The 69,704-nt window shown below is 46.6% G+C and overlaps 6 protein-coding genes across 7 annotated transcripts in view; 3 read left to right on the top strand and 3 right to left on the bottom strand.

The window, feature by feature from the left end:
- The window catches only part of FIGNL2 (fidgetin like 2), a 69,973-nt gene extending 39,075 nt beyond the window's left edge, over positions 1-30,898 (top strand). The window contains exon 2 of the mRNA XM_081181340.1: positions 28,626-30,898. Coding sequence (XP_081037466.1) covers positions 28,640-30,793 — 2,154 coding nt within the window. The 5' untranslated portion in view covers positions 28,626-28,639 and the 3' untranslated portion in view covers positions 30,794-30,898. The remainder of the gene's footprint in view (positions 1-28,625) is intronic.
- Positions 30,899-54,432: 23,534 nt separating this feature from the next.
- On the top strand, positions 54,433-57,907 carry LOC308580184 (transmembrane and death domain protein 1-like). 2 transcript variants are annotated; one of them, XM_081181533.1, is made up of 2 exons: positions 54,433-54,508; positions 56,918-57,907. In XM_081181533.1, exon 2 carries the CDS (start codon positions 56,928-56,930, stop codon positions 57,837-57,839), a length of 912 nt encoding a protein of 303 aa, XP_081037659.1. In that variant the 5' UTR covers positions 54,433-54,508; positions 56,918-56,927; the 3' UTR covers positions 57,840-57,907. The 2 variants fall into 2 exon arrangements, with proteins under 2 accessions (XP_081037659.1, XP_081037660.1); XM_081181534.1 differs by having other exon boundaries at positions 54,442-54,508; positions 56,911-57,907.
- A 1,873-nt stretch (positions 57,908-59,780) lies between these two features.
- Positions 59,781-60,350, top strand: LOC308580302 (histone H4). Its single transcript, XM_081181618.1, has one exon. It carries the CDS (start codon positions 59,799-59,801, stop codon positions 60,108-60,110), a length of 312 nt encoding a protein of 103 aa, XP_081037744.1. The 5' UTR covers positions 59,781-59,798; the 3' UTR covers positions 60,111-60,350.
- Positions 60,351-60,826: 476 nt separating this feature from the next.
- LOC308580295 (histone H3.2) lies at positions 60,827-61,514 on the bottom strand. Its single transcript, XM_081181614.1, has one exon. It carries the CDS (start codon positions 61,408-61,410, stop codon positions 61,000-61,002), a length of 411 nt encoding a protein of 136 aa, XP_081037740.1. The 5' UTR covers positions 61,411-61,514; the 3' UTR covers positions 60,827-60,999.
- Positions 61,515-62,739: 1,225 nt separating this feature from the next.
- Positions 62,740-63,583, bottom strand: LOC308580058 (histone H2A type 2-C). The gene has a single exon (XM_081181185.1). The coding sequence runs from the start codon at positions 63,273-63,275 to the stop codon at positions 62,886-62,888; it is 390 nt and encodes a 129-aa protein (XP_081037311.1). The 5' UTR covers positions 63,276-63,583; the 3' UTR covers positions 62,740-62,885.
- A 2,010-nt stretch (positions 63,584-65,593) lies between these two features.
- Positions 65,594-66,007, bottom strand: LOC308579933 (histone H4). Its single transcript, XM_081180989.1, has one exon. The coding sequence runs from the start codon at positions 65,994-65,996 to the stop codon at positions 65,685-65,687; it is 312 nt and encodes a 103-aa protein (XP_081037115.1). The 5' UTR covers positions 65,997-66,007; the 3' UTR covers positions 65,594-65,684.
- Positions 66,008-69,704: the final 3,697 nt, after the last annotated feature.

Raw genomic sequence — 69,704 nt, 5'->3', positions numbered from 1 at the left:
TTGCATTTCTTAGTTCTATCCATTGGTTGCCAGTATCCTAGACCAACCGTCAGGCTATCGTTATCATAACCCTGCGATGTCTCAAGATATGGTGCATATGATGGGGCACTGGCAAACCACCAGGAACGATGCAAGCAGAAAGTTTTGTGGATGCGTGGTTCCCGTGTCCAGGAATTACCGTATTTTTCGCTCTACAAGACGCACCAGATCATAAGACGCACCTAGTTTTTGGTGGAGGAAAACAAGAAAAAAAAATATCCTGAATCCCCAAAGCCAGAACAGCTAGAGGAATCGCTGCTTTCGCTCCTCCCGCTGCCCTGAGGAGGCTTTGCGTGGCAATCCCAGAGCCAGAAGAGCAAGAGGGATTGCTGCGCAGCAGAAGCAACGATCCCTCTTGCTGTTCTGGCTTCTGGGGTAGCTGCGCAGCCTGCATTCGCTCCATAAGACGCACACACATTTCCCCTTACTTTTTAGGAGGGGAAAAGTGCGTCTTATAGAGCGAAAAATACGGTAGATAGATGGCCTGGTCTGGGAGGGGCTGCAGGTTTGTAATCTGGGAGTTCTCCTGGATCCCAACTTGTTAGCCTAGCCTCAAGTGGCTTCAGATGTGTTTGTGCCCATCTTAGGCTGATTCTCCAGTGACTGCCATTCCTGGGCTGGGATAGCCTAGGTGGGGCTGCCCTTGAAGACAGTTAGGGCAGAACGCATCTGCTAGGCTGGTAAGGGGCACAGTCCTATGGTACCATGTGTCACCGGTCCTGAAAGCACAGCACTAGCTGCCAGTGAGCTTCTGGGCCAAATTCAAGGTGTTTGTACTAGTATATAAAGCCCTAAATGACTTGGGACCCAAGAGCAACTTCCCCAATATCAGCTGTCTCAGACCCTTCAATCGGCAGGTGAGGCCTTGTTGGTGGTGGTGCCACAGGGCGCTGCCTGCTTGTTGACCAGTGAACAGGGCCTTTTCAGTGGTGGTTCCCCATTTGTGGAAGGCTCTCTCTGAGGGAAAGTGTGCACATCTGTCTCCCTCATTACTGACTTGCAGGAGGAAGTTGAAAATATTTGTGTTCACCCAGGCGTTTGATGGCTGAAAGATGCTGTTTCTGGCAGCCCTAAAATCACTGGCTGAATGAGTCTTAGCTCTCTTTGCAGCACGGTTTTAGAATGCTTATTTAAAAATAATAATAACTTGGTTTAGATCAGGGGTCAGCAACCTTTTTCAGCCGTGGGCCGGTCCACCATCCCTCAGACCATGTGGTGGGCCGGACTATATTTTGAAAAAAAAATATGAACGAATTCCTATGCCCCACAAATAACCTGGAGATGCATTTTAAATAAAAGGACACATTCTACTCATGTAAAAACACCAGGCAGGCCCCACAAATAACCCAGAGATTCATTTTAAATAAAAGGACACATTCTACTCATGTAAAAACACGCTGATTCCCAGACTGTCCGCAGGCCGGATTGAGAAGGCGATTGGGCCGCATCTGGCCCCCGGGCCTTAGGTTGCCTATCCCTGGTTTAGATCATTGATCTGTCTGCTGTCCTGGGTGGCTTCAGGAGCTGGAGGAGGGATATAAATTGAATGGGGGGAAAATAAACGCTGAACACACGATAGTTGCCAGGTGTCAGGACAGAGGTGAGCTGGGTCATCTTGCAAAATAGGCAGCACCTCTTTGGCTGCCTGGGAAGCCTCCGAATACTAAACATGCACACAAAAGGTTTTTGGGAACTACAACATTGGTCAGGTAAGCAAGGTAGCAACATACAGCAGATTTTCAAACTCTGCTTTTTGAGCTCGGCGTGAAGGGAACCCTGGAAGGATACCATGCTGTCCACTATCAATCTTTCCCCCCCTGTAACGTGTGGTCACAGAGCTGTATTGTGGTGGGATGCTAAGTTCTGATGAAGCGACATTGGCACTCTCCAAGAATGCACCCTAAATCATTTTAGAGGTTCCTTGGCAAACAGGGTCAAACAGAAAATGCTCTTTAAAGGTGTTGTTGTTTAGTCGTTTAGTCGTGTCCGACTCTTCGTGACCCCATGGACCAGAGCACGCCAGGCACTCCTGTCTTCCACTGCCTCCCGCAGTTTAGTCAAACTCATGCTGGCGGCTTCAAGAACACTGTCCAACCATCTCGTCCTCTGTCGTCCCCTTCTCCTTGTGCCCTCCATCTTTCCCAACATCAGGGTCTTTTCCAGGGAGTCTTCTCTTCTCATGAAGTGGCCAAAGTATTGGAGCCTCAGCTTCAGGATCTGTCCTTCCAGTGAGCACTCAGGGCTGGTTTCCTTCAGAATGGATAGGTTTGATCTTCTTGCAGTCCATGGGACTCTCAAGAGTCTCCTCCAGCACCATAATTCAAAAGCATCAATTCTTCGGCATCAGCCTTCTTTATGGTCCAGCTCTAACTTCCATACATCACTACTGGGAAAACCATAACTTTAACTATACGGACCTTTGTTGGCAAGGTGATGTCTCTGCTTTTTAAGATGCTGTCTAGGTTTGTCATTGCTTTTCTCCCAAGAAGCAGGCGTCTTTTAATTTCGTGGCTGCTGTCACCATCTGCAGTGATCATGGAGCCAAAGCGTAAAAAACATTGCTTTCAGGAATTCAGCATGCCCACAAACGAAGAAAACCAAACTGTGCTATCCTTTCCCCACATTGTATTTCCTTCCTCTTAGTGTGTGCCCAGCCCTTACTTCATTTTTTTTCGTGTTTTTTTTCCTCAGGGTGTTGGGGCTTCTGTCAAATTAGCTGCTTCTCCTTATCCTAGAGAGTGTCCCAAGATCTGCCAACAGACCAAGTGTACCTTTTGCCCTCTCCCTTCTCTTTGCATTTGGCCGAGATTATCCGCTGTCAGCCTTGACAGATGGGTGATGCTCAGCTGCTGGCCACGTACAAATGGATACATATTAATTTTTCAGTTGCTGGACGGAGAGCGAAACAGCACAGATGGGAAATGGCCTATTGGTCAGTGTGATGCCCAGCTGCTCTGCCCTTGATATATGAGTGGACAGAGACTGGACATTAGAGAGCCACAGGGCTTGTGGAAACAAAACCGGGCCGAGGGGGGGGGAGAGAAAGTGTGTGTGTGTATCTGTGTCTGTGTGGGGAGAGAGAGAGAGAGAGTAAGCGTTGAAACCTGATTCCAGGCAGGGGCTGTTCCAGAGGGTGGGGGCAGAATAGGGGCACCATTGAAGTTCGCCTCAATCCTTTTAACATATGTACATTGACCCTGCTTTGATTGCAAAACCATCCTTTCCTTTTGTCAACAAAAGTCACGAGTGTGTGCATTGTCTATTGGGGGGGGGGTGCGGACAGCAGCAGGTCCAGATCGTTTCATTTTTAACCTCTGTCCCCAGCAGCCAGGAGTCTTGGGGTTTTTTTTTGTTTTTTTTAAGTACCGCCTTTCCAGCACAGCAATAACTCTGCATTCTTTGATGGTTTGTTTGTTTGGGTGTGGGTCTATGGCTTGGATCAAGCCAGTGGGAATGATGTTGTCATTTTAGGGAATGCCTGGGCTCCTGGGTGGACATTGCAGGGCATACAGTGGTGCCTCGCAAGACGAAAAAGCAAGACGAAAAGAATCCGTTCTGTGATTCTCTTCGTCTAGCGGTTTTTTCGTCTTGCGAAGCAAGCCCATTGAAGGATTAGCGGATTAGCGCTATTAGCGGCTTTTAGCGGCTTATCTGCTGATCGGATCAGCTGATAAGCGGTTTAGCGGCTTAGAAAAAGGGGGGGAGGAAAGGAAAAAAAACCAGCAGGAACTCGCAAGACATTGTCGTCTTGCGAAGCAAGCCCATAGGAAATTCGTTTTGCGAAGCACCTCCAAAACGGAAAACTCTTTCGTCTAGCGAGTTTTCCGTCTTGCAAGGCGTTCGTCTTGCGGGGCACCACTGTAATTGGAAGCACAGGAAGTCCCCCTGGGGAAAGGAAAAAAGGCAAGTACCATTTTCTTCCAGGGACACTCCCCACGCTGGAAGCAGAGAGGTGGCTTTGCAGACTCTGCAGCCTGCGATGGCCCTACCTATCTCACACCTGCTCCTTAGAAGAGGACCAGCATGAGCTTAAATCCCCACCTTTTTCAGTCTATTGTCTCAGCCTCTAAAACCAGCGCTGTGTTGGGTGTGCCCTTATGAAATCTTGGAACGGGCATTAAGACCATCTAGTGCAGGGCTCAGCAAGGTTTACCTCACCTGGGTTGGTTCACTCCATGGAGAACGCTCTATGGGCCAGATTGTGTCTGCGCAGACGCCACCAGACAGAGGGCCTTCTTGGTAGTGGCACCCACCCTGTGGAACACCCTCCCTTCAGATGTGAAGGAAATAAGTAGCTATCCTATTTTTCAAAGACATCTGAAGGCAGCCCTGTTCAGGGAAGTTTTTAATATTTAACGCTGTATTGTTTTTAATACTTGATTGGGAGCCGCCCAGAGTGGCTGGGGAAACTCAGCCAGATGGGTGGGGTATAAGTAATAAATTATTATTATATTATATTATATTATTTCCGGCGCCGTGGAAGCGAGTCCCTGCTCCGCGCTGCGCCGGTTTAGTGCAGCTTGCAGGGACTCGTTGAGCGGGTGGCTCGGTTTGGGGGTGGCTTGTGGGCTGTTTAAACGACCCCCATGGGCCGCTTGTGGCTCATGGGCCACAGGTTTCCGACCCCTGATCTAGTGAAACCATTTGTTGTTCGGTGGCATGCCTTATGTCCATTGGCATAGCGTGGGTTGCTGGTGCCCAGGGCTGCACATAGAGGGGTGGATGGGAGGCATGGAAATGGATGCAGTCCACATGCACATTCAACTGCCCCTAACAGCATCTCACCCAGGAGATTGCAGCCACAGAGATAAGAAAAGAAGAGTCGTTCCATTGTCTGGAGAAGCCACTTCCTGGTTCTCATGGAGAAGATATTTTCAACGGAGCCCAGCGATAGAAGCACGCAGCTGAATTGAGGTGTTTGAATTTCACGCCCCTAACAATTTTGCACCTGGGGCAACTGTCTCTGCCCCCACCGCCCCGCCACTGCTTATGTCCATATGCTGTCACAGCATCTTTTCTTGCAGTCAGTATATAGGAGAGGGGGGGTCAGCAGCTGATTTCTCTTGGGCCAAATCTTGCCCCCTTTTCCAGAGGAAAGCAGGACATGGATAGCCCAGCAATTGTGGCTGTTATATTGATTGACATTGTGGTTCTGGTATGGGTGTTGCAGCTTCTAAGCAGGCAGGTCTTCCCCAGTCGAATTAGTTGCTTTCCAAAGAACTGCATTCTGGGACCAAATCACTTTGTGGTTCAAAGGGGCATGACTGGAATGAGGAAGGCTATCCAAAGTAAAGCAGCTACACTGCATATATACTCTGTGATTCTGTGATGTGATCCTGGATATAAAAGAACCAGTTACATGTCCATTGGATAGGATGGAAAATTCCACGTCAGTGGGAAAGATCCCACAGAGATAATACTTTGCCTGACATCCTATCTCCAGTTATGACACTGATGTCTCAAGAGGGATTTCCCCAGTCTGCTTCCTCGTGTAGTTCCTGGACTCTGATGTAAGATGTGACGATATGAACATCCCTGGGTGTTGTGTTTTTAGGGTGCTTCAATACAGAAGTTTATTATGGAACGGGTGTAGCTCTTTCACGCAAGGCCTTTGCATCATCCGCACAATGTTGCCATCAAAATGTCAGCCTCTGCTACTTCTGCATTTAATCTGGATTTTCCTTTATTGCAGAAAAGTCCACGGAGCATAGGCTACGCAATCTGTAGTCACTGCTGGTATAGGAACTTGTTGGCACATTTTGGAGGCTCAGCCATTTGTCGCATGTGTGACGTTTTAGCGTGTGATACCAGTACTTTAATGGGACACGGGTGGCGCTGTGGGTTAAACCACAGAACCTAGGGCTTGCCGATCAGAAGGTCGGCGGTTCGAATCCCCGCGACGGGGTGAGCGCTCGTTGTTCGGTCCCTGCTTCTGCCACCCTAGCAGTTCGAAAGCATGAAGTGCAAGTAGATAAATAGGTACCACTCCAGCGGGAAGGTAAACGGCGTTTCCGTGCGCTGCTCTGGTTCGCCAGAAGCGGCTTAGTCATTCTGGCCACATGACCCGGAAGCTCGCCAGTAAAGCGAGATGATTCTGGTGGCCCCCATTGAGTCTTTAGAATGTTATGCTTCTGGGTTTGTTTATGTCCAAATTCTAGAAGGCAGCTTGAGGCTATGGAACTTGGATAGGGAGTTCAAGCTGCAGTCAAAATGCTATGGTTACAATTTAGAGAGCCAGCTTGGTGTAGTGCCTAGAGCAGGCTTCCTCAGCCTCGGCCCTCCAGATGTTTTTGGCCTACAACTCCCATGATCCCTAGCTAGCAGGACCAGTGTTCAGGGATGATGTGAATTGTAGTCTCAAAACACCTGAAGGTTGAGGAAACTTGGCTTAGCGTGTTAGACTGGGGCCTTGGAGACTAAGATATAAGCTTTCAGGGTGACCTTGGGGCAGTTTACTATGCCCCCGTTACCCTACCTCGTAGGATTGTTGTAAGGATAAATTGGAAAGAAGAGCCATGTGTGCTGCCTCAGAGGAAAGCTAGGGTAGAAAAGTTAGCTAAAATTGTGACTCTGTGCTTAGAGGCATTGTGGGATCTGTGGTTAAAGACGGGAGAGGGCACATCAATTCCAGGAAATATTCATATTGATTTCTAATTACCTTTTTATTGTTTCTTTTATTTCTTGTTCGTTGCATTTAATTGTATTAGGATTTGCACTCCGTCATCTGGCATTCAGCACAATTGCTACAGCAGGCAGACACACAGTTTAGTGCCCAGGTGCTCAGCAATTTTCAAGTGATCTGTGGGGAGAAAAAAGTTTGGGAGCCACTGATATAGAGGGCCAAGGGTCCCCCAGCCCTGAGCTAGATGGTCTCGGAATTTAGACATAAAGTTTGTGGCATGCGGAGGGCAGATTGCATGTGCTCTGAGGTACAATGTATGAAAAGTAATTTTTACCAAACCCTCCAAATGTCCCTATTTCCCAGGGACAGTCCTGGATTTACAAAACCCATCCTGGATTCTGATTTGATCCTGGAATGTCCTGCATTTCCTTAGTACATCCCTATTTTCATTGCAAAAATGTTGGAGCAGGGGTCAGCAAACTTTTTCAGCCAGGGGCCGGTCCACTGTCCCTCAGACCTTGCCGGGGGCTAGACTATATTTTTTTTGGGGGGGGGGTGAATGAATTCCTATCCCCCACAAATAACCCAGAGATGCCTTTGAAATAAAAGGACACATTCTACTCATGTAAAAACACGCTGATTCCCGGACCGTCCGCGGGCCGGATTGAGAAGGCGATTGGGCCGGATCCGACTCCTGGGCCTTAGTTTGCCTACCCATGTGTTGGAGGGTATGAAGTTATCCGGCCCCTGAGGCAAGGAGATAAGTAACTAGACAACCTTTAGAAGACATTGGAAGGCAGCCCTGTATAGGGAAGTCTTTTTTAATGTTTTATTATGTTTTTATATATGTTAGAAGCCACCAACATACCGTATTTTTCGCTCTATAGGACGCACTTTTCCCCCTCCAAAAATGAAAGGGAAATGTGTGTGCGTCCTGTGGAGCGAATGCAGGCTTCAGGAAGCTATCCGCAAGCCTGCGGAGCCCTGCGGGAACTCCAAAGGCTTCCAGATAGCTGCCTGCAGCCCGAAGCCTGGGGAGCACGGTGCTGTGCCCCCGGGCTTAAGGCAGCTATCCGCAAGCCTTCGGAGCCCGGTGGGAGTTTCCGCGGGCTCCACGGGCTTGTGGATAGGTGCTTGCAGCCCGAAGCCCGGGGAGCGCAGCGCTGAGCCCCCGGGCTTAGGGCAGCTATCCGCAAGCCTTCGGAGCCCGGCAGGAGTTCCCGCCGGGCTCTGAAGGCTTGCGGATAGCAGCAAGCTCCAGGAGCGATGGCGAGGTTGAGCGCAACCTTGCCTTCGCTCCCGGACCCGTTCTGGGGGCTGGGGTCAGGGGAAGCTTGCTGTCATGGCTTCTTTGCTCTTTGGGGCTCGGGGGAAAATAATTTTTCCCCCTTTATTCCCCCCCCCAAAAAAACTAGGTGCGCCCTATGATCCGGTGCGCCCTATAGAGCGAAAAATACGGTATATAAAAACAGAGTGGCTGGGGCAACCCAGTGAGATGGGGTATTATTATTATTATTAAATAGGACAACCCTATTTTCATCAGAGAAATGTTGGAGGGTGTTATTTGCTCTAATCTGTAGGAGAATCTGTATGTGCTGATCTAGCGCAAAGCTAAAGAGAAAATGACCTTTCTGCCCCTCCCCCAGGAGGCACAGAAATGTGCATCCTGACGTGAGCTCTCTCTGTGTGTCAATCTTTACTTGTACTTGGAGCTCTTTACTATTCACTTATTTCAGTGCCTCAAGCAGATAGATTTTTTTTGTGTGTGTGTGTGTGTATTTATTTTAAATGCAAGCAAACTGATGGCTGTAAATAATTTTGATTGCTTATGCAATGCCACGTGCAGCCAAATAACGCAGAGCCAAGGGAGAATATGATGAGCTTGCTGGAATAGATTGGCAACATTTTGCTTAATAACCAACTTTCCTTTCTGTGTGCGATCTGGTACCTTCATGCAAGTGTGTTAATCACGTGTCCTTTGTGGTTAGCAATCTACAAATTGCTAGGCAGAATTAAAATAATCCAGGCCTCCTCTGCGTCTTGTCAGGGATGCTTCAGAGGAAGAGCATGTAAAGAGACACAGAGATGTCTATGGCTGCACTGGGAGTTTTGTGAGGGAAAATTGTAGGCTGCAAAAAAGCTTGTGTCTTCTTCTGCTTCTTTGGCGATCACTCGTAGCCGAGTAAAATTGTCTTCCATAAACACGGTTTTATCAGTGAGTCTGTGATTGACTGTGGAGGCCAATTCTGCACCCACACGTCCTCCCACAGTGGGGACATAGGTTTCCGGGTAGGAGTTGATCACGGTGTGGATTTGCCAAGTGTGCCTTCCTCTTAGCACGTTTCTCCCTTGCGTCCTGAGTTCGAGTGTCTTCAAAGCCCATGACACCTTTGGTAAAGGCTCTTCTCCAATTGGAGTGCTTGCAGGCAAGTGTTTCCCAATTGTTGGTGTTTATACCAATTTTTTTTTTGAAAAATTTGCCTTGAGAGAGTCTTTAAACCTCTTTTGTTGACCACCAGCATTACTCTTTCCATTTTTAAGTTCGGAATACAATTGTTGCTTTGGAAGACGATAATCAGGCATCTGCACAAAGCTTGTGTATATAAGTGCCAACAGTGATTTACACCCAGCCAGCGAATATAACCATGGGATGCAAATCAGGCACTGAGAATTCATGTCCGCCCAACTGGTGGTTTTCCCCCTGCAGGTATATTTTGCAACATGCCACAGATTCAATCATAGTACATTGGTGGTGGGTTTATACAGGGCTTTCCACACGTCATTCCGCTTTAGTCATTGTTCAGCAATGCTTCCCTGATGTTACAGCATCATGGTCTTCCAGAGGTCTTCCTGCATTGTAGTGCAATAAATGTGGGATAAAAACAACAACCTCTAATTCAAAACACTTGTGGGATGAAAAGTTACAGGATTTTAGCAGGCATGGGACAGGAGTTGAACTGACTGGAAGCTAAGCAGGATGTCCGCTGTGAAACTTTTGCAGGTGCAAACAGTATCCAAAGTGTGATCGCTTCTAATCACCCCGATACCATCATGAGCACAAATGATCAGGAATGAACAATAAAAGGGACATCTGTCAAGACCTTTAGGCACAGGAGAAAATACTGAGCACAAGTAACGTGTTTGTGGCATTTCATAGAATTGTAGAATCATAGAATCATAGAGTTGGAAGAGACCACAAGGGCCATCGAGTCCAACCCCCTGCCAAGCAGGAAACACCATCAGAGCACTCCTGACATATGGTTGTCAAGCCTCTGCTTAAAGACCTCCAAAGAAGGAGACTCCACCACACTCCTTGGCAGCAAATTCCACTGTCGAACAGCGCTTACTGTCAGGAAGTTCTTCCTAATGTTTAGGTGGAATCTTCTTTCTTGTAGTTTGGATCCATTGCTCCGTGTCCGCTTCTCTGGAGCAGCAGAAAACAACCTTTCTCCCTCCTCTATGGGACATCCTTTTATATATTTGAACATGGCTATCATATCACCCCTTAACCTCCTCTTCTCCAGGCTAAACATGCCCAGCTCCCTTAGCCGTTCCTCGTAGCCGTCCAACTCTTAGCCGTAGAGTTGGAAGGGACCCTAAGAGTCATCTAGTCCAACCCCCTGCGATGCAGGAACCTCAGTTTAAGTATCCATGGCAGATGGCCATCCAACATCTGCTTGAAAACCTCCATGGAAGGAGATTCCACAACCCCCTGAGGGAGACCGTTCCACTGTCAAACAGCTCTTACCATCAGAAAGTCCTTCCTGATGTTTAGTTGGAATCACCTTTCCTATAACGTGCAGCCATTGGAGCTAGTCCTGCCCTCCAGAGCAGGAGAAAACAAGCTTGCTTCATCCTCCATGTGATAGCCCTTCAGATCTTTGAAGATGGCTATCATATCTCGTCTCAGTCTCCTCTTCTCCAGGCTCAATGAGCTCCTTCAACCACTCCTCATCAGGCTTGGTTTCCAGGCACTTGATCATCTTGGCTGCCCTCCTCAGCACACCTTCCTAAATTGTGGTGCCCAGAAATGGACGCAGTATTTCCAGGTGTGGTCAGACCATAGATTGATAGACTCCCAAGGGCCAGCTAGTCCAAACCCTTGTAATGCAGGAATCTTCTTCCCAACGTGGGGCTTGAACCCACGACCTCGAGATTAAGAGCCTCCTGCTATACCAAGCGAGATATCTGCATCTTTTCAGCCTGTTGAATACATCAGCTTCATCTTGGTATAGCAGCCACCAATACACTAGGACAGGGGTCAGCAAACTTTTCCAGCCATGGACTGGTCCACCGTCCCTCAGACCTTGTGGGGGGCCGGACTATATTATTTTTTTTGAGGGGGGGAAATGAACGAATTCCTATGCCCCACAAATAACCCAGAGGTGCATTTTAAATAAAAGCACACATTATGCTCATGTAAAAACGGGTGACGCTGTGGGTTAAACCACAGAGCCTAGGACTTGCCGATCAGAAGGTCGGTGGTTCGAATCCCCGCGACGGGGTGAGCTCCCGTTGCTCGGTCCCTGCTCCTGCCAACCTAGCAGTTCAAAAGCATGTCAAAGTGCAAGTAGATAAATAGGTACCGCTCCGGCGGGAAGGTAAACAGCGTTTCCATGCGCTGCTCTGGTTCTCCAGAAGCGGCTTAGTCATGCTGGCCACATGACCTGGAAGCTGTATGCTGGCTCCCCCGGGCAATAAAGCGAGATGAACGCCGCATCCCCAGAGTGGGCCGCAACTGGACCTAATGGTCAGGGGTCCCTTTACCTTTACTTAAAAACACAAATAACCCAGAGATGCATTATAAAGAAAAGCACACATTTTACTCATGTAAAAATACGCTGATTCCTGGACCATCTGCGGGCCGGATTAAGAAGGCAATTTGGCCGCATCCGGCCCCCGGGCCTTAGTTTGCCTACCCCTGCACTAGGAAGTTGAAGCTTTTCAAGGTTCTCTTAGCCAGAAGCCGCTACCCTATTTCTTTGTGTTTGGCCTTAAGGAAGAGGCCAAGGTGCAAATGTCTTTCTGGAGCAGTGGGAAAGCTTGATATAAAAAGGTTCTAGAAACGAGACTTCTAGAACTGGTATTGTTTAATATCGCATTACAGTGTTGCATATATAATTTAACAAAGATGGGGGAAACATGTTTCCCTTAAAAAATAAATAAATCACAATCAAGGCTTCAACCCTGCCCAAGACGAGCACTTCGATTCCCATTAATTTCAACGGAGAGACCGAAACACATGTGCTTAATTCTCTTATTGAAATAAATTGAAATAAATGGGACTTGAAAATGGCTGGATGATGGCTCGAGCGTTTTGTTTCTTTCTGGATGTATCCCCATTTCCTTAGCAGCAGCAATTGCAATGCACCATTAGCACACGCTGTTCGGGAGAGGAGGGGCTTCCCATCATTCACTCACTCCCAGACACAAGCTAGATCATGGGTAGGCAAACTAAGGCCCGTGGGCCGGATGCGGCCCAATCGTCTTCTAAATCTGGCCCACGGATGGTCCAGGAATCAGCGTGTTTTTACATGAGTAGAATGTGTCCTTTTATTTAAAACGCATCTCTGGGTTATTTGTGGGGCATAGGAATTCGTTCATTTCTCCCCCCCCAAAATATAGTCCGGGCCCCTAAAAGGTCTGAGGGACAGTGGACCGGTCCCCTGCTGAAAAGGTTTGCTGACCCCTGAGCTAGATGCTCTTTGCTAAGGAACTGAACAGCAGAGACATACCCTCCAACATTTCTCAGATGAAAATAGGGACATCCTAAGGAAAAAGCAAGATGTTCTGGAATCAGATCAGAAACGGGGACAGCTTCTGTCAAATCTGGGACTGTTCTGTAAAATAGGGTCTGCAGAGAGTCTTTTTGAATCTAGGAAAAGACATACGGTGGTACCTCGGGTTACATACACTTCAGGTTACATACGCTTCAGGTTACAGACCCAGATTACGCTTCAGGTTACATTACCCAGAAATAGTGCATCAGGTTAAGAACTTTGCTTCAGGATGAGAACAGAAATTGTGCTCTGGCGGCGCGGCAGCAGCAGGAGGCCCCATTAGCTAAAGTGGTGCTTCAGGTTAAGAACAGTTTCAGGTTAAGAACGGACCTCCAGAATGAATTAAGTACTTAACCTGAGGTACTACCATACAGTGTTACCTCTGGTTACGAACTCAGGTTTGTTCCGGAGGTCCGTTCTTAACCTGAAACCATTCTTAACCTGAGGTACCACTTTAGCTAATGGGGCCTCCTGCTGCCGCCGCACAATTTCTGTTCTCATCCTGAGGTAAAGTTCTTAACCTGAGGTAGTACTTCCGGGTTAGCGGAGTCTGTAACCCGAGGTGTTTGTAACCTGAGGTGTTTGTAACCTGAGGTACATGTATAGAAATATTTCCTTAGCCTCTTGGGCAGGCCTGGCTTTTTGTGGCCTTTCCTGATTTTGTAAATACGCCTATAGATGTCCTGTCGTGTGCTTCAGGGGAACATCACGCAGCCACGGTATTACATATGTGCACATCAGTGCAAAGTGCAAGCTGATGTGCTCCTCTTGGGGCATGTAGGTAGAAAACGTGGCTGTGCCTGGGAATTTCTGGATTTTGAATTGTTTTGCAGATTTGTGCTTGCATGGGATGGCAACGGCTGGCTGTTTTTTCCCCTGGAGCTGGTTAGGGGCCTTTGAAACGATGGCTAGGTTTTGTTTCGTTTAAATAATAAAAAAAGGGGGGGAGGAGAGAGAGAGAGAAACTGGAAAGGAGTTTTTCCTTCTGCTGTGGAAGCAGCGGCCCAGGTTTGGGGAGTAGCAGGGGTGTGGGCTGGGGGAGAAGACACCCATTCAAAACACCGAACAGTTGGAAACCCTTTTGCTGTGGGGAGCCTTAGCCAAAAGAGCTCTCTCTCTTGCCTCCCCTCCGCCCCTCCCCAAACAAAAACCCAGTCCATAGTTGCTCCTGAATAGATTAACCAGATTTCCATAATTAGAGTGCAAGAGGACAATGGGATTCTCTCCTGACCGGCCCCCCCTCCTTCCTTTTGTCTTGCGCTTTTAGATAATGGGGAAGCCAAGAGGGTGGGAAACTGACGTGCCATTTGGCCACTGGACAGTAATTTTCTCACACTGCCAAGGGAGAGCATTGAAACATCTGCCTTCTACGGGAGCAGCGTTTATTCACGTTCCATTTCAAATGCTTGACAACTTCTCTTCTCTCCCTCTGGGCCCCTTCCCCCTCCACTCCTGCTTTCTTTCTCTCCATCCCTCCTTTTCTTATTTATTTTTTACATTTATTTTAAGGGCCTGCAACTAGTTTGCCTTTTTTGGGGGGGCTGCATTTTGCTTCTGGTTTCCATCAAAGGCAGCCTCAATCACGCATTCTGTCTTCTTATACCATCTTTCAGATATAATTTCCAACCAGCGCTGCCAAAAATTGGGAGGCGCTCCCAACAGAGAGATATATTTATTTCTCATATTCAAATGTCCAAAGGGCATTTAGCTTGACCTTCCAAGCAAAGCCCGCCTCCCGGCTGCCATCAGTAAATAAAAGATTGGATACAAAGAAATTGCCCTTAGTTAAAACATAACTTTTAGAAGAGCAACTCGCCCTTCGTTTGAAAGCTGCAAATGATGGAGAATTTTTACTTCCTCCCTTGGGGTCCTGCTCCAATGGTTAATCGCCCTCATTGTTAAACATGGGTGGGGTGGGGTAGAGAATTTTGTTCCCTCCAGATTTTTAAGTCGATGGCTTTAATTCATACCTCCCCGATCCTTCAGAGCTCACCCTTCTCCAAATTTTTCAATGCAGTTCTCAGATCAAAAACATAGCAACTTTTGTTAAGAAAAAAAAATGACAGATAGTACGCATTTTGCTACCCATTTGCATCTAAACACATTTTTTTTTAATACGTATGAGAAACACAAATCTATATTTATTTTGCATTATTTACATGCCATTTGGCTGCGATAAAACCTCTTTAAGTGGTTTACAAAAAAATCAAATAAAAAAATCAAATGTATCAGTAAAAGATGGCTGAAAACAGGTGTTTGAAAACATTCAAAAGATAGTTAAGAGGGAGAGAGAGTTTAAAATACAGGTCAGCATTGTACATACTTTATCTGGATAAGCTTAAAAATGGTTTAAGCATGTGCCGAAAAGAGTGGAGCGAAGGCATCTGCCTGGTGTCATGAGGCAGAGGGTTCCAAAGACTCCTTACAAGCGTGGAATAGGCATTATGCGGCACCTGTAGCACTGCCAGTTTCATAGATCGAAGTGGTTGGGTGGGCAAATAAAGGGTAATTTGATCCTGGAAGTAATGCCACAACAGGATGTTACAGACTTAGGAGATGAACACATGCAAAACGGACACTAAGATGGAAATAAGACTTGATTTGTCCACCCCTAAACATGAGTTTCTGAATTCCTGCTTTATATTCTCCCTCTGTGTCTTAAATTCTAGTCTGTTGTGTGTGTGTGTGTACCTATATATATGTCTCTGTCTCTCGGCTGGTACAATGGACTTTGGATTTCCGCCAAACAAGCTATTTCGCATGCTTACCTGGCTATGGATTCTCTCTGCCCAGCAGAGAAACAGCCCCTTCTCCCTGATTGTAGAGGATAGCGCATGTAGCAGGAATTTTGTAAGAGAAATTCCAATGCTCGGATCTTATGTTACACGGGATGTGCAGGCTGCATGCCTGCTCTTTTTGCCACACTGAGAGAGTCTTTGGCTGCCTGAGTGCATGTACATGAGCCCTTTAGGTTTGGTCAGGGATGGGGAACCTGTGGCCTTCTGGATTTGAACTCACATCAGCCCCAGCCAGCATGACCAACGGCTGGGGGTGGTGGGAATTGCAGCTCAACAACATCTGGAGGACCACAGGTTCTTCACCCCTGGGTTAGGTTGAAATGATATGGGCAGATCACTCCACATCTTATTTCATGTTGGGACTCAACTAAAAGGTAAAGTTAAAGGGACCCCTGACCATTAGGTCCAGTTGTGGCCGACTCTGGGGTTGCGGCGCTCATCTTGCTCTATAGGCCGAGGGAGCCGGCGTACAGCTTCCAGGTCATGTGGCCAGCATGACTAAGCTGCTTCTGGCAAACCAGAGCAGCACACAGAAATCTACTTGCACTTTGACGCGCTTTCGAACTGCTAGGTTGGCAGGAGCTGGGACCGAACAACGGGAGCTCACCCCGTTGCGGAGATTCGAACCGCCGACCTTCTGATCGGCAAGTCCTAGGCTCTGTGGTTTAACCCACAGCGCCACCCACGTCCCGTGGGACTCAGCTATGCAGCTTCAAATAAAACGTTTTAAATGTGTTGTGAAGTGCAGTTGTACAAATGTGACACCAGATGGCGAAAGTGAGCTATGCAAAATTCAACGTGCTTTCAAAACGTTTTGAAATAAAGCATTTTCATAGCGTTTTTTTTATATGTATGTAGATTGCACCTTGGAGTCTAGCATTTCCCCCTTGTGGAATCAGAGTTGGAAGGGACCACGAGGATCGTCTAGTAGACCAATTCCCTGCAATTCAGAAATCTTTCACCCAGTGCGGGGCTCAAACTCACAACCCTGAGGTCTGTTACCGCAGATTGTAAATTCCAAACGTTTAAAGTGCATTCAGATTTTCCCCAAAGAATCCTGGGAACCAGTGGCATGCAGTGAAATTTTTCATAGGGGAACAGTTAGGGCTATAGGTGGCAGCTTGTGAGGGTGATGGGGGGGGGGCAACGTATCCAGTTGCCTCGGTTCAGTATACCTGAAGGAGCATCTCCCAGTGGCGTAGCGTGGGGGGTGCAGGGGGGGCCGGCCGCACCAGGCGCAACATCTGGGGGTTAGGGTTAGGGGGCGCAAATCCACGGGTTAGGGGGCGCAAATCCACGGGCTAGGGGGCGCAAATTACTTGCCTTGCCCCAGGTGCTGACAACCCATGCTACGCCACTGGCATCTCCACCCCCATCTTTTTGCCCGGACGCTGAGGTCCAGCGCCAAGGGCCTTCTGGCGGTTCCCTTGCTGCGAGAAGCCAAGTTACAGGGAACCAGGCAGAGGGCCTTCTTGGTAGTAGCACCCGCTCTGTAGAACGCCCTCCTACCAGATTGCAAAGAGAAAAACAACTACCAGACTTTTAGAAGACATCTGACGGCAGCCCTGTTTAGGGAAGCTTTTAATGTTTAATAGGTTATTGCATTTTAATATTCTGTTGGAAGCTGCCCAGAGTGGCTGGGGAAACCCAGCCAGATGGGTGGGGTATAATAATAATAATAATAATAATAATAATAATAATAATAATAATAATAATAATAATAAAAATAAAAAAATTATTATAAATGTGAACTTGGTGCCTCCCTCCCTAAACCAGGCAGAAGCTTCCCAGACTTCGGAAAGGAGGTTCAAGCGGGAATGTTTAGGGGACCAGCTTAGTTCCTCTACTCCACGCCACTGTTGGAAACTGTATTCAATAAAGGGTGCTGGGAATTGTAGCACTGTGAGAGTGCTACAATATTCAGGAATCTTTGGAGACAGTCATCTGCTTCAAATATAAGGCATGTTTCTATCTGATGTAATTTAGCAGTTCTTCCGTGTTCTGCTCACATTTTGACTCAGAAAAGGTCCCTATGCATTGTGTGTTTCTGTGAGAGAGATTTAAGGATCCCGCTCCATTCTGAAATGTAGCCCCGATCAGTGAAAATTTCAGGATATGGTCGCACCCCCCCCCCATAGGAGGCTAGAGTGGTAATAAACTCTCCTGTCTCTTATTACATACATATAGTCTAAATTTAAATGGATTGTTCTCCTAGAATTACTCCTGGGGTAATTGCAGTTCTGCGAGTGGGATTAAATTTTAAAGAACCTTCCGCAAAGAATTTCCAGCGAATTACAGTTCCCAATGTCCTTTGCGGGGGAAACTCATGATAGTGAAGGTGCTGTAAAAGTGGCAGGATGTGATTTTAAACATAGCTTAGGATTCTCCGGTTCATAGGAAAGAGGCTATTTTCAAATTTTTTTAAACGAAGCGTTTATTTGGAAATACCAACAGAAGCTTCATAAGGAGAAGGGGGGGAAATACATGAATCATTTTAACAAACCGTGCTGTAAATATTAGACCACCACTAGCCACAAAGAACAAAGGGCATCAAGATTTCCCCCCCTCTGCTGCTTTTTATTTTATTTTCCTCCGGGGATCCCTTCCTAGGGGACTGTTTTCCTCCAAGACCCTCCCCCTACATCATTTAGTAAAGTGCTAAGGTAACCTCTCTGAGGAATCGTCAGTAGCTTGAGAGCCCAATGGCGGCCTAGGAAACACCATCGGCATAATTAAGTTCACATGCTGCGGCCTGAGAGAGATCTGCCACGAAGCGAGAGTCCCGACAAGGTGCTCTCAGTTCTAGTCTGCGGCTGCAGCCAGGAAGAAAGCTCAGCGTTTAAAGTCTTTGGAGCTTTAAGCCGGATGGTTAAAGTGCACATCTTCAAATTTGTAAAAGCCAGCATTAGATATTTTAGGCAAAAGAGCTACCGCATTTCATTTTTATTTTGGAAATATACAAAATGTAAACAAACCAAATACAGTGGTACCTCGGGTTACAGATGCTTCAGGTTACAGACTCCGCTAACCCAGAAATATTACCTCGGGTTAAGAACTTTGTTTCAGGATGAGAACAGAAATTGTGCAGCAGCGGCGCGGTGGCAGTGGGAGGCCCCATTAGCTAACGTGGTGCTTCAGGTTAAGAACCGTTTCAGGTTAAGAATGGACCTCCAGAACGAATTGCCGTATTTTTCGCTCTATAAGATGCACCAGATCACAAGACGCACCTAGTTTTTGGAGGAGGAAAACAAGAAAAAATATATTCTGAATCTTAGAAGCCAGAAGAGGAAGAGGGATTGCTGTGCAGTGAAAGCAGCAATCCCTCTTGCTGTTCTGGCTTCTGGGATAGCTGTGCAGCCTGCATTCGCTCCATAAGACACACACACATTTCCCCTTACTTTTTAGGAGGGAAAAAGTGAGTCTTATAGAGCCAAAAATACGGTAAGTTCTTAACCCGAGGTACCACTGTACTTCTCCATATATAGAGATTCTCTGAATCTCACTACATCCCCTTCGTGGGTCTTGTTCTCAACTTTTATAACTGCATATTATTCCATAATCTATATTTTATATCAGTCCATATTATCCATAGTACTTGTTACAAGTGAAATTAAAATCCTGCTAATGTTTCCATCTGCTTGCATTGTCTCCTAAATAAATTTCCCCCATAAGCTACCGCATTTCAGATCCCATGTCATTGGAATCCATTTCCTAAACGGATGTGTTTCCGAGCACAATTCAGAATGTTGGTGCTCAACTTTAAAGCCTAAATCAGGCATAGGCAACCTTTGGCCCTCCAGATGTTTTGGCCTACAACTCCCATGATCCCTAGATAACAGGACCAGTGGTCAGGGATGATGGGAATTGTAGTCCAAAACATCTGGAGGGCCGAAGGTTGCCTATGCCTGCCCTAAATAGCCTCAGCTCAGTATACCTGAAGGAGCGTCCCTACCCCCATCGCTCAGCCTGGACCCTGATGTCCAGCTCCGAGGGTCTTCTGGTGGTTCCCTCATTGCGAGAAGTGAGGTTACAGGGAACCAGAGGGCCTTCTCGGTAGTGGCGCCCGCCCTGTGGAACGCCCTCCCATCAGATGTCAAGGAAATAAACAACTATCTGACTTTTAGAAGACATCTGACATGCTTATGGAAGTTTTTAACGTTTGACCCTCGTAGTGGTGCCGCAATAAAACTACTAGCACATTTGCAAAGCTAAGCAGGGACCAGTATGGTTTCAAGTTGGATGGGAGACTGCTTGGTGAGATTCCTGCCTTGCAGGGAGTTTGACTAGATCAGGGGTGCCCAAACGTTTTCCAAAGAGGGCCAGATTTGATGAAGTGAACATGTGTAAGGGCCGACCAAAGTTATTGAGCTTTTTTAGGATTGAAATTGCTGAGCTTTTTTTATCCCAGGACGTATACTGCCATGGGGGCAGGTTTAAATCGACCGGCAGGCCAAATTAGGCCCCCAAAACAGACTTTGGACATTCCTGGACTAGATGATCCCTTCCAACTCTTCAGTTATATGATTTATTATGTTGTTATAAGTGTTGGAGGCACCCAGAGTGGCTGGGGCAACCTAGCGAAATGGGAGGGTATAAATAACAGCACCATCATCATCATCATCATCAGCCCAGGGCATCCAGGAACTTGGGATTTTATAGCCTTGGTTGAGACTTGGCTTGCTTTCAGTAGGGACCAGTCAAGAGGGAGAAGTTATGGAGCACTGTTTTTAACTACGCTTCCTTTTCTTGGTGTAAATAGCAATGCTTTTTTAAAGAACCGACCACAACTTTGGATCGTGTGGTGCAAAGGAAAAAGAGACTTGGTTCATGTATTGCAGCTACCAAGCATATGTATACAGTGGTACCTCGGGTTACATACGCTTCACAGTTACAGACTCTGCTAACCCAGAAATAGTACCTCGGGTTAAGAACTTTGCATCAGGATGAGAACAGAAATTGTGCGGTGGCGGCGGGAGGCCCCATTAGCTAAAGTGGTACCTCGGGTTAAGAACAGTTTCAGGTTAAGAACGGACCTCAGGAACGAATTAAGTTCCTAACCCGAGGTACCACTGTACTATGCTTGGAATTGCGTGTCTAAAGCGAGCGTTTTATTGGAAGGCTCCCATTGTCTTCATTTTTCCAAAGCTCGCCCCCCCCCCGAGTCCCTTTTTATTTGTTTACCCACCCGCCCATTTTAATTTATTTATTTACTCGGCCGGGAGTGGGGTGGGGGTAGCGATGAGAGCACCCTCTCTGCGGACCTTTTGCCTAATTGTGGCACTTTTTAATATATAATGGGGAGTAAATGAAGGCAGGCGGCCGGAGAAAGCCTGGTTAAAGCTGCCATTTAAATCCTCCTGTGTAAGTTTTGATATCCAGAGTGAAAGTACAAATGCCATATAAGTCAATTAAAGCATTAGGTAATCTAATTGTACTGCGGCCACAAAGTGGCTTAGAGGCTGAATGGCAGTGATAAAGCACAACCCACACTTCAGCATTCTGCCCCCCCCACCCCTCCCAGGGCCTTTTGTGAATGAGCAGAGGGGGGAGGACCCTGGAGAAGAGTGGGGGGGTCGGCTGAGGTAGTGGATCTGGTGAGCAAATGCACACACACAAACACAACACACACATACCAACAATGCTAAGGAAGGAACCTGGAAATGAAAAAAAACTAGAAAATTTCCTAGAGAGTGGGATATAAACAGAGTTTATGTAAAAGAACATCGTCAAGAGATCAGTCCTTTGGCAGGCTTTGGTTGAACTTCGGTGTGCAAATAGGATAATTATATAAAATAAAATTCCGAGTAAGTCAAATAACATGGAGAAAGTAAATTTTAAGCGCGTGTTTAAGGAATTTAAATCGGGAAAGGCAAGGGGAAGACCAGAGCTAATCACAAAGGGTGTACAAAGCAAGCATTGGTTAACGAATGAATAACTGTCCATTTTTTATTTCTCATTTTGCCTATAATATCTGTTATAAAGTTTTCAATCCATAACGCATTCAAAAAACACACACACAGAGGAAATGAAAAACTAGGATTGCAAGCGCTCTCTTTTTTTTTGCAAGTATCCTGCCAATCTCTATAATGCGATACGTGCTGCTGCTTCTTCCTTCTGTTTTTCCTCCCCTCCTCCTCCTCCGCTTCTCTCGCGCTCCCTTTCTCTGGAGCCTCGAGGTTTCGGAATTTGCTCGGCCCCACAGCAAGGCTCCTGAAATGTCTCTCCTCATTAGATCAGGAGGGCCAGAGGAAGCCACGGGGCAGGGGCAGAAACACCCCAGCACAATTAAAGTTACTTAGGTCGGGGGGGGACGGGACTGGTGAGGCATTCCTCCAGCTCTGCCCTTGATTGCTTCATTGTGTGCATTCCGCCGCCTGCTTGCTATGAAGCAGCTGAGACCAGGAGGGAGGAGGAGGAGGAGGAGGAAGGGGGCTTTGAATCCCCCTGCAAGCGTTTCAAGCCGGCATGGCTGCCTTCTGTGTCTAAAGCGGGCCCCCACTTTGTGTAAGAACATGGTTTCCCGATCGAGTAACCCAGGTTAATAATAATAACACTACTACTAATAATAATACCGTGGTACCTCGGGTTACATACGCTTCAGGTTACATGCGCTTCAGGTTACAGACTCCGCTAACCCAGAAATATTACCTTTGCTTCAGGATGAGAACAGAAATCGTGCAACGGCGGTGCAACGGCAACGGGAGGCCCCATTAGCTAAAGTGGTGCTTCAGGTTAAGAACAGTTTCAGGTTAAGAACAGACCTCCGGAATGAGTTAAGTTCTTTACCCGAGGTACCACTGTGATAATAATAATAAATTTCAAGTTTTTAATTTATGCTAGGCATATATTTTTCAGGAAGCGGAAAAATACCCTAGCATAACGCCGTATACCAGTGGTTCTCAAAGGATGAGAAGATTCAAGGACAATCAATATTATATTTGGGAAGACTTCGTGTTCTTATGTAGCTGCATTGCTTTATATTTCCTGGATATCCCACAATTATATTACAGTGGTACCTCGGGTTAAGTACTTAATGCGTTCCGGAGGTCTGGACTTAAGCTGAAACTGTTCTTAACCTGAAGCACCACTTTAGCTAATGGGGCCTCCTGCTGCCGCTGCGCTGCCGGAGCATGATTTCAGTTCTCATCCTGAAGCAAAGTTCTTAACCCGAGGTACTATTTCTGGGTTAGTGGAGTCTGTAACCTGAAGCGTATGTAACCTGAAGCGTATGTAACCTGAGGCACCACTTTCAGGAAGCGGAAAAATACCCTAGCATAATGTTGTACACCAGTGGTTCTCAAAGGATGACAATTATAGCGGGAAGATTCAAGGACAATTAATTTTATATTTTGGGAAGACTTCGTATTCTTATGTAGCTGCATTGCTTTATATTTCCTGGATATCCCACAATTATATTATAATGTAGCTGGGTTATGTGTTACAAATCAAGCACTGCTAGAAGTTGTATCTCTCTCCTCCTCCCGCCACAAAATGTATTTCTTATCAATTAAAAAAACCCAAACAGTGTTGCACAAGCCAATTTTTATTCTGAAAGTGTGGCTCCGAGGGAAAACAATGGGGCCTGCATGTGTGCAAATAGTAAAAAAAATCCAAATAATAATAATAATAACCACCCTCTTTGATAGTGATAGATTTTAAGAATAGTAGAAACAATCCTGAAGAAATTGGTCCAGTTGCCAAGACAGGCATTTCCCTGGGGAGTTTGATCAGGAGGGCTGCAATGAGAAGGCCGGTAATGAGGGTGTCAGGAGCTTCCCTTGAAAGACAGCTTGCTTGTTACTGCTGATTTCCCCCTGTAGCCAGTAGCTGCAGGGAGGAGATCTGGTGTCGCCACACTGTTAGGAGCAATCCTAAAGCTTTACCCCTTCCTTTCAGCCTTTCCCCCTCCCAACACTTCTGTGTTAGGCAACTGGGTCTCGGGCCACCATTTTAATTCCCCACAATTCCCCCTGTGGGACATTGTTCCGGAGCACCCTGGGAAATTAAAATGATGTCCGTCTCCCAGTAGAGATCTGGCAGCTGCCATTTTGATTCCCCACAATTCCCCGCCAGTGTTGCATCATTTATTTATACCTTTCAAGTTTATACATTTCCTTAGTTTTACAGCCAATTTAACATTTCAAAGTTTGACTTCCTTCCCCCTCTTTCTGCGGTTCCTTAAATTAATTTTCCTCATATCCAAATTCACTTAATTTGCTCATTTAATTATCTACTTTAAATATATACTCTTATGAAACTGCAGGTTATTACCAGAACCCTGCCAATGTTTTTATCTGTAAATATTCAGTAAACCATTTCCATTCTTTTATAAAAAGAATTTCTCATTCTTCCGGTAAGTTTTGCCATTTCTGCATATTCCGTAAGTTTTTGTATCCATTCTTCCTTTGCTGGGACTTCTGCATCTTTCCATTTTTGGGGCAAGTAGCATTCTTGCTGTTGTAGTAGCATACATAAATAAATTCCTATACAATTTAGGTAGTTCTGTTCCTATTATTCCCAAAAGACAAAATCTTTATATATATATTAATTTTTATTAGTTTTACATATAATCACATTACACAGTAATATATCTTCTTCTTATAACTCTTTGGGCTCAACTGAGCCTATCAACTTCCTTCCCTCCCGCCTAATAAAATTAAATTTTGCATCTTTACCTTTTACTTTATTTCTTATCCTTGTTACCTAAAATATTAAATTACTCAACCTGAATAGGTAGCAATTTCATCTTACACATCTTCAACTACCGTATTTTTCCGTCTATAAGATGCCCCCATGTGTAATTTTGGAGACTCCAATTTAAGAAAATGGGGGGGGGGGAGATGGCCTCCTTGTATAAGACGCCCCCACATTTTTGACATTATTTTTAACGGAAAAAAACCTAGTCTTACACATGGAAAAATACGGTAACCCTGCTAGTGATGTTAATTGCTTACAGTTGTCTTTCAAATGTAATATAGATTTATTCCAGTCTTTTTGGAATGCTTGGTCTCGCTGCTTCCGGATTCTTCCCGTCAGTTTTGCCAGTTCTGCAAAGACCATCATTTTCATCTGCCACTCATTGGTAACTCCTGTTGTTTCCATTTTGGGGCTAACAAAATTCTGCTGCCGCTTTGCCGGTGAGTCTTGGGGAGGACCGCTCCCCCTGCAAGCCCATTCTCCACCTTGGGCCTGGGGGCGGGCCCCATATAAGGCTCCAAGGAGGCCTCAGCATATAAGGCTCCAAGGAGGCCTCGGGACATTGCTGCTGCCGCTTTGCCGGTGAGTCTTGGGGAGGACCACTCGCCCTGCAAGCCCATTCTCCACCTTGGGCCTGGGGGCGGCCCCCATACTCACCACCGCCACAACTTTAAGGACACTGGTGCTGTGGCAGCAAATGTTTAAACGTTTTATATATTTTAAAGTGTTTTAAAATTGTTTTTACTTTTTACTTTGTTGTACCACCATAAACGGTGGTTTTTATCCATGTATTTTTATTTTGTTTTGTTTTATTTTGGGTTGGGGTGGGATGGTTGTTGAGTGGGGTGGGGATTGGTTTTGTTTTGGTGTAATTGTTTTTTGTTTGTTTGATTGCTTTTATATTTTGTAAATGGAGGCGAGTATGAGGCTTGGGATTCCTACTGTGGAGGGGTGAGGGAGGTATGGCGGTGGGGGCAGATGTCATAGGCAAAGGGGATCGAGATACGGATATGCTCGTACCCCTTCCAATCTGCGCCCCATCCCGAGAGACGAGGGTAGGGTGAGCAAGGATTACTCACCTCCGTCACTGGTGTTGTGCAATGCCAGGTCTATAGGCAACAAAACCGCCACCCTGCAAGATTTCATCATCTCGCAGGGGGTCGACCTGACTTGTGTGACGGAGACCTGGGTGTGCGAAGGGGATACTGTTACCTTACGAGAGATGGCGCCCCCGGGTTTTTCCGTCCTCCACCAGTCACGGACTGTGGGCCGGGGGGGAGGGGTGGCATTAATCCGGGAAGATCGTTCTTTCAGGGCTCTACCACCGCCATCGATCCCCGGCATTGAATGTGTTGGACTAGTGTGGGGCTCCGAGGTGAGCTTGGCTGTCTGGCTGGTGTACCGGCCACCTAGCACACCAGCAGCCACCCTGTCAGGCCTGCTGGAGGTGGTGGCCGGCTGGGCCTTGGAATTCCCTAACCTATTGGTATTGGGGGACTTCAACATCCATGCCTATGCCACTCCCTCCTCGCAGGCTCTGGACCTGGTGTCTTCCATGGCGACACTAGGGCTCTCCCAGTTTGTTTCGGGCCCCACACATCAAGCAGGCCACATGCTGGATTTGATCTTTGGCGTCAGTATAGATGTGATCATGTTTCCTTCGATGAAGGTGCCATGGTCTGATCACTATGCTCTGAAAGCCAGGATTGACGTTCCACCCCCACCCTGCTTAGGTGGTGAGCTGATTTGGGCTCGCCCGCGGAGGCTGATGGACCCTGATAGATTCCGTCAAGCCTTGCGGAACCTTTCTCCCCCTGGCGACTCATTGACTGAGCTTGTTGAGGGCTGGAATACCCAGCTCCTGGCAGCCATCAATGAGATCGCACCTAAGCGCCCTCTGCAACCCCGCAGAAACCGGGCTCCCTGGTTTACTGAGGAGCTCTGGAAAATGAAGCGGGACCTCAGACGGCTAGAGCGAGTATGGCGGGGTGCCCGTGACGGAGCCTCAAGAACATCTTATAGGGTTTTTATGAAAACCTACGAGATGGCAGTGAAGGCCGCTAAGAAGTCCTACTTCTCGGCCTCCATTGCATCCGCTAGCTCTCGCCCGGCACAATTATTTAGTATAATTCGGTCTTTAACGTCCCTCGAAGGACAGCCAAATTTAAATAACAATTTGACACACAGCTGTGAGGCATTTGCGAGCTTTTTTGCGGAGAAGGTCCTGTCGCTCCGCCATGACCTCCCTGCCAAATTGGATACAATAAAGGAACTGGAGGCCCCTCGACTGTCCTCGGGTCCAGTATTGGACCACTTTGACCGGATATCCCCAGCCGATGTGGACAGACTCCTCCGAGCTGGAAAGCCCACCACTTGTCCTCTCGACCCGTGCCCGTCTTGGTTGATTAGAGCGTGTCCAGACGAGATGCGGGCCCCCCTGGGGGATATCATCAATTTGTCCCTTGGCACCGGGACATTCCCAGGGGAACTGAAGGAGGCGGTGGTGCGTCCGCTCTTAAAGAAAACATCATTAGATCCCTTAGATCTATCCAATTACCGCCCAGTTTCGAATCTTCCATTCCCGGGTAAGGTGATTGAGAGAGCGGTTGCTGAACAGCTTGGTAGGTTTCTGGATGAAACATCGGCTCTGGATCCATTCCAGTCCGGCTTCCGCGCTGGTCATGGGACCGAGACGGCTCTGGTCACCCTAACAGATGATCTCCGCAGGCAGCTGGATCGAGGCGGGTCGGGGCTGCTGATTCTTCTAGACCTGTCAGCAGCCTTCGACATGGTCGATCACGAACTCCTGGACCACCGCCTTGCCGACGTGGGGATCCAGGGCACAGTCGTTCAATGGCTGCGCTCGTTTCTCTCTGGTCGGGGACAGAGGGTGGCGCTTGGGGGGGAACTGTCATCCCGCCACTCCTTGGTGTGTGGAGTGCCCCAGGGTGTGATACTCTCCCCTATGCTTTTTAACATCTTTATGCGCCCCCTCGCCCAGCTTGTCCGGAGTTTTGGGCTGGGCTGCCATCAGTATGCTGATGACACCCAACTCTATCTGTTGATGGATGGCCATCCTGACTCGGCCCCAGACACACTGACCAGATGTTTGGAAGCTGTGGCTGGATGGTTACGTGGGAGCCGGTTGAAGTTAAATCCTTCGAAGACAGAGGTCCTCTGGCTGGGACGGGACGATATGGGATTGGGGGGGCAACTCCCATCTCTTGCGGGGGTGCAATTAGTGCCAGCACCGTCCGTTAAGAGTTTGGGTGTAATCTTCGATACCTCCCTCTCCATGGAGGTGCAGATTGCAGCTATAACAAAGGCGGCATTTTTTCATCTCCGCCAAGCTAAGCAGTTGGCTCCTTACCTCTCTCACCCTGACCTAGCCACTGTGATCCACGCGACGGTCACCTCCAGACTGGATTATTGTAACTCGCTCTACGTGGGGCTGCCCCTGAGACTGACCCAGAAACTCCAGCGGGTGCAGAATGCCGCAGCGAGACTCCTTACGGGGTCTTCGCTGCGGGATCACATTCATCCGGTGCTATACCAGCTGCACTGGCTCCCGGTGGAGTACAGGATCAGGTTTAAGGTGCTGGTTTTAACCTTCAAAGCCCTATACGGCCTAGGACCCTCGTATCTACGGGACCGCCTCTCCTGGTATGCCCCACAGAGGAACTTACGGTCTTCAAATAAAAACATCTTGGAGGTCCAAGGCCACAGAGAGGTTAGGCTGGCCTCAACTAGAGCCAGGGGTTTTTCGGCTGCGGCTCCAACCTGGTGGAACGCTCTGTCACAAGAGACAAGGGCCCTGCAGGACTTGACATCTTTTCGCAGGGCCTGTGGAAGAGACAAGGGCCCTGCAGGACTTGACATCTTTCCGCAGGGCCTGCAAGACAGAGCTGTTCCACCAGGCCTTTGGTCAGGGCGCAGCCTGACTCCCTCCTTTGGCAATCTTTACAATACTTTAGTTTATGGTTGCCATCAACTTTGGTTTTAATTAATTCTTATGATGTTTTTATAATGTTGCACTATTTTAGTGTTGTTAGCCGCCCTGAGCCCGGCTTCGGCTGGGGAGGGCGGGATATAAATAAAATTTATTATTATTATTATTATTATTATTATTATTATTATTATTATTATTATTGTTGTTGTTGTTGTTGCTGCAGTTGTTGCATATAAGATTTTTTTTTATCTTGTCTATACCCAATACAAAAACTTCTGGTTTTTAAACAAAAGTGTTTTTAAACATTTTCTTTAACTCATTACTGTATTTTTCGCTTTATAAGACACACTTTTTCCCTCCTAAAAAGTAAGGAGCGCATGCAGGCTTCGCGTGGCGAAGCCAGAACAGCGAGAGGAATCGCTGCACAGCGCTCCCTCTCCTCTCGCTGTTCTAGCTTCTGGCTTCGCTGCGCGAAACCTCTTCTGGGCAGGGGGTGCCTTCATCCCGCTGCCCTGAAGAGGCTTCGCGCGGCTAAGCCAGAACAGTGAGAGGGATCACTGCGCAGCAATCCCTCTTGTTGTTCTGGCTTCTGGGATTCAGAATATTCTTTTTCTTGTTTTCCTCCTTCAAAAAATTAGGTGCGTCTTATGGTCTGGTGTGTCTTATAGAGGAAAAAATGCGGTATATATCACCGCAAAGAAAAAAACTAATCCTGGTTTTCTTTGCTGCTTTTTCCCTAGCTCTTTTGTCAAACATGCACTGGACACCCGAGCATGCTCAGCCCCTGAACCAGTGGCCGGAGCAGCACCTTGATGTCTCCTCCACAACCTCATCGCCTGCCCACAAGTCGGACCTCTACCACAGCAGCCGGCAGCGCTTCAACTACGCCTGGGCCAACGATGACATCTCTGCCCTGACCGCCTCCAACCTGCTGAAGAGGTATGCCGAGAAGTACTCCGGAGTACTGGACTCCCCTTATGACAGGCCGCCGGGGCTCAACACCTACGGGGATGGCGCCTTTGGGCCCCTCAACGGCCAGAAGGGAGAGATGGAGCCTTGGCCGATGGCGCACAGCTCAGAGGGGGCTTACCCTTTGACCCCAATGCACGATGGATTGCCCACCTCCAAGGGGATCATCCCTCCTGCTGTCACCCCTGGGAACAGCCTCGGGACCTCCCCGGTGGTCTCCAGCAATCTGTCGGACTCCATTTACCCCAGTAACACATGCGGGGGACCCCCAACTTCTGGCAGTCTTGGTCCGTCTCAGGAGTACCCTTCAGGCTACAGTGGGGCCTACCTGCCATCGGGCTACTGCAGCCAACCTGCCTCGGCGCTTCCGCCTCCACACCCGTCCACCTTGCATAGCTCAGGCCTCCTTCAACCCAGCCACCCTTCCACGGCGCTTGTCCCCAGCTACAGCTCCTCAGGACCCATGTACAATTACGCCTCAGGCAGCTACCCACCCCAGCCTGGCTATGGCACCATTCACCCTCCCCACCCGTCAGCCTCGTATTTGCCCTCGGGCATTGCTGCCCCCACCCCCATCCCTCCCTCCTCTCGGCCCCCTGTCGTCCCTGGGTACAGCTACCAGAGCCCCCTCGCTGTGCCACCCCTCAGCGGTGAGTCGGGGAGCTCTCTGAAAAGGAAGGCCTTTGATCTCGCCGGCGGTGAGGATGACGGCGAAGGCCGGTATCGCAAATACAGCTATGAGCAACCAAAGTCTCCGTATCAGATGTCCGACAGCGGTGAATGTAGAGGAAATGGGTTCAGCCGCAGCTCTGAGGTGCCTTTCAAAGGGGGGAAGAGGCCCGCAGGTGTGGCGGCCACCACCGTGGCTTCAGAGGAGCCCGTGGGGAAATACAACAGCCAGCCCATGAAAGGCCTGGTGTCTACGGCTTACAGTGTGGGTGAAGCCCCGCTGAGGCCTAGCGAGACCTTTGAGAAGTTCACCCCTCCGGCTGCCAACGGGGAACATGGAGGAGAGTCCTTTGCCCTCAGGATGCAACCCAAGCCACCACCCTTCAGCAGCGACAACAGCAGCCAGACTGTGGAAGAGCAGCTGAAAGCTATGGACCCGTTTGTTCTGGAGCTGGTGAACAACAAGATCATTGATTGCGGTCCTCCAGTTCAGTGGACAGACATCGCAGGGCAAGTCTCTGTCAAAGCTGCCATCGAGGAAGAGCTGGTGTGGCCCATCTTGAGGCCAGGGGCTTACACGGGGGCAAGCCGGCCACCCAAAACCATCCTTCTCTTTGGACCTCGCGGTGTCGGGAAGACCCTGCTGAGCAGGTGCGTTTGCACCCAGCTGGGGTCCACCCTGATGAAGCTCAGCGGGACAGCCTTGGTCTCCAAGTGGAAGGCAGAAGCTGAGAAGATCCTGCAGGCCACGTTCTTTGTGTCCAACTGCCGGCAGCCGGCGGTCGTTCTCCTCACCGACGTGGAATCCCTCCTGGAAGACGCCGCTGTCCTGAAGTCCCAGCTCCTTTCCTACCTGGATAACCTTGCTACCTCAGGCGAGCAGAACGTCGTGGTCATAGCAACCACCACCAGGCCTGGCAACCTGGACGAAGCCACCCAGAGGAGGTTTGCTAAGCGCTTCTACATCTCCCCGCCAGACAGCATTGCCAGGCGGCAGATCCTGCACCATGCTTTAGCCCAGCAAAACTACTGCCTCAGCGAGAGGGAGATGGCCTCCATTGTCCAACTCACCGAGAGCTATTCCGGCAGCGAGCTCCTCCACCTCTGCCAGCAAGTTGCGTCCAGCAAGCTGCAGAGCCTGCCGGGGCAGCTTCAGCCCACCTCCTACAAGGATTTCGAAAGCGTTTTCTGCAAAATCCACCCTGCCGTCTCTCAGAAGGAGCTGGACTTATACGTGGAATGGGATAAAATGTATGGGTCGCAGCACTAGTGGAGAGTGACCGGCTTTTTCTTTTTCGATGGTCTCGGGTCTCTCTGAATGGAAGGTGTTGGGAGATTTGATTTCCTTCTCTTGCTTTTGCTGTTAAAAGCTTTGCCGCTCCTTGGGAGGCCGCAGCCTGCCTGCCTGCCTATGAAAAGCAGGCAATGGGTGAGGAGTCGTCTGTTAGAAAGTCACACCTAATTTTGGATGCAAGGACTTCCCCTAGATTGATTTGCGTACATTCCCCCCCCCCTTTAAAAAATGTCTGAAATTTTGACTGTGTGGTGGTTGTTGGGTCTCTATGTTTATGAAAAGTAGTTGCTGAATGAACTCAGGATAACCTATTTATTATTAATCTGTTCCCCCAGTCATCCCTTTCTGTACCAGCATTGTAAAGTATTCGGCCAGGTATTGTCCCCTTCCCAACTCTTTTTAACACTGTACCTCCTGGTTATTTCTGTAGAGTTCTTAACTTCCATGGAAATAGCACGATGCTGTCATTCACTGCTTTATACTCTGATACAGACTCATTTCCAGGGGCATAATTTAGCCCTTGATGTTCTTTAAAGCCATCAAGAGCATCGTTGTTAAAGCAGATGGCATCAATGGGTTTTAAGGGAAGGCTTTTGGGATTTTTTTTTTTTAAATGTAGATTGTTTATTAAACTAGCATCCTTTTTATTTTTGTAATGTATGTAGTGGGTTCTCTTTTTCTTTTTAACTACTCAGGAAAAATAATTTACCTCAAAACAAGAAGAAGAAAAAAAAGAATGTTTTTTGTTGTTTTTTTAAACTCAAGGAAAATAAAATATGACCTGGAGGGATTTCAAATGTGTTTTAACACACACTTGATTCCCATTTTAAAAGCAAAAGGTAAGGAGAGGGAAAAAAGAACAAGAATAAACTTGAAGTCGTTACAAAGATGAAAGTTGAATGTATTTCAGGGGCGTTTCACAATATATTATGTCATAACTTTATTTTTATGTTTTAAAGAAAACATTTTTACCATAGCGTTTTGGTGGAGTAAATGTCTTCAAAGGATAAGTATTAGTGCTGTAGTTTTGAAGCCATGGCTAGTACCACTTTTTGAAGGAATGTTTCTATTCATTTCCAAATTCCAGGTTGCCAATCCATTTCCTTTTGGTTGTGGCCTCTGATAGGACCTCTCAAGCTTTGTCACAGCAAGAAAAAATCCCCCGAACCACTAGTTCTCAAACTTCCCCAAGTATAATTTATGGGGAAGCAAATAAAGCAGGTGCAATTGCATTATTATAATTACATTTTTAAAGTCTGTGTGTATGTGAAGAGAGAAAGCAAACGTACATTTCAGCATTCGATGTAGGGTTTCCCAGACTTGGGTCTCCAGCTGTTTTGGACAATAATTCCCTTTGTCCCTGATCATTGGTCTTGCCAGCTAGGGATGATGGGAGTTGTAGTCCCAAGTCTGGGAAACACTGATTTTTAATGGATGAGCCTAAAGACATTCATCTCATGGAGCTTAGTTTGCCCTGTTAAGGCGCTGCTCTGCCTTGACTGCCTGTAATACACTGCAGAATACACTTTTGTGCACCTATGGACGCATTGTCCTCATTTACTTTGTCATAGCCTATAATAGGTTGCCATCTTGGTGTGTTCAAAGGGAGCTTCACCAGTTGCAACATGTGAACTGGCAGTCTAGGCTTTAACATTCACTGTGTGTGTGTGTGTGTGTGTGTGTGTGTGTGTGTGTGTGTTAAACTCAAGGTGCATCTCCTAAGCCAGTCCTGGAGAACCATTCATAAATTACTTGATATGGATATTGAGAGGACTTTAGGCCCAACCTAGCACCCCAAATTCAGTACTAACCAATGGTTATAACTAACGTCCCATTTGCTTTCTGAAAACATGTCTTTATCGAGTCACTCTTGGTCTTCTGCATTCTTCTCTGTTTCTGTTCTCCAGCCTTTCTCCCGCCTCCTAATTTACCTGCTTCCCTTAGAAACCAACTGTTGACCCCATTTTAAGTGTCCATAGTTCACAGGTTTAGGCTTTGACCCTAAAGATACAGTCCTATGCATGGTGTGGATTTATTTCAGAGTCCAAAAACTCTGAAATATACCAGAAAATATACCAGAAAAGGAAGTATACCAGAGTATACTCACTTCCTTTTAAAGGCCAATAATAATAATAATTGTATGTGGTTTCCCTTTTAAGAATTTCTCACTTGAATATATTACAAGTGTGTAAGGAAACTTTGCAAGCTGTTTTCGGGATAAGCTGGTGAAATATTAAGTTGAATGGTATGTCCATAATTTTTGCAGAGTAAGCTTGAGGGAGGGAAGAAAGAAAGAAAGAAAGAAAGAAAGAAAGAAAGAAAGAAAGAAAGGAAGGAGATGTCTGCCTTTTCCTGCAGACTGGGATAATGAAATATATTTATTTGGCATATTTGCATCTCTGAACAATTTTAGACTTCCCAGTGGGGCTTTTTCAGATTCCTAAAAGACCTATCTCTTCATTCTCCTACTGAGCAGAACCAGCAGTGGAACATTGACCCAGACATAAAAGGGAGGCTACCAATGCACACATTTTGAAGGCACAGGTTGATACCCTATTCAACTGAGGCTAGCATAACACTTAACGTATTTTTTGCTCTATAAGACTCACTTTTACCCTCCTAAAAAGTAAGGGGAAGTGTGTGTGCGTCTTATGGAGCGAATGCAGGCTGCCCAGCTATCCCAGAAGCCAGAACAGCAAGAGGGATTGCTGCTTTCACTGCGCAGCGATCCCTCTTGCTGTTCTGGCGTCTGAGATTCAGAATATATTTTTTTTCTTGTTTTCCTCCTCCAAAAACTAGGTGCGTCTTGTGGTCTGGTGCGTCTTATAGAGCGAAAAATACAGTAAATAGTTCCTCTCCTCCTAATATTCTGGAAGGCTTTACAGATCATCTTGGAAGAACCATGGTCTTTGGTCTTTGGCCTGTGAGATGGACCTGGTCAAATTTCTCATCCAAACCCAAAGATTGACTCCCTAGAATTTGTTTGCAGGGATATTTTGCTTCCTGATAGTTGTTCGCTGACACTCTGTAACAGGGGTTATCCATAAACGCAGAAGATAACAAAGTTCAGGTAGCCTAAATACGTGGGGAAATACCTCAGCGCTGTTGACTTGAGAACCTGTATGTCTCGTTCTCGATTCTGCTAAGCAGGCCTTTCTTCATTGCATCTTCCAGGCCAGTTGTCTTTCTTTCTCTCCTGCATTCTGTAAGCTGATTTACATTACTACATAGTAGTAAATGGCTTCCTGAAAATCTTCAAAAAAAATCGCGCAGGGCTTCCCCCCCCCCCCCAGCCAGAGCTCAGGTGGATGCCATTGCCATTCTAAGAGAATAAGGGAGAAGTTCATCGTGAGGTGCAGACCTCTTTTTCTAGAAAAATAGGACTGGCAATGTGAATGTGGTCAGTGAGAGCACCTGTGATATTTAATCATGATGGGATGAAGCTGCAGAGTGGAGTGGCAGTTTTACCTGAAAAGTTGTAAACTGACAACTACTTCTGATTTGAGGGTGAAGAGCTCTCCTTTAAGTCTCAGATAAGCCAAAGCACTTAACATCATAAAGAGAGAATGGAACCAGGAGACTTGGGTTCAACACCAAGCTTAGCCATGAATATCGCGGGTGGCCTACTCTACTTACCTGTTTCATATGAAATAAAATAAAACAGAAAAATAAAACAAAATGCTTTGTGAGCATCTAGCGTTGTTAGGCACTTTACATTAAAAGTGCTATATGTTTGTTAATGTAAAAGATACCAGCCAATTGTCCTCTTCAGACATTTTTCACTAAACAACCAATTCAGTAAGAGAACTTTCTTTATAAGTTCATTTCAAGAGCTGTTTCCATACTCTCCAATATTTCTCCAATGAAAATAGGGACATCCTATTCCATGATAGTGAATAACAACAACAACAATAACAACGTTGTTGTTGTTTAGTCGTGTCCGACTCTTCGTGACCCCATGGACCAGAGCACGCCAGGCACTCCTGTCTTCCACTGCCTCCCGCAGTTTGGTCAAACTCATGCTGGTAGCTTCGAGAACACTGTCCAACCATCTTGTCCTCTGTCGTCCCCTTCTCCTTGTGCCCTCCATCTTTCCCAACATCAGGGTCTTTTCCAGGGAGTCTTCTCTTCTCATGAGGTGGCCAAAGTATTGGAGCCTCAGCTTCAGGATCTGTCCTTCCAGTGAGCACTCAGGGCTGATTTCCTTAAGAATGGATAGGTTTGATCTTCTTGCAGTCCATGGGACTCTCAAGAGTCTCCTCCAGCACCATAATTCAAAAGCATCAATTCTTCGACGATCAGCCTTCTTTATGGTCCAGCTCTCACTTCCATACATCACTACTGGGAAAACCATAGCTTTAATAATAATAATAATACCCCACCCATCTGACTGGGTTATCCCTCTGGGCAGCTTCCAACATAATTAAACATTAAAAAAACCTTCGCTATACAGGGCTGCCTTCAGGTGTCTTCTAAAGATTGTGTTGTTACTTATCCCCTTGGCTTGGAGTTTGCATAACTCCATACCCTCCAACATTTCTCCAATGGAAATAGTGATGTCCTAAGGGAAAGTGGGACATTACGGGTTCAAGTCAGAACCTGGGATGGCTTCCGTAAATCCAGGACTGTCCCTGGAAAATAGGGACACTTGGAGGGTCTGCGTTTCCCTTGTGCATTATCTCACTAATAACCCACAACTGAGCTACCTGCCTTTGAAAAGTATTTGAGGGAACTGAACACAGAATAAGCCTGTGGCCAGCGTTGGCTGTTTCATGGATACAAATGGTTTGGCATTACAGGGCATTTCACACATTACACAAGAAACATAAAGAGAATGTACTGGATCAGACCAAAGGCCCATCTAGTCTAGCATCCTGTTCTCCCATTGGCCAACCAGATGCCTACAGGAAGCCCGTCAGCAGGATCTGGGCACAAAAGTTCTCTCCTCACCCGTGATTCCTAGCGACTAATATTCGGAGGCCTCTGATAATGGAGGTAGAACTTAGCCATTGATAGATCCATGCATTTTTCCAATCTTTAAAAGCCATCTAAGTTAGTGACCATGTAGACCTCCTTTTCCTCTATCCTGAATCTTCTAACAATCAGCTACTTTAGATGGCCTCTGATTCTAGAATCCTGAGAGGAGAACAACTTCCTATCCACTTTCCCCATATCTTGGATAATATTATGTCTTGCTTTTTCTTGAAACTAACCCCCGCCCAAGGGTTGTAACCTTCCCTTGAGGGGGAGCTGCAGCAGCCCCCTGATTGTTTTGGTTGCCCACTTTCTGAAACTTTTATCAGCTCTACAATTCCCCCCTTTTAAGGTATCGTGAGCAGAATTATGCAGAGTATTCCAAGTTTGGCTTCATAGATTTGTAGGATGGTGCTATGATATTGGCAGTTTTAATTTCAATCCCTTTCCTAATAAAACGTGCTCTAGATCATTGATGAACACATTAAAAAGCACAGTCCCAATCCTTGGAGAACTCCACTTTCCACCATCTTCCATCTGAAGAACTCTTCTTTATTTCTATTCTCTGCTTTCTGGACCTTAAGCAATTCCTTCTCCTCTTATTCCATGACTGCTAAGCTTTCTCGGAAGTCTTTGGTGTGGGTACCTTGTATAAAGATTTTTGAAAGTTGAAGTATGCAGTGTCAACTTCTTGGCACTCTGAAAGAACTCTGAAAAATTGGTGAGACGGGAATTATCCTTCGCAGCAATGCTCATTCTGTTTCAGCAGGACTTGTTCTTCTATATGTTTGGTTATTCTATCTTTAATAATCCCTTGCACCAGTTTTCCTGGAGTAGACGTTAAACTAACCAACCTGTAATTTCCCAGATCCCCTCTGGATCCTTTTTTAAAAATTGGTGTTACATGGGCCAATTTCCAGTCCTCAAGTACATTGGCTGATCTTAGGGACAAGTACTTGTTTTTGGAGTTCAGCAATTTCACATTTGAGTTCTTTAAGAACTCTTGGGCGGATGCTATTCAGACAACACAATTTATCATCTGTTAGGGCTAGAACTGTAGCTTGTCACCACCATTTGCCTAAGTAATAGTAATAATAATAATATTTTTTTCCAGGCTCTCTACTTGAGAAACTTCAGGCACAGGGATCTATTTACCTGACATCTTCTGCTGTAAAGGCAGGTGCAAATAATTAATTCAGCTTCCTTTTCCTCCTTTATCACACCTTTGATTCCCTTGTCATCCAAAGATGATCTCCTGCCACTAATGTATTTGAGTAATTTGTTGGTGGTGGTCTTTGGGCTTTTAGCAATGTGCTTCACCGAATACTTCTTTTTGCATTCCTCATTGCCTTCTTGCATTTATTTTGTCTGGGGAGTAGACAATTAAGCAGGGAGTAGACAGAGGGTAGCAATGAACTCCCTGTTCAGGTTTTCATTTAAAACAGAAACTAGCTTTTATTTGGTTTTATACTGAACTGAAAGCTGAAACGTGGACTAGGACTGAGGCCTACTGTTTGGCTTCAGCTTATATACTGCACTTAACCTAAACCAGGACTGCTCATACTGAGAAAGGTTGCCATATTTGAAGAAGTGAAAATCCGGACAAATCACTGCTTTTCAGAAATTTCCCCCGATATCACTTCCACCATTGAAATATTGGGAATATTGGCGAAATCGGGATGTATGGCAACCCTAATAATAAGGCTTTTAAAAGTGAAACCCACTCTGTAGTTTTAAGTTACTCACACTCTATTTTTTTAAAAAATGAACTAGTTTTTAACAGATTTTAAACTGAACTGAAGGCTGAAACTTACAGCCGTGGCCTTCCCCTGTTCTTTAGCATGTATGCTATTCTTTTTTTATTATTCAAAAGCCCCCAACACTTTTAACCTATAAAACAGAACTTGTTGTAAAAGCTGTGTCTACCTTTTGGATTCTCACTAACTAGATCTGTATTCCGTGGAACTATGTATTTGCAGTTTTCTTTCTGCATCTTTCTCTCTCTCTCACCCCACATCCAAAATTGGGATTCAACCTAGGTTTCTGGTTTAGTGTGGCCCCCTCAAGATTTTCCCGCTAAGGAAGAGGTAGCTCCCATGCTTTGATAGAGTTGAAAACTTGTTGTTTAGTCGTTTAGTCGTGTCCGACTCTTCGTGACCCCCAAGGACCAGAGCATGCCAGGCACTCCTGTCTTCCACTGCTTCCTGCAGTTTGGTCAAACTCATGCTGGTAGCTTTGAGAACACTATCCAGCCATCTCGTCCTCTGTCGTCCCCTTCTCCTTGTGCCCTCCATCTTTCCCAACATCAGGGTCTTTTCCAGGGAGTCTTCTCTTCTCATGAGGTGGCCAAAGTATTGGAGTCTCAGCTTCACGATCTGTCCTTCCAGTGAGCACTCAGGGCTGATTTCCTTCAGAATGGATAGGTTTGATCTTCTTGCAATCCATGGGACTCTCACGAGTCTCCTCCAGCACCATAGTCCAAAAGCATCAATTCTTCTGCGATCAGCCTTCTTTATTGAAAACTAGGTTTCTGAGCTGAAAACTAGGTTTCTGCAAACTAGGTATCGACTCTTAGAGTTAACGTCTGAGCTCTTACATTTTTGCAGGATTCAGCTCCTAGCACATAGTGCCCCAAATGTTGCCCCTTTTTGCAGTTTAAGCTTTATTAAATAGGTTGGTATTTAGCTTTCTAGACACCCAGCTGTTTACTTCGATGCTTTGTCACTGAGGCGACGATGCTTCATCATCTGGGAATCCTCTCTTGCCTGTGGAACGGTAAGAACACCCAGTTTGCTAACCTTTATCTTTCTCCCCATTAGTGGTAAAGCAGCCCAGGGTGAAGGGTTTGATTTCTGGGCAAATAGCAAGGAGGGAAAGGGTGAAGTACCTAAGTACCTTGTCTTCTGCTCCTCGTTTCAGCCTCCTCACAGCTGCTTTCCATGAAAACGCTGAACTGCCCATCACCTGCAGGTTGGTCCTTGTGGCTTACACACCAAAAAATGCAAATGTGTGAAGCCACCCACCAATACCAAACCAACATTTACATGCCGGCTGATCTCTCACTCCCTTAGAAGTCACTGGAGAGAACCAGTTACAGATAGGTAGTCGGGTTGGTCTGCCATAGTCAAAATAAAAAAATTCCTTCCAGTAGCACCTCAAAGACCAACTAAGTTAGTTCTTGGTATGAGCTTTCGTGTGCATGCACACTTCTTCAGATACACTGAAACAGAAGTTGCCAGATCCTTCTATATAGTGAGAAGGTGGGGAGGGGTATTACTCAGAAGGGTGGTGGGAATGGGAGATTGGCAGATAGTTGAGATGAGCCTGTTGACGACTCTTAACGACTGTAATAGGTCTTACAGGAAAAGGCAAGGGGTGAGAAGGTGAGAAATGGCTTAGTCATGTATAATGAGATAAGAATCCAATGTCTTTGTTCAGACCAGGTCTCTCCATGGTTTTAAGTTTGGTAATGAGTTGCAATTCAGCAGCTTCTCTTTCCAGTCTATTTCTGAAATTCCTTTGTACTGAAATTCCTTCTCACTATATAGAAGGATCTGGCAACTTCTGTTTCAGTGTATCTGAAGAAGTGTGCATGCACACGAAAGCTCATACCAAGAACTAACTTAGTTGGTCTTTAAGGTGCTACTGGAAGGAATTTTTTTATTTTGACTGGAGAGAACGCGGGTGACTCTTTGTGTGTGACAATCAAGACCACAGCATCCTCTCTGCCCAGATTTCATATTGGCAGCAGAGTTTGACCGGTTTTGATGCAACGGCTGCACTGTTGAGCATCTATTCTAAAAGCCAAGAAACAAATATATGCCCCCCTCAGTGTCAAAACTGCAACTTAAGTGAGTGCTGGGAAGCCTTTGGTCCCCTATACTCTCTCAGCAAGGCAATTGCATCTGATAGCACTTTATCTTGGTTTTAATTAACTAGGGCTGTTACTCTTCCGGTGACACAGTTATGGGCGCTGTGGTTGTGGTGGTTTTCTTCTTGCATATATAGTAGTGGTACCTTGGTTCTCGAACGGCTTAGTTGTCAAACAAATGGCTCCCAAATGCCACAAACCTGGAAGTAAGTGTTCCGGTTTGTGAAGGTTTTTCGGAAGCCGAACGTCCGACGCGGTTTCCGCTTGAGTGCAAGGAAGCAGCCAATTGGAAGCCACATCTTGGTTTTCAAACGGTTTGGGGAGTTGAACAGACTCCCAGAACGGATTAAGTTCAAGAACCAAGGTGCAGTGGTACCTCGGGTTACAGACGCTTCAGGTTACAGATGCTTCAGGTTACAGACTCTGCTAACCCAGACGTAGTAGCTCTGGTTAAGAACTTTGCTTCAGGATGAGAACAGAAATCGCGGGCGGTGGCTCGGTGGCAGTGGGAGGCCCCATTAGCTAAAGTGGTACCTCAGGTTAAGAACAGTTTCAGGTTAAGAACGGACCTCCAGAATGAATTAAGTGCTTAACCCGAGGTACCACTGTATCCATTCTCACCAGTGTTATTTCCATGGGAAGAGATGGTCCCTGTTCTATAAGGGCTTACATTTCCTTTCCTTTTCATTTGCTTCAACTCTTTGATTGACACCTCCAGAGGGTAGCAAGGTTTGGCGTTTACCAGGGCCCCAAGACCAGCAGAGTGCCCACTGCTCTAACCATACTACCATTTCCACTTGGAATTGTAGAGTTGGAGGGTACCCCAAAGCCCATCTAATCCAACCCCCTGCAATGCAGGAATCTTAGCTAAAGCATCCATGACAGATGGCCATCCAACCTCTGCTTAAAAGCCTCCAAGGAAGGAGAGTCGGACACTGTTCCACTGTCAAACAGCTCTTACTGTCACCAAGGTTTAGTCGGAATCCCCTTTCTTGTAACTTTGGTTCGAATTCTACCCTCCAGAGCAGGAGACAACAAACTTATTCACTCATCCATGTGACAGCCCTTAAGATATTTGAAGATGGCTATCATATTTCCTCTCAGTCTCCTCCTTTCCAGGCTAAACATACCCAACTACTTCAACCATTCCTCATCAGGCTTAGTTTCCAGACTCCTGATCATCTTGGTTGCCCTCCTCTGCACATTCCAGCTTGTCAACATCCTTCTTAAATTGTGGTGCCCAGAATCAGACACAGTATTCCCGGTGTGCTCTTGGCTCCTCCGAGCTTCTATTTGCCCCATGGGGCAAAACCTAAAGGCACACAAGCAAATCTCTCCTCCTCTCCACCCCTCTTTCCCTCTTAGCCATATTGGCAATAAACAGTAATATTCTGGAGACAGAAATTAAACTAGCACTTTTCTGAGGCTTGATTGGAAGCTGTCGACACCCTTGCTGTCAGGCTTTTCCATTGACTCGTAAGCTTTAAAGATAATGTGTGAATTCAGAACAAGATTGAACACACGCAGGTCAGGAGATGGATAGAATTGCAGTGGAGCTGGGGGTCAGTATAACGCACTTCAGTTGTGTTCTGGAAGAAACAATTGGCAGCTTCCATGCCATGCTATGAAATTCAGTAGCTTCCGTCAATTGGCTGGATGTACCCAATGCCATTCACCCTCTCTGTTTTCTAATACCAAGGGTGGATCTTACCACGGGGGGGAAACCACTATAAATAAGTCAGAAATTAAATCGTTATAACAAATGAAAAAAAAACTCTATGTAAAAATCACATAGAATTTTTTTTTGCTGTCTGGCGCCATCTGGTGTCTCATGTTTATAACGCATTCAAAGTGTTGTGGGTTTTTTCGCCTAATGTAGCTGAGTCCCAAATGTGATTTATGGCACAGATTCCTGAAAAGAATAACTCCACGAGAACCAAATTTCTGTTCCTCAAGCAAATCTGCAGAAAACATTGGCGGTTGCTTGGAACTTAGCAAACCGCTTCTGGCTGATTAAGAAAACTCAGAAACTGCCAGAAATGAGGGAGGGAGCAAAGCAACTTCTTCAAAACAAACAAACAGACAAAAAAACCGCGATCGTGCAAATTTTGTAACTTTTTGGTAAAATAAGCAAACGTTCGTGTTGGTTTTGAGCACCAAATTTTGCATTCCTTTGCATGGAGCATAGTTTGCGTATGTAGCGCTTTGGAGAGGAACTCCCCAGAATTTATCTAGAGGTAATTGTGGTAGTATTAGCTGAAAATGGACTGTGTGAAAGACAAGGCTATTTAGCCTGGCTAGAGGACTGCCTCTCAGAACCAAAGGTTTATGTATGCTGGGCTGTGTTTTCCATTCTCGGGACTTCTCTTTATAAGACATACCTAGGATGGCGCAATGTAAGGTGAAGAAGATGCGACTTCCTTTGTAATGAACATTGCACATCTCACCAATTTAGGGGCACTGCCTTTTTTTAAAATTGCCCGTGAGATAGTTCTGGGGTATGTAGGTGAGCAAATGGAGTTCACGGGGTTGTTGTTTTTTAACCCTTGCCTGTCCCTACAGGTGAGATGCAAGTGCTCACGGAGGTGAGTTTGGCTCATTAACACTGATGGGCGGATAGATGCCGATTGGCCATCTGGCCCCTTTTTAAAAAATCAAATTATAGCACTTTTGTGCTTCTGCTTCTTTAAGGTGGAGGTGAGAAGGAACCCAGGAGCAGGTTGGTAGGGTGAATGCAGGATTGGGTTTGCATAGGGAAAATGGGGCTGTTCTATACGGCCTCACTGACTAATAATAATAATAATAATAATAATAATAATAATAATAATAATAATTTATTTCTACCCCGCTCATCTGGCTGAGTTTTCCCATCCACTCTGGGTGGCTTCCAACAAAAGATTAAAAATACATTAAAAGTGAATGATGAAAATGGGATTATTAGTTTAGGGCAGCCTTTCTCAACCTTGGGTCTCCAGATATTATTGGACTACAACTCCCATCATCCCTGACTGCTGGCCCTTCTCACTACAAATGATGAGAGTTGTAGTCCGTCAACATCTGGTGACCCACGGTTGAGAAAATTTGGTTTAAGGGGGGTACAAGAGGAAACCATTTCGGGAGAACGGAGTTTTGGAAAGAAAAAATGAATTTGGGGGAATCTAATTCAAGAGGAAATCATTACAGGGGCCCATACCTCAACTTTGCTTGGGTTTCTTTTCTCGGGTGAGTTGTCTGTCAAATTCACTGATTTACTTCTGCAGAACTGATGTGCTGCTGCTGCAGCAGCAGCAGCAGTGAGAGATTTGTTGTTTGGGACTCAAATTCTTCCTATTTCTGCTTCCAACAGCCGTGATCTAGATTCCTTTCAGGAGGCTTACAAACAATCAGGGAAAGAAAGCAACAGACATCCCTGATTCTTTGGGCCCAGAATGCTGGTATACTGTCTCTGAGCATGGAAGCTCGTATTTTTCTGTCACAATTGATAGGAGGATTTTGCCATCCACAGGTAGGGCTGGAGCAGGTAGAAGGAAGTGTTGGGTAGATGGAGCAAAGAGTCTGTGCTTAGCAGAGTAAGGAGGACTAGCCATTACTAGTAGCATTTTGGAAACACCAGGATGAGTGACAGGGGAAAGGTTAAACTGCTCCCATATTTACACCATATCTGTGCTTGTTGTGGACTTGTATACATTTACACAAGTCACAACAGTCACTAATAACTTCAGAAAATTCTGGTTGTCCAAATTTTGGTCCAACCTTACGCAGTCACTATGTGTTGGAACACACTCACGCCGCCGCCAAAAGCAACAGTCTTTTTCTCATCGCAACGACCATATTTTTTGCTCTATAAGACTCACTTTTTCCCTCCTAAAAAGTAAGGGTAAATGTGTGTGTATCTTATGGAGCGAATGCAGACTGTGCAGCTATCCCAGAAGCCAGAACAGCAAGAGGGATTGCTGCTTTCACTGCGCAGCAATCCCTCTTGCTGTTCTGGCTTCTGAGATTCAGAATATTTTTTTTCTTGTTTTCCTCCTCCAAAAACTAGGTGCGTCTTGTGGTTTGGTGCGTCTTATAGAGTGAAAAATCTGGTAAATGCTTTTGACTGCTTAGTTATATGATTGTGTGTGTGTGTGTTTAGGCAGTGTCTCGAGAGTTCTAATATGAAGTCACAGGCTCTTTGAAAAGCTGTGGAAAGGGAGCAAAGTGTGTCTGACTGAGCATCATTTTTGTGCTTACTGACAAATGTTGAAGTGTGCCTCACACTCATTTTTGGCATGCAATTTGCTGTCACACCTGTGAAAGCAAGTTAGCTTTTGAAAACAAGAGTTTCAATGCCTGCTGGTCTCTCTCTCTCTCTGTCTCTCTCTGTCTCTCTCTTATACCAAAGCCTATATCTGCTCCTTACCTACATGTCATGCGCTGAAAAATCCCACACTACCAAAAATAAGCTATGAGGCTGTTGCTCGGTGATGTGCTTTAAGCATGTTGCCAGAAACAGCCCCTTCAAACGCGTTTGCTGGAGAGCAAAACCCACCAAAAAACACGCAGACTCGCAGCGTGGTAATTTGATGAGTGAAGCCACATTTCGCGATCTCATAGACCCACTCTGACCTCTGCATTTAAGGACCACTTTTATCTCTCCCTGCCAATTAGCAGTTTCCCAAATGGTTCAGATAAAGTCTGAGGCTCTTTATAAGCAGTGCTATTTTATTTTCTATAAAAAGAGGTCCAGGAGCTCGCCACGAACTTCTCCCTTGATCTCTTAGAATGGCAATGGTGCCCATTTGAGAGGTGCTGGAGCTCCAAAAAGCCCTGCTTATATTTGATGAAGATCAGCAATGCAGAAAGCTCTCCCACCACCACCAATCTGAGCAATGTGCAACTAGACGCAGGAGAGAGTCTTCCTTGTGTCCTAGATTTCCCAACAGTTCTGGGAGGAACTCTGGGACAATGGATTTTGCATTCTAGAATGCTCCCCTCCCCAGAACCTTCTAGAATGCGTAAAAGTTCCTCAGCAGGCACATCAGTGGGGAAAGGAATCTAAAAAGCACCACTCATTATTTCTAAATCACAGATGGTTTTTTCCCCGTTGCGTCCACTCCAACAGTAATAGTGAAAAATCCATCATCATTAAAACCCTACGATGCTGGTAAAATTTAGACGATTGGTTTCTTCAAAGGGAGATTTCCTTTGGAAAGAGGGCACAGTCTCTTAATATCAGTCGGGTGCCTTCGAATGTATCTCATAGGTATTCCTAGCTATATACCTCAGGAAGATTGCCTCTTTTTGTTTTATTTTGTTCTGCTCCTCCAAAAAGTGGTACTGGAATTTTGAAGACTTTTTTTTTTGTTTTTAAATCGTTTTTGACTTTGTACATCCTCTGTAACCATTTCTACCTCATTTTGCAACATATTGTACATGAAAGTATTTAATTCATGTCTTATTAATGTCTGAAAAAAATGCGTTTGAACTGTAATGGTCTACCTCAGAAAATACTGTATTTTAAAAAGAAAAGTATTTCACAGTATTAAAGAGATTACATGGAATGGAATTGTGTTGCATCGTTTTTGTTTTCTAAATTTGGCTTATCACTCCGTCTTGGATTTTTCTGATTTCAGTAATGGTGCTGAGAAACATCCGCGGGGAATGTTGCGCTCTATTGCATGAATAAATGCACACTGAAAACATCTTCAGGAAGCAGTTTGATAGAGTAGCAGCAATAGGAAAAAGAGTTTTGCACATGTAATACAAAGTTTAGGGTTTTCTTCAACATACTGTCTCTGTCAGCTGTTGCAGTTACACTTGTAAAAAATAAGCTTATAGATAACAATGTACTCTTGTGTTCTGCGATCCTTATAAAAGCAATATAAACTCAAATATTCAGGAGATCCTAAAAGTTAATGAAGCAGGACCCCCGGGAGATGGACTCATTGCATATAAGTCCAAAGGTCTCACTTCAAAGCAGAACATCACAGGAGCATCAAAAGGAGGTTGATATACTCATGTGCATTATAACCCTTGGCATATTTATTAAAAAATGATCTTCTGAATTCAGTGGGAATTCAGTGTGTTTACTTCTGTACTTACAAAAAAGGCACAAGTGCGGTTAGATCATACGCAGTGAAATTCACCCCAGTTATCTGTCACTCAAAAACAGTGACAATTTGTTGTTGACAAAGGACAGCTGGACATATAAAGGGCCCCATTACCTTCAGTAGCTTAGGGCCTCATCAAACCTAAATCGGGCCCTGCTCATATAGACTGCAAGCCTAGGAGGGAGGTGGGATCATAGTGGCTGAAGAAATCGTTGTGAATTCTTTCTTTATAATAAGCTCATCACCACCCTGACTTGTGGGAAGCGCAAGTATTCTTCATTTCATTTCTAAACCGCTTCCTAGCAAAATCCCCGAAGTCATTTGGCAACATAGGCACCCAGCTACCAAAAGGTACACAATGACTTTCAAACAGCTAGAGTTGTATACTTTTGTCTTACCTCTTTGAACATCCCTCCCCACATTTAGGTGGTTGTGTGAATCAAAACCAAACAAGCAAGCCAAGCCTCGTTAAGAAAGAGAGATACGAAATCTGGGTTGGGGGTCTGGGAGGTTTCATGTGCAGCCGGTGATCTGCAGTTGGGTCTCCTGGCTTGCAAATTGGGGGGATGAGGGCAGGATCCAGGAATCCATATGGTGGAATGCTGCTGCCCCCTGGCGGCACAACTACCAATCAAAACAATAAAGGTATTTGCTTATACCAACCTTTGTAGTTCCTAGACAGAAAAGTACAGTCATACCTCGGGTTACAGACGCTCCAGTTTGCGTTTTTTCGGGTTGCGGACCTGCCGTAACCCAGACGTACCAGAACGGGTTACTTCCGGGTTCCAGGGGTCGCACATGTGCAGAAACACTAAAATCTCACTTTGCGCATGCGCAGAAGCACCAAATCGCAACCCGTGCGTGCGCAGATGTGCCACTGCGGGTGGCGAACACCGCGGGTTGTGAACGTGCATCCCGCACGGATCACATTTGCAACCCGAGCATCCACTGTATGCGAAAACAAGCCTCTCAAATCCTGTCACCTTGTTGATGAGTGCTGAAATTTGGAGGATTGTTCCAAAGTTGTTCCAAAGGGTGTGGCTCCCAGTGGAAATAGGCCCAGTTTCTCTATCTAGTCCCTACTAAGGAGTTTTGGTTTTGCTGCTACTGCAAATGTTGGCAGCATTGTCAACTGATTGCGTCCTCTGAACAAAGCCTCAGACCTCGTACTATGCAGTGCTGGATTTACATATAACCTAAACAAGCTATAGCTTAGGGCCCCACTCTCTTGGGAGCCCCACAAAAATTTAAAGGAAAAAAAAACACCTGGATGTACATTTCCAAAATATAAGATAAAAAACAAATAAAATAAAATCTACAAGCAGCAACAGTGTTTTGTGTTGTGTAGGGTCCTGTGATGTAAGTAATGGGCCCCGCCTGCTAACCTGCTCCCTAAAATATCACTGTTTTGCTCTTTTCTATATATAGGGTAAAAGGGACGCGGGTGGCGCTGTGGGTTAAACCACAGAGCCTAGGACTTGCCGACCAGAAGGCTGGCGGTTCGAATCCCCGCGACGGGGTGAGCTCCTGTTGCTCAGTCCCTGCTCCTGCCAACCTAGCAGTTCGAAAGCACATCAAAGTACAAGTAGATAAATAGGTACCGCTCCGGCAGGAATGTCCTGTCGTGACTGACTCTGGGGTTGCGGCGCTCATCTCGCTTTATTGGCTGAGGGAGCCGGTGTACAGCTTCTGGGTCATGTGGCCAGCATGACTAAGCCACTTCTGGCAAACCAGAGCAGCGCAGGGAAACGCCGTTTACCTTCCCGCTGGAGTGGTACCTATTTATATACTTGCACGCTGACATGCTTTCAAACTGCTAGGTTGGCAGGAGCAGGGACCGAGCAACGCGGGGATTTGAACCGCCGAACTTCTGATCGGCAAGTCCTAGGCTCTGTGGTTTAACCCACAGTGCCACCCGTAGCTTAGGGCCTCATCAAACCTAAATCCGACCCTGGTACCGTGGTGTGTGGGTGAGCTGGGGAACAACACCTGCACTTAAAAATAAAACAAGAGACTATTCAGAGAAATTCCTCTGCAAAGTGGCCTTTCTCTCTGGGGCCAAGGGAAAGCAAGGCAGAGAAAAATGGCTGGAATTCCTTCTTCAGAAAAACGGATTCCGCAAAATGTCTCCGCTCCAGGTCCTTCCAGAGCTGCTCTCTTCTCATCTCTACTTCGGTTATTTTATGTGACACCTGAATTGGATCCTTTGTTCTCCTTAGGAACCGCATCTCCTGACCAAACAACTGTCTGTGTGGTGGCCGAATCCTGCTCCACCAACCTCGGTGCTGGCAACCAGTTGGTGCCCAGGCCCCTTTTAAAGTGCTGGCCTTATGGGGCTCAGGAACCCACTACCTCAAGGACAGCCTCTCCCCACACAAACCAGTCCAGACTATCGGACCCCTTTCTCCGTGCGCCCCTCTGAGGGAAGCGCCGAGAGTGGTGACTTGAGAACAGGCCTTCTCAGTGGTGGCTCCCATTTATGGAAGGCTCTCTTCAAGGAGGCACTTCTGACACCATCGCGCTCTGTTTTTAGGCAGCAGGCAAACTAATTCTTTTCCCCCCAGGCTTTTGGATCTTCCTGTTTAGTTTTAGTGAAGAGGCTTTGAGTTGGATGTGTGTGTGTGTGTGTGTGTGTGTGTGTGTGTGTGTGAGTGATATCTCTTTATTGTTTTATTCTTGTTCCTTTTTTACCCTTGCTTCTTTTTTCTGGGGAAAAAATGCCTAATAAATATTTTTTTTCTTAATCTACCTGTGCTAATTTATTACATACCGGCAGTAGATTATCATTATTTCTTACATTTACATACCAACCTGTATTTTAGGTTGTTTAATTCTTATTTTTACCCTTGTTTATTCCCCCCCCCCGTGAAACAATGCCTAATAAATATTATTATTACTCTACCTGTGCTAATTTATTACATGCAGGCAGTAGATTATTATTATTTCTTAATAATGTGCATACACCTTATCCTCACAACAGCCCTGTGAGATAGGTTAGGCTGCGAGGGAACGACTGGTCCAAGTTCACCCCGTGAGCGTTATGGCTGAGTGGGGCCTCAATCACTGGCCTCCCAGGTCCTAGTCCAGTGCTCTAACCATTACACACCACAGCTTATGTGAAAGAACACTAAAAAATGACACCCCACTTTACCGGAGAGGTAAAGTCCAGCACTCTGCTGCCTCACTCATTGTAAGGTGGTGATCAGTTATTACCGTATTTTGCGCCCCATAGGACGCTCCGGCCCATAGGACGCACCTAGTTTTTTTGGGGAGAAATAAAGGGGGAAAAAATTATTCCCCCCCCCCAGGTGCGGGGCTGGAAGAACCAGGTCGGGGAACAGTGGGAAGGCACGCTCTGCCTCCCCGCTGTCCCCCGAGCTTGTGGGGCTGGCGATGGGGAGAAGTGCGCTGATCCCGGGACTGCAGGCAGCTCTGCGCCACCATCCGGAGCGGGGCGGGACTTAGCGCCCCGCTCCCGATGGCCGCGCAGAGCTGCGCTGATCCCGGGACTGCAGGCAGCTCTGCGCCGCCATCCGGAGCGGGGCGGGACTTAGCGCCCCGCTCCCGATGGCCGCGCAGAGCTGCGCTGATCCCGGGACGGCAGGCAGCTCTGCACCGCCATCCGGAGCGGGGCGGCACCGACCCCTCTCGCTCTCCAGGCTTCAGCGAAAGCCTGCATTCACCCCATAGGACGCACCCAGATTTCCCCTTCATTTTTGGAGGGGAAAAAGTGCGTCCTATAGGGCGAAAAATACGGTAAGTGTCCTTGCTGTCATTTCCCAATACCTTTTCCCATTGCTGGGTTGGTTAGAGTATAATGCTGATAAACGCCAAGGTTGCAGGTTTGATCCCCGTATGGGGCAGCTGCCTGCTTTGCAGAGGGTTGGACTAGATGATCGTCAGGGTCCCTTCCAACTCTACAATTCTGTGATTCTCATGCCATCCAGATACACAGTTCTTTCAACACTCCTCCTTTCAGTGCTCTAAAGGACAGGTTTCCAAATGCCTTGAAATCAGCCGGCGGACATGAATCGAGGGAACCAGGAGAATGGACCAGTTGTGAGCTTTCGATAATTAAAAAACCTTTTGCTAGCTGGGGGGGGGGGAGATCTGCTTCTGGCCCCTGACGCAACGGCCAATGAATGCCAGATGTGCAAAGGCCACAATTTTGCCTCAACAGAGGCCTCTTGTCTCTCCGCCACACCATCCAAGCTACAAACTCGCTGGCGGAAGAATGTGCGATCGAACCCCCTGCGATGTGCAAAATTCTGGGCCGCGGCATTTCGTCTGCAAGTATCGCATCCAATGAACTATTTCTCCCAGGGAAAAGGAAGGCCCAGAGGGATCGCCTTAATTGCGACTCAATTAAATAGCATTTTTCGAACTTCAGCCCAGCTTGAAGAGAGAAGTGTTTCAAAAGCGCTTCTCTGCCCTTTGGAATCTATGAATGAAATTCAAGGAGGGGACCCTTCGTGGGCCTCTTTGCTCAGTCACAAACCCTGGATTATTTGTTTTCATTCCCCAGCAAGGCAGTAACTTTCTTTTTCTTTCTTTTTTTTAAGTGTGTGTGGGGTGGTGGGGGAGATTCTTTGCAGGGAACAATGAAACCACTGTGCTTTTCTAAGAGGCGCTCTGGCAGATTTACAGGAAAGCGCTTTCCTACAGCTAGTAGAAGTTCTCCATATATCAGACACACACATACACACACACAAATCCAAGGGTGCAATTAGAAAGATGCGAGAAACATGAACTTCTTAAAAGATCACAACAGGAAACATCTTCCAAGGCAATAATGCCCACTTACACCACAAAGAACTCATAACCCACCTACTTTCAGCAGCCAGAAACACCATAACCAGACACTGGAGAAACCTGTCAGGAGTAAGCATGGACCAATGGTACCAAATAGTATGGGAAACAGCCCTACTAGAAAAATCAACCAATAAACTGAAACTGACACGGGGACAAATAGAGGAAGACGCCTGTTATGTACTGAGTTGAATAGGATCCAAAATGCAGCAGTCTGATTGGTCCTAGAACAATAGGATTCAGAATGCAGCAGTCTGATTGGTCCTAGAACAATGCAGCAGTCTGATTGGTCCGCAGGAGCCACCCAATCCAACTCCAGGTGGAAGTGACTCCGCAACCTTATTGGCCTACAGGAGAATCCCGGAATTAGCCAATCACGTGCGGCCCATTGTGTAAATTATGTATATAAAGCAGATATTTTGGGGGAACACTCATTCCTCTTCACCACTATGAGCTGAATAAAGAGCATGAAATCCACTCTCGACTCTGGGTATATTTCACTGGCGATGAGGATGGGATCCCGCTGAGCTGACCGCCACACACAGCACCGCCGCACCACTGCTTGCTTCATCCCACTGTGTATCCAGGCTTCAGCTCCGGGACCCAAGGAACTCAGAATGGCAACCGACAGCAGCTTTCAGCGCCTTCGCCCCTTTATCACACACACAGCCCAACAGGACAATGACAAAAATCCACCAACAGCATACAAATCAGTATGGCTAACCTGATCCAAAACACCCACCCACCCCACTCACACATGAAAACAAAGACCACCACAGCCAACCACAAATGAACAGCCCCACCCCAGGCCAACCCCAACCTCTCTCACCACCAAAGGAACACAAGTGAACAGCAGAGAACCTGCACGAGCAACGCTGACACCAAACCCCACATATATTAAGCAAAATAGAAACATCGCCACCCAACTCCACCCCCACTCATCTTTCCCCCCGCTCCACCTCTTTCCCCCTTTTCTTCCTAATGTCTCAACAAATGAAACTGATCTGTAAAAATGTTACATGGGGGGAAAAATGAGAGAGAGACATTGCACATACTTTTGTAAATCAAGAAACTATTTAATAAAAATACCGTATTTTTTGCACCATAACACTCACTTTTTTCCTCCTAGAAAGTAAGGGGAAATGTCTGTGTGTGTTATGGAGGGAATGCCTACGGGTGGCATGCCTACGGATTTTCCTCCTCTAAAAACTACGTGCGTGTTATGGTCGGGTGCGTGTTATAGAGCGAAAAATATGGTACATTTTTAAAAAAAAGATCACAACAGCGAAATAGTGGCTGAAAGTGGTCATAGGAGAATACTGTGCCTGCCCATGCAGAAATACAATATTTTGGGAGGCCAAATACTACACCTCCCCTTGCACCTTCTATTTTCAACACTTGAACTTGGATTCTCTTCTCCCTTCGTGCTGAGACCGTCACCCTATAGACACAGACCCTCCAAGTCTCCCCATTCTCCAGCGACAGTCCTGGATTTACAGAAGCTGTCCCGGGTTCTGATTTGACCCTGGAATGTCCCGCTTTTACTTAGGACGTCCCTCTTTTCATCGGAGAAATGTTGGCGGGTATGTGACTCCTGAGCCAACAAAATAAGGAACTATACAACCTTCAGAAGACCCCTGGAGGCAGCCCTGCATAGGGAAGTTTTTCTAAAATGTTTTATTATGTTTTTATATATGTTGGGAGCTGCCCAGAGTGGCTGGGGCATACCCAGTCAGTTGGATGGGGTATTAATTAATAATAATAATAATAATAATAATAATAATAATAATAATAATACAGCAGAACCTCTACTTGCCACCACATTTATTTGGGCCCGATACAAGTTGTGACCGTGGCAAACCAGGAAGTAAATACCGAGTTTGTCATGATTTGCGCATGCACAGAAGCGGCTGCCGCCGTCTGCACATGTGCAGAAGTGCGCTGCCGCCAAATGCACCTGCACACAACAGCACTTCTACCAGCGACCCGGATCGACTTATGGACGGACCTCCGGAACTGATTACAGTGGTACCTCAGGTTACATACGCTTCAGGTTACATACGCTTCAGGTTACAGACTCCGCTAGCCCAGAAATAGTGCTTCAGGTTAAGAACTTTGCTTCAGGATGAGAACAGAAACCGGGCTCTGGCGGCACGGCGGCAACAGGAGGCCCCATTAGCTAAAGTGGTGCTTCAGGTTAAGAACAATTTCAGGTTAAGAACGGATCTCCAGAACGAATTAAGTACTTAACCTGAGGTACCACTGTACGTCCGTAAGTAGAGGTTCCACTGTAATATAAAAATAAAAATGGAATACAAGAATCCACCAAGAGCATATGAATTAATATGGCTAACTTGATTCAAACACACACACACACACACACACACACACACACACACACACACACACACCCCACTCACACACGAAAACAAAGTTCAACACAGCCAATCACAAACAAGCAACCACACCCTAGGCCAGCCACAATTTCTCTCACCGCCAAAGGAACACAAGCGAATAGCAAAGAGAACCTGACACAAAAACCCACACATACATTAAGCAAAATAGAAATATTGTCTCCTGACCCCACCCCCACTCGCCTTTCCCCCCTCCACCTCTTCCCCCCTTTTTTCTTCCCAATGTAACCCTAATGTCTCAACAAATGAAACAGACCTATGGAAAATGTAACTTAAAAAAGAGACATTGCGCATACCTTTGTAAACCAAGAAAACGTTAATAAAATATTTTTAAAAAATAATAATAAATAAAAAATAAAAATGGAATAGGGTGTCCCTATTTTCATCAGAGAAATGTTGGCGGGTATGTGATTTCTGCCCCTGGTATGGTGACCAGGTATGTACACAGCATTTTACCTGCGGCTTCACCTCGGTGGGCAGTGTATAATAATAATAATAATAATAATAATAATAATAATAATAATAATAATAATAATAATAATAATAATAATAATAATATAGTAGCTCGTGCATCTTGGTGCGTGAGCATCTCCTTTTGGGTTTTCATTTCTTTCTGCGGCAGAGTTTTTTTACACAAACGTTTTCCTCCATCTTTTACTTCTTTCAGCAGCAGCATTCCAGCTATCTCTTAGTGAAATTCCCATTACAGGAATAAACACCATTTGGTTCTATTTCTCAGAGCCTTTATTATTTACAAAACTTTTCACTGGTCTTTAATAAATAAATAAAAAACAAATAAAGCAACATAATCTTTTTCTCTTTTAGCCATCCGACCAGAGACCTAATGCTGACTCATTCACATGCTTAGTGTCATCAGCAATCCTGGTCACCTTACCTGAATCTATGGCATCATGACCAACAGCCAACCCACCTCGAGAGTCTTGAACTGGAGAGAAGATCATTTATAAATAACCAATAAATAATAAAATTATCAACTTTTCTCTAGGTAGGATAAATCTTTGGCAGAGTACTGCCGCCTGCTGGTTGATAAAAATTACAAGGTTGAAAACAGTCAATCTCACCCAGGATTCCTCATCCTCAGCCCTCCAGATCTTTTGAGACTACAGTTCCCATCATCCCTGACCACTGATCCTGCTAGCTAGGGATCATGGGAGTTGTAGTCCCAAAACATCTGGCGGGCTGGCACTGCCTTATATCAAGTGGTTCAATTACCTCAGTGTTGTCAGCACTGACTGGCAACAACTACCCCAAGATCTGAGGCAGTTTCCTCCAGGGCCGAGAAATCTCCAACAACTGCTGAACTACAATTCCCATCAGCACCAGTTAGCGTGGCCAATGGTGTTGGGAGTTGTAGCTGAGCTCAGCCGCAAGCTCCTCTCCCCGTAGGCAAAATGGAAGTGGACTTCCGCCTCCGTTTATGACATCAGATACTCAAGGAGATTTAAAATTCCATAGCAATTGCTCTGCGATATTCCGAGAGAGACATCCCCTGTTCTGGGAGTTAAGCCAGGTAACCCTCTCTCTTTGTCCCCAACTTAAAATCGCTTCAAAGCCAGCCTTCCCTCAGAGCCGAACCTTATATGTAGAGAAAGAAGACAAGATCTCATGATGTTTTATTTATTCATTTCACTACATTTCTAGCTCTCCCACCTTTTCCTCCAAGGATCTCAAAGTAGCATAAATGGGTTCCAGACCCTCTCAGTGTCCCTATTTTCCTGGGACAATCCCAGGTTTACAGAAGCTGTCCTGGTTTCCGATTTGATCCCGGAATGTCCCACTTTTCCTTAGGACATCATCCCTCTTTTCATCAGAGAAATGTGGGAGGGTGTGGAGTTCAGTAACTAGACAACCTTGAGAAGACATCTGAAGACAGTCCTGTATGGGGAAGTTTTTTTTTAATGCTTAATGTTTAATTACCGTATGTTTTTATATGTTGGAAGCTGGCCATAGTGACTGGGGCAACCCAATCAGATGGTTGGGGTATAAATAAATATATTATTATTATTATTACTACTACTACTACTACTACAGTGGTACCTCGGGTTACAGATGCTTCAGGTTACAGACACTTCAGGTTACAGACTCCACTAACCCAGAAATAGTACCTTGGGTTAAGAACTTTGCTTCAGGATGAAAACAGAAATCACACAGCAGCAGTGGGGGACCCCATTAGCTAAAGTGGTACCTCAGGTTAAGAACAGTTTCAGGTTAAGAATGGACCTCTGGAACAAATTAAGTTCTTAACCGGAGGTACCACTGTATTATTATTATTATTATTATTATTCCATCTCAACTACTACATCATATCCCAGAAAGATTTCAGGCGATCAAGATGGCCAGTAATTATTGTAGTCCTGTTTATTCCATGGACACCCAAGTTCCTGCCATTCTGCAAAATTCACACACTCCACAAACACAGTTGTAAAGGCACTCAGCTGCCAATTTCCCCTTCTCAAAATAGGACACCTTTGCAGTAGAGAAACCGTGGGTGTTTTGTGTGTGCTACAGCACTGCAGAAACACAGAGAAATTTAATTCCCACAGCAACCCTTTGATGTAGGTCACTTTGAATAGCAGTGACTGGCCCAAGATAAGCCAATGGGCTTCAGGGTTGAGTGGAGATTTGAACCCTTGTCTCGCAACCCTCTAGTCCAATCCTCTAAGCAGTACTCCACACAGGCTCTTTGCTCCCTTCTCCAGACAGATACCCATCTCTTTCCTCTCCTGGCTACTCTCTTCCATAGCTGTCAACTTTCAGATTTGAAAATACAGTGGTACCTCAGGTTAAGTACGTAATTCATTCCAGAGGTCCGTTCTTAACCTGAAACTGTTCTTAACCTGAAGCACCACTTTAGCTAATGGGGCCTCCTGCTGCTGCCGCGCCGCCAGAGCCTGATTTCTGTTCTTGTCCTGAAGCAAAGTTCTTAACCTGAAGCACTATTTCTGGGTTAGCGGAGTCTGTAACCCGAAGTGTATATAACCCAAGGTACCACTGTAAGGGATCAGGAGCCTCTAAAATAAGGGATCAGCAGCCTCACTTGTCCCAGGCCCTCCTGTCTTCCACTGCCTCCCGCAGTTTGGTCAAACTCATGCTGGTAGCTTCGAGAACACTGTCCAACCATCTCGTCCTCATGGTTGGATGTTACTAGTGCGCAAAGTTACCCAGTCAGGATTTGAATCTTGGTCCTAACTTTTGGGGTTAAGTTTCTGTTTAGCTGTCCCTCAATAGTGACAAACCTTATCTCCCATTCATCTCTCAGATCCCCTTGTAAATCTAAAATACTGACCTCACCACATCCTGCTGTAAAATAATTCCCCAAGTTAATTACACATTGTGTGAAGGTAAGTGTGTGAAGCTACAGCATTCCTACTATCAGCTTAAGTGACACATTCACTCTCTCTCTCTCTCTCTCTCTCTCTCTCTCTCTCACACACACACACACACACACACACACACACGCACGTGCACACACACACACAAACACACACAGCCCCTCCGAGCCAAAGGCCCAAAGGCAGAAAGCCCAGCCAGCAGCCAAACGAAGCCTCAAGCGTTGGTTCCCACAGCGCAGCAACCCGGCAAAGGGATGCAGCAAGGAAAACCACTGTCACCTCTCAGCTGGGAAGCGCTGAGCAAAGGCGAGTCCCCAGGCAATGCGGCTGATTTGATCGGCACAAGGCATGCAAGCTCCACCCCCCAGTCGTTCTTAGACTCCTTATTGGGCAGCCGAGCAACGCAGTCGAGGAGCCTCCCTGGCCGGCGGGGAGCCGGGAGGGGGAGGAGCTGCTTCCTTTGAAATCCGGGAAATTTACGGGATAGCAACCATCTGGGATAGCAGCGGGAAACGGCGCTGGAATGAGTGAGTTTCCCGCCAAATATGGGAAGGTTGACAGCTATGCTCTCTTCTCTCAGGCTCCAGGACTTCCTCAATGCTGATTCTCATCGGAACAGCCCTTTTCCTCCTGGTGTGTCCTGCCTTGCCCGACGACACGGTGGCCGATGACATTGGCAGCCACATGATGGGCCGCATCTCGGAGCTGCTGTCCCCCGAGGAATGCCAGGCCTTCTACGCCAAGCTCATTGGGCCCGAGGAGAATGTGAACGAAGAGCTCCAACGCCTCTCGGCAGAGAGGAACCCCATTCGCAGGCGACGGGAAATCGCCACCACCGAGGCCTGCAAAGCCACCCTCAACGGCTGGCTGGAGACGGAAGGAGACGCCATGTATTGGGACCGCCTGTCGAGGGCTCTCCAGGCCGTCGGGCGTCCCGACGTCTCCCTGGAGCTGGGCAAGAACCTCAACCAAGACAAGAGTCTGGAGATCAAGAAGAACGTGGAGGGATATCACAAGACGGTCCAGCGCTTGACCTCTTCGCTGCTCCTGGAAGAGAATGAGATGGGTGGGAGCGAGGGGCTAGGAGGCCGGCTGCGGAGAGAGGGATCTCAGGCCCAGCTGGAAGAGGGGGATTGGGACAAATTGGAGCTGATTATAGAGAGGAGGCCCCTGCCGCCATACAACAGGAGTCTCTTTCAGTGGGTCACTCCACTGGTGACGGGGGTCGTCGGGGGATTCCTCACGTCTTTCGTTGTGGTGGCTCTAGCTGTCTATTCTTTCTTCTGGATCCTGAAGCAAGAAAGTCCCACCCCCACGACGCCCAACTGGGACTCTGTACCCGATATGATTTTCCGCTCCCCTTCGCCCAAGCGTGGGGCCATCTACTACTCGTTTCAGCAATTTGATGATCTGGGGAAGCGCGGTGGTGAGATGGAAGATTACGGCAATGACGACGATGACGACGATAACGAGGAAGACTGGGAGAAAGAACCCATTGTTAGGTCTTAAGTAAAGTCAACCTTACTGCAACTTGCTTTATGGAGAATGTAGATTAAAAATAAAACATGTTTGCTTAAGAGGTCCAAAATGTGTGCTTGTTTTACAGTAGCATAACAATTGCCATGCGGGACACGGGGGGTGCTGTGGGTTAAACCACAGAGCCTAGGACTTGCCAATCAGAAGGTCGGCGGTTCGAATTCCCGCGATGGGGTGAGCTCCCGTTGGTCAGTCCCTGCTCCTGCCAACCTAGCAGTTCGAAAGCACCTCAAAGCGCAAGTAGATAAATAGGTGCCTCTCTGGCAGGAAGGTAAACGTGTTTCCGTGTGCTGCTCTGGCTCGCCAGAAGTGGCTTAGTCATGCTGGCCACATGACCCGGAAGCTGTATGCCGGCTCCCTCGGCCAATAAAGAGAGATGAGCGCTGCAACCCCAGAGTCGGTCATGACTGGACCTAATGGTCAGGGGTCCCTTTACCTTTTAACAATTGTCATGTTGAGCTAGGTCATTGTTCTGATGATGATGATGATTTATTTGTACTCCGCCCATCTGACTGTTTGCCCCAGCCACTCTGGGTGGCTTCCAACACACATAAAAACATAATATAACTTCAAACACTGAAAACTTCCCGATACAGGGCTGCATTCAGATGTCTTCTAAAAGTTGTGTAGTCCTTTATCTCCTTGACATCTGATGGGAGGCAGCATAAAAAAACACCTCTGCATGAAAAAAACCTCTGCATGCTAGGTCAAATTTCCAAACACTGTCCTGGGTTACTTAATACCCAATGTAATCTCAGCAAGGCATGAAATGCATAAGATGACAGAAGTCTGGTAGTATTATTAGTGGCACAGAAGGGGGGCTTTCAGTAGATGCTCCCTACATGTCAAATTGCTCCTTCCAGAATTCCCTCTCCTTTTGAAGTAAAATAAAGGACTGTCCTCTTCCCAAGTTTGATCAATTCCTCCTCCACCCTTTGCTCTGAACAGGGCAAGGAGAAGCAGCCGCCAGTGGCGTAGCGTGGGTTGTCAGCACCCGGGGCAAGGCAAGTAATTTGCGCCCCCTAACCCATGGATTTGCACCCCCTAACCTGTGGATTTGCGCCCCCTAACCCCCAGATGTTGCGCCCGGTGCGGCCGGCCCCCCCTGCACCCCCACGCTACGCCACTGGCAGCCGTAATGAGAAAAACAAATCAAATCAAAACTGAAAAGCTCCTATTTCCAAGCTAAATGTTACTAGCATGCTCTTACAAACTTATTTAAGTGGGGGTGCAATGGAGCGGATACATTCTGCATATGTAGAAAACAATCACTTTAAAAAATCTAATCTCTGGCACGTAGTATGTGCAGAGTTAAAACTTTTAAGAGTGGGATTTTAAACCTATTGTTTCAGCTGTAATAATAACAATAATCCTCTCCAAATAACTTATTTACTGGGTGGTTTAAGATGGGCATCCTTAAAGCCAAACTACAGAGGAGGAGATACCAACTGAGTCACAATCAAAGGCAGAATTAAAGTCGCTTCAACCTAACTGTTTCAGTCGATATAAGTCCTCTTTAAGCTTTTCTCGTCAATAATTGGAAAAGCACAGAGATTTCTTTAAAGAGAAGGAAAGAAGTAAAACAACAGTGGGCTTGCGATTTGTGATTAGAAATGACCAAACGATTTTGCAAAAATATATTCTGTAAACAGTGGAAATATACTCTCACAAATGTTATGAGAATCTTAAAAGAAACGTTCTGATCAGTAAACCTTTGGGTAGAAACCCTCAGCGCTCTCGGAACGCGCCAAATCTCGAGTTTGAATTTGATTGGCCGATTCAGCCAGTTATTCACCCACCCAATGGGGATAAAGGGGTGGATCCTAACGCTTTCATGCTGAAGTTTTCCCTCCGGTCCGACTCCACAATACATAAACAGAAACGCAACGCCCAGCCGCTTCACTTCGGGGGAGACGTCGGAAAGAGTCAGTCATGTCTGGTCGTGGAAAAGGAGGCAAGGGGCTCGGCAAAGGAGGTGCCAAGCGCCACCGAAAGGTTCTCCGAGACAACATCCAGGGCATCACCAAGCCCGCCATCCGACGCTTGGCTCGCCGAGGCGGAGTCAAGCGCATCTCGGGGCTCATCTACGAAGAAACGCGTGGCGTCCTCAAGGTCTTCCTGGAGAACGTCATCCGCGATGCGGTCACTTACACGGAGCACGCTAAGAGGAAGACTGTCACGGCCATGGACGTTGTCTACGCCCTGAAGCGGCAGGGACGCACTCTGTACGGCTTCGGAGGCTAAGCTCCGTACTGAAAATAGTCGCTTTCAAAAGGCCCTTTTAAGGGCCAACCACTTTGTCACTCAAAAGAGCTTTCTCGCTTCTTTCGAAGCAAATGTGCGTATCTGCAATTTCACGATGTACCTAAAGCCCAATCTTGCCACAAACTTAGAAGGCGGAAGCTGCGTTTTTAAACTAGTGTGCCTTTAAACTGGAAACTACAAATCTTGGGAGCGCGGGAATGAATATTGCTTCTGAATAAACCTAGAAGCTGGCTTCAGGGGTGGTTTTGAACACTGCATACATCCCACAGATGCAGCCATGCAAATAGCTGATTTGGGGCTGGGAGAGGCTATACGCTGCATGGACTTTCACGCTTGCACCGCAGAATCACTTCCTATGAAAAACTGCTTCACTTAACCTTAGTGGCTTTACCAAGAAACTTAACAGATTCGAGAGGAACAAATGTTTGTAACTTACTCCTGGAGCCTAAATTTTTGCTTTAGCTGAGGTGCCTTTTGGCTACTAGGAATGAATCTCACTAGTTGGTACCCCGTGGGCTTTCTCTTTTATAAGTTCACATTAATCGAGGTAACTGGCATGTTTTTATTCTATTTTATCTTGTGCTTTTATGCTGTAAACTTCCGAGATCTAAATTTTTAAAAAAGCGGGGAAAAGAAAAATTAAGCAGTTCTTCGGGTATGTCTCAGGTACCCCAGTAAGATTCATTTTACATGGCTAAAGGGACGGCTAAGGCGACATACTGTATATATACTGCGAAAGTACGAAGCGATTCACACAATCGTGGCAGAAACGTGACTTCAGCTTTTTTCTTGAAGGAGTGGCGGCTCTAAAAAGAGCCTTTGGGTGGGTGGGTGGCGGAAAGGGAGAGCGGCTGGCTGCGGCTCCCTTTTAAGCCCTCTCGCCACGGATGCGGCGCGCCAGCTGGATGTCTTTGGGCATGATGGTGACCCTCTTGGCGTGGATGGCGCACAGGTTGGTGTCCTCGAAGAGGCCCACCAGGTAAGCCTCGCTGGCCTCCTGCAGAGCCATCACTGCCGAACTCTGGAAGCGAAGGTCGGTCTTGAAGTCTTGGGCGATCTCCCGCACGAGGCGCTGGAAAGGCAGCTTGCGAATCAGCAGCTCCGTGGACTTCTGGTAGCGGCGGATCTCGCGCAGAGCGACGGTGCCCGGGCGGTAGCGGTGGGGCTTCTTCACGCCGCCTGTGGCCGGAGCGCTCTTCCGAGCTGCCTTGGTGGCCAGCTGCTTGCGCGGAGCCTTCCCGCCAGTGGACTTGCGAGCGGTCTGCTTGGTGCGAGCCATTCCTCCTTGCAGCAAATACCAGCCTCTCTACCTTCGCCTTCGCCGGGAATCAAAATGAGCAAGCCGCCTGCGTGCGGACCATTTATATAGCTCTCTCGCTTTGTTCTCATTGGCTGAAAATAGCCATGTAGCCGTTGGAAACATTTGAAATTCCCGGGCTTGTTCGCGATTGGGTATTTCCTTCATTCTCCCCTGATCTGCATAAGAGATCAGAAAGGGTAGAGTCACGCACACACCGCCAGCTTCCGATTTGATATATTAAAATCTTGCTTTGCGAGGGTCTGAATTCGAGTCAATGGAGCGCCAGGCGTTTCCAATCACATTCAGTCGAGTTATTGGTTTGGCAGGCGTTTGAAGGGACAATTTAAAGAAGCTAGTGTTTTGTTGCAATCTGCTCCCATTGACAAAAGGCAGGGCGAGGGGCGGGGACATAAATTTCACCACCATTTGGAAACCATTGCTTAGCCATCCTGATTACAAACTACCCCGGAAGTGATCGGATTTTTGTTTTGGAGATAGGAATTCAAGAAATCGGCAATCGACTTTGCTAAATGGATTACAGGAAAACAGAGGAAGGCGATGAAGCCCTTTGCTACAGCAACTGTTGTGACGAAAGGGGTCGCAATACTTCTCTTTCCCCCCCGGAACGGGTGGAAAAGTATCCGGTGGGAAATAAAACCTGGCTACTGCGAACTCCCCCCCCCCCCACGTCTGCAGTTTCCTTAAATTAAGAATAGATCATGGACCCCCAGCTGACGTGTACCTTGGTAGTTTTTGGAAAGTGTTGACTATGGGGCATCCGATGTTGCTTAGAAACTGCAGGCCTGTGACAACTAGTCTTTGCTTCAGCAGTCAGCAATACGAGGCTAAAAGCGATGGACTACAATGGCAGGGTGAATTTCGAGTGCTTCGTGAACTAGGGCAGATATATTTCTTACTAAAGACCCAAGTAAGAAAGCGCAATAGTCTTTTGCCTTCAACCTTAATCTAGAGCAGAGCTTTCCAAACTTTTTATGTTGGTGACACAGTAATTCAGTTTTACTAGCGAACTCTTTTTCAGTTTGCGCGACACACCTACATACTGCAGCCGGCACACTAACGTGTCGCGAGTTTGGAAAGCTCTGATCTAGGGTGTGAGGCTCTAGCAATACAACTCATGAAACAAAACAAGAAAATGGCGTCCGAAGTAACCCGGAAGCCCTTTTTCGACAATTTGGAATTGCTAGTCTTTTTTAAGACTATTACCTCCCGTCTTTTTATACAGGCTTGACCCTCTTGGATAACTTAAGAGCCTTAGTCTAACCCAATCAAGTTTCTCTAGCCGCCTGCTTTTGTGTATAAAAACGCACTAAATATCTCGTTTATTTCTACTTGCTCGATTTTAGCAAACCAGAATCGCAGCTCCTCTTTTGACACCGTGGGTGGCTCTTAAAAGAGCCGTTTGGTTTTCAGGCTGTTCGAAAAGTTTGGAGCCTTTACTTGTTTTTCGCCTTGTGGCTTTCGGTCTTCTTGGGCAGCAGCACAGCCTGGATGTTGGGCAAGACTCCGCCCTGCGCGATGGTCACTTTGCCCAGGAGTTTGTTCAGCTCCTCGTCATTACGAATGGCGAGCTGCAGGTGACGAGGGATGATGCGAGTCTTCTTGTTGTCTCTGGCCGCGTTGCCCGCCAACTCCAGGATCTCGGCGGTCAGATATTCGAGCACGGCAGCCATGTAAACCGGAGCCCCGGCGCCGACTCTCTCGGCGTAGTTGCCTTTCCGAAGCAGGCGGTGTACGCGGCCGACCGGGAACTGCAGGCCGGCCCGCGAAGAGCGAGACTTGGCCTTAGCCCGAGCTTTGCCTCCCTGCTTCCCGCGTCCAGACATAGCGGAGTTCTTCTCTGAGATCGAATCCGACGTACTACTCGCAGCGAGCTAGAATTCGGAAAGGGAGCTTTCAGCTTTTTATGCGTTCCATTGACTTGTAAATCGCGGCCCGTGATTGGCTGGAGAGACCATCGGGCTTAAATCAACCAATGAAAAGCAAGGTTCTCGTTTTTGATCAATGGAAAGAGCCGCCAAAGCAGGCTTCCAATAGGAAACGTGTATTTTACAATCCTGTCTTTTACATATGTAAGAGGATGATGCCGAGGCATTTGCTATTCGCGGGTAAAATATAAAACCTTTTACTGCGACCGACCGAAAGAAAAACAACTGTGAGCAAACTTTTTTCTTTGTGAAAGGTTCACCAAATATTCAACAATCAGATCATATTCACATGCTCCCGCTCATGTGTCTTGGATGCTTTAATAATAATAATAATAATTTTTTATTTATACCCCGCCCTCCCCCGCCAGACCCAGGCTCAAGTCGGCTAACGCCAGTAAAATTACAATAAAAACATAATGCGGGGGGGGGGGGCAATTTAAAATACAGGTAAAGATACAATTTAAAATGCAGCATCATTTTAATAGTAGCCCACAGTTGAGATTCCTGCGTTGCAGGGAGTTGGACTAGATGACTTTTGTGTCCCTTCCAGTTCTATGATTCTAAGTGTCCATTTTAACACATCCTCAATCCTTCGTTTCAGCCAGAGGCGTGCATTGAATGGGGCAAACATGAAATCCACCTAGTTCCTGCTCCCTGCTCATAAAGCATGATTAGGTAACTAATCCATGGGTATGTCTTTAAGTAAATTCCCTAAATAAATGTTACCTAACATACCTGGTTGCTTTTATGCATCACGCGGCACAGATCCTTACAATGACTGTGCTCCTATCCTGCTTTTGGGAAGGGCAAAGGAATCTATTGTCAGAAGTAAAAAAAAAGGGGGGGGATAAGTGAGTATCCGAAAGCAGAAATATTACATGTATATATACAAAGCGCTGCGTTAGGTGCCCTCTAAACAGGCAGCTTAATGCTTTCTTCATAATGCTTTATTGGCACGGAAGTTTGATTCCCATATGGGACAGCTGCAGGGGATTCACTAGATCAGGGGTCAGCAAACTTTTTCAGCAGGGGGCCGGTGCACTGTCCCTCATACCTTGTGGGGGGCTGGACTATATTTTGGAAAATATTAATGAATGAATTCTTATGCCCCACTGTTATGTATTCAACTCAGTACATAACACTCACAAATAATTCAGAGGTGCATTTTCAATAAAAGCACATATTCTACTCATGTAAAAACACCAGACAGGCCCCACAAATCACCCAGAGATGCATTTTAAGTAAAAGCACACATTGTACTCATGTAAAAACACAGATTCCCGGACCGTCTGCGAGCCAGATTTAGAAGGCGATTGGGCCGGATCCGGCCCCAGGGCCTTAGTTTGCCTACCCATGCACTGGATAATTGTCAGGGTCCCTTCCAACTCTACAATTCTATGATTCTGTGATTAATGAGGCCACACAGGTGGCGCTGTGGGTTAAACCACAGAGCCTAGGACTTGCCGATCAGAAGGTTGGCGGTTCAAAGCCCTGTGATGGGGTGAGCTCCTGTTGTCTGGTCCCTGCTAACCTAGCAGTTCGAAAGCACGTCCAAGTGCAAGTAGATAAATAGGTACCACTCCGGTGGGAAGGTAAATGGCGTTTCCGTGCACTGCTCTGGTTTGCCAGAAGCGGCTTAGTCATGCTGGCCACATGACCCGGAAGCTGTACGCCGGCTCCCTTGGCCAATAAAGCGAGATGAGCGCCGCAACCCCAGTCGGTCACAACTGGACCTAATGGTCAGGGGTCCCTTTACCTTTACCATGCATTTTGTAACATTTGCCACACACACACACTAATGATTGGCTGATTTGATAATTTCACCATTTCATTGGTTCAAACTGTGTACAACTTGAAAGAGGCAAATGGGGAACAAAAAGCAAGACTACTTCCCCTGTGGCACCTCACTCAACCCAGCTCATTTATTTACTTATACCCCACCTTTCCTTCAAGTAACTTAAGGCAGTTTACAGCCCGCCCTTCCCACCCTAACGACGACCCGGTAAAGCAAGGTAGGTTAGGTTGGCACCAGTCACTTCGTGAATAACTTTAGCCTTGGTCTTGCATGTGACACGATCATTACACCACACTGGCTCTAGAAACCATTTGAGTTTTAGAACCTTCCCAAAGGGTAACTAGATTAGTGTATTTTTTGCCGCACTTTCCTGGATTAGGGTCCATCCCGGAAGTGGGTAATTTTTTTTAAAGCTTTAAGCTCTAAAGCAGTGTCTACAGCTCTTTCTAAGAAAGATTTGAGTGGCCCTTAAAAGAGCCTTTTGAGAATTATGATGATGTGCTGTGGGGAACTTAGCCTCCGAAGCCGTACAGAGTGCGTCCCTGCCGCTTCAGGGCGTAGACAACGTCCATGGCCGTGACAGTCTTCCTCTTAGCGTGCTCCGTGTAAGTGACCGCATCGCGGATGACGTTCTCCAGGAAGACCTTGAGGACGCCACGCGTTTCTTCATAGATGAGCCCTGAGATGCGCTTGACTCCGCCTCGGCGAGCCAAACGTCGGATGGCGGGCTTGGTGATGCCCTGGATGTTGTCTCGGAGAACCTTTCGGTGGCGCTTGGCGCCTCCTTTGCCGAGCCCCTTGCCTCCTTTGCCACGACCAGACATGCCTGACTCTTTCCGACGTCTCCCCGAAGTGAAGCAGCTAGGCGTTGCGTTTTTGTTTATGTATTGTGGAATCCGACCGGAGGGAAAACTTCAGCATGAAAGCGTTAGGCTCCACCCCCTTATCCCCGATTGGGTGAGTGACTGGCAGGCTGAATCGGCCAATCAAATTCAAACTCGAGATTTGGCGCGTTCCGAGAGCGCTGTTGGTTTCTGCCAAAAGGTAGAACGTTTCTTTTGAGTTTTTAAAACGTATTAGACATTTCCACCTACTTATAGTTTGCCTTCCTTGCCGTTATTGAGGCGAAAAACCTAATGGCGCTTATGAAACAGCAAGGTTTAAGCAGTGTTAATTCTTCCTGGATATAGCTCAGTTCTCCGTCGTTCCTCATGGTTTGATTTCAAAGATGTCCGTACTAAATGACGTTATGAAAATGCTATTTGGAGAGGATTATTATCATTAAAAGAGTTTGAAACTTTGGGTTTAAAAATCCACCATTAAAAGCAGCTGGCTTCTCTGCACATATACACCAGAAACTAGATTTTAGTAACTGGTTACTTTGTATGTACATTTAGCGGTTGGCTGTAGTGGTTCAAAGCTTATTCCAAAGATCAGCAGTCAATTCCTTTCTAATCTTTCTCTCTCAAAGCTCCTTAAGCCCAGAAAAAAGGGGGTAACCCCAACAGAATAGTACTCAGATACCAGGCTTCTATTGTACCCTACTTTCCAAGGTCTGCAATAATTGCTTTTGCAATTATAACAGCAATAATTGAAATACTTTATTGCCACTTGTACAATTTGTATACAGTGGTACTTCGGGTTACATATGCTTCAGGTTACAGACTCCGCTAACCCAGAAATAGTGCTTCAGGTTAAGAACTTTGCTTCAGGATGAGAACAGAAATCGTGCTCTGGCGGCGCAGCGGCAGCAGGAGGCCCCATTAGCTAAAGTGGTATTTCAGGTTAAGAACAGTTTCAGGTTAAGAACGGACCTCCAGAATGAATTAAGTACTTAACCTGAGGTACCACTGTACAGTGAGATTACACGAGCACCCCCCACTCAGCTCTCTTAGTCTTAATTCCCCTTGTTTACTGACGCACACCCACCAAACCTGAAATCATTTGCCCTGTTGTTATCTTTTCATTCAGCAGCCTAACAGCCCACGGATAGAAGCTGTTCTTTACCCTGTTGGTGCGACTAATCCTGCTTCTATATCTTCTGCCCGAGGGCAGGAGATCAAAAAGTGCTGGCCAGGGTGTGACTCATCACATGCTGCAACACTAAGAGTTTTTATAACTTCCAGTATTAGAATGCAGCAATCCCCTAAGCCCAGAGGTTTTCAACCTTGCCTGCAGAGCCGGCAGCCCCTCACCCCTTTGCAAACACCCTCCCTTGTGGAGTGTTCCTCTCCTCTCCCCACTCCTTGGGAGTCTTCTGGGTAGCCGCAGATGCCACCCCTGGTCTCTGAGCGCCACTCCCTCCTGCCCCAAAGAGAGCTGCCTCCTCACTCTGCCCCGCAGGGGCCTGGGAAGCACCCCCTGGCCAGCCCCCTGAGGCACCATTCGGCTGGGGAAATAGCTGCAGCAGCTGTCCTGGCTACAAACAGGGGTGCAAGCCTTTGGGAGGCAGAGGCGCAAGAAGGCATCAGAAGAGGGAGGGAAGGAAAGAGAGACAGAGCCCAGGGTTGCCCGCAGCACCCCTGACCATCATTCAGGGTGCCACGCGGGTGGCGCTGTGGTCTAAACCACAGATGCCTAGGGCTTGCCAATCAGAAGGTCAGCGGTTCGAATCCCCGTGACCGGGTGAGCTCCTATTGTTCAGTCCCTGCTCCTGCCCACCTAGCAGTTCAAAAGCATGTCAAAGTGCAAGTAGATAAATAGGTATTGCTCTGGTGGGAAGGTAAACGGTGTTTCCGTGCGCTGCTCTGGTTTGCCAGAAGAGGCTTAGTCATGCTGGCCACATGACTCGGAAGCTGTCTGCAAACAAACGCCAGCTCCCTCAGCCTATAGAGCGAGATGAGCGCCGCACCCTACAGTTGTCCACAACTGGACCTAATGGTCAGGTGTGATAGGAATTTTGAGGTCTTAGATATATGGTAATGTTCATAAGTGTACCAACCAAACCTGTACATAGATCAGCACAGAAAGACTGACCTGGAAGCATTTTGATTCCTAAACTGAGCAAATGTTTTCTCTGCAAGGTCAAAGTGGGAAACCTCCCCATTGTCTCTTTCCTCGCAAATCCTGTCTTAAGGGCACATTTAAGATATGAATAGGGTGTGAGCCTGTGATCTGGCCCAGGAACTAAGTATTTATCACTACAAAAGACTAGCCAGGCAATCCAATCAAGTAACCTGCCAGACAGGAGATAAACAAGGACAGGAGAAAAACAACATGCACATTTTTGTTTAGATCGCCTTTTTTGTGATGTAGGTATGGTGTATCTGAGGGGTGGTCTTAGGTTCCACCCCTTCTGTGATGGATGGGTGATATTTCTGGGGGTGGTCTTTCATGGAACTTTGGAGTGTCAGGCATAGCCCTACTGGCTTTAGCCCAAACGTAGCAGAGTTTTCCTGCACAGCAAGGAAGCTAGTTGCGGCAGTAATGACTAGTCAGCTAGACTCAGAATAACTATTTACAGGATTTATTAAAAGGAAAAATAAAACCAGCAGAGTTTCTGCATACAAATAAAAGCAAATAAACCCTTATTCTTTCTTTCTCTTTCTCTCTCTCTCAAAACCATACACAGCACTTCTAACTCCTAACACACCTCACCTCAAACTGTGCTAGCAATCCCTAGATAACAGAGTTGAGTGCTGCTCGTTAACCAATCAGAGTGAGTAGTTTCTAGGTCAAGCAGACCTGGGCTTTCTGCCAAGAGTAAATTGCCACCAGCTGGAGTTAATTGGTGAAGCTAGAATCTGCAAGTTTCCCACAAGAACCAATTAATAGAAACTGAACAGTCTTTGTTGGGATACTGCCAGGGAGATAAAGTCCATCATGGCCCCCAAGCCGGCTGCCGGATGTCCATCGATCTCCCGTAGTCACGCAGATTCAGCAGTTAGCGACATGAGTTTCTTCTAGAGCTCATGCACGCTCTATCAGCAGATAATGCACAGCCAAAAGTTGCACGCAGGAGAGCATGAGAGCATTATTTACAAGCTTTTATTCAGCGTTGATCAGAACAAAGAAAGACATGACTGTTCTGCGTCAGTGTCTCCGACAGACTGAGAAATGAAAGCAATAGCAACATAAACATCCTGTGAACAGGAAATACGCAGGCTGTGACACAAACATCCTGCTCCCTTTTAAGGTGGAACAGAAATATCCCAACAGTCTTGATCTACAGGGTGTCAATTTCAAAAGTCTTTATAAGGCCTTGCGTGCCATTTTTCTGGGTTCCTCTTCCTCTCCTGCGGGTGAGGGGAGCACCCTGTTGCAACAGTTCAATAAAGATCAAGCTTACTAGCTGCTTTGCTTCTCGATATTCTCTGGTTGGCCTCTGTTATTTTCTCCTACCAATAGGGAACCTATGTAAGGACTCTATATAGGCTCTTGGATACCCCATAAGGGAAAAGGGCAATTTTTTGTTTACAACACAGGGGTACCTTTACCTTTAAGCACAGGACCCAAAAGAAAACCAACAGAAAAGGAGAGTATCTACATTTAACCAATTGGAAGCCAAGTTGCTATTTCTATCCAATGGGAAT

This window comes from Podarcis bocagei (assembly GCF_964188305.1).
Source record: "Podarcis bocagei genome assembly, chromosome: 2".
Taxonomy (NCBI): domain Eukaryota; kingdom Metazoa; phylum Chordata; class Lepidosauria; order Squamata; family Lacertidae; genus Podarcis; species Podarcis bocagei.
The sequence above is the reverse complement of the archived record's forward strand: the minus strand, read 5'-3'. Positions and strand labels throughout refer to the sequence as shown.

Bases quoted from the DNA above. Each gene is read 5' to 3' on its own strand.
- LOC308580184 (XM_081181533.1), top strand. From the start codon at position 56,928: ATGCTGATTCTCATCGGAACAGCCCTTTTCCTCCTGGTGTGTCCTGCC.
- LOC308580302 (XM_081181618.1), top strand. From the start codon at position 59,799: ATGTCTGGTCGTGGAAAAGGAGGCAAGGGGCTCGGCAAAGGAGGTGCC.
- LOC308580295 (XM_081181614.1), bottom strand. From the start codon at position 61,410: ATGGCTCGCACCAAGCAGACCGCTCGCAAGTCCACTGGCGGGAAGGCT.
- LOC308580058 (XM_081181185.1), bottom strand. From the start codon at position 63,275: ATGTCTGGACGCGGGAAGCAGGGAGGCAAAGCTCGGGCTAAGGCCAAG.
- LOC308579933 (XM_081180989.1), bottom strand. From the start codon at position 65,996: ATGTCTGGTCGTGGCAAAGGAGGCAAGGGGCTCGGCAAAGGAGGCGCC.